The sequence below is a fragment of the Astatotilapia calliptera genome, chromosome 7, assembly GCF_900246225.1.
Source record: "Astatotilapia calliptera chromosome 7, fAstCal1.2, whole genome shotgun sequence".
Lineage (NCBI taxonomy): Eukaryota > Metazoa > Chordata > Actinopteri > Cichliformes > Cichlidae > Astatotilapia > Astatotilapia calliptera.
The window spans coordinates 67,400,443-67,471,369 of NC_039308.1; the positions used below are offsets into that span (position 1 = coordinate 67,400,443).

The following is a 70,927-nucleotide window of genomic DNA, read 5'->3' on the forward strand; positions in this document are numbered from 1 at the left end:
TTTTAGCCATCCTGAGATAAACTGAAGCCTGTTGGCTAAGAAGTAGTGCTGAAAGTTAGGCAGTTCTAGTCCTCCTTTATCCTTGGTCTTTTGTAGTGTTTTTAAGCTTATACGTGGGGGTTTATTTTTCCAAAGGAATTTGGACATACATGAATCTAGAGATCTGAACCAATCTTGTGGCGGTTTAGTTGGGATCATTGAGAATAAATAATTTATTTTTGGTAAGACCATCATTTTTATAGCGGCAACCCTTCCCATGAGTGATATGGGTAGACATTTCCATCTAGCCAGATCATCTTCTACCTTCTTTAAAAGTGGGATATGGTTTAATTTAGTTAGATCTGCAAGCTTGGGAGAAACATTAATACCTAAATATTTTATATTTCCCGATTGCAGTGGTGTAGAAGAGGAATTATGGAAGGAGCAATTAATCGGTAGGACTGTAGATTTTGACCAGTTAATTGAGTAATCTGATATTCTTGCAAAAGAGTTTATCAATTCAATCACCCCACAGATATTGGTTTGTGAATTTTGGAGAAAGAGTAACACATCATCCGCATAAAGGCTGATTTTATGTTCCACGTTCTTGCATTTTATGCCCTTAATTACTGAATTCTGTCTAATTGCTGCTGCTAGTGGTTCAATAAAAATTGCAAATAGTGAAGGGGAGAGTGGGCATCCCTGCCTGGTGCCCCTCAAGAGACAGAAGCTGGAGGATGTCTGGTCATTTGTTCTAACACAAGCTGTTGGGGAATTATATAATATTTTTAACCAGTTTATGAAAGAGGATCCAAAACCAAATTTGTGTAAAGTTGCAAATAGAAATTTCCAGTTAACTCTGTCAAATGCTTTTTCTGCGTCTAAAGAGAATATTGTAGTTTCTAGGTTTTTACTGTATGAGTAGTCTATCAAATTAAGTAATCTACGTGTATTTGTTGATGAGTGCCGACCTTTTATGAAACCAGTTTGGTCAGGATGAATTAAGAGGGGGGTTATTTTCTCCAGTCTCTTTGAGAGAGCTTTGCAGATTATTTTAAGGTCTACGTTTATAAGGGATATTGGACGATAGCTTGAGGGATATACAGGGTCTTTGCCTGGTTTTAGCAGGAGATTAATGTTTGCAGAATTCATATTTGATGGAAGTCTGCCCTTTTCTTTAATTTCCAACAATGTTCTGTAGAAAACTGGTGCTAGAATCGTCCAGAATTCTTTGTAGAATTCTACAGGAAAGCCGTCTGGACCTGGAGCCTTATTATTGGGCATACTTATCAGGGCTTCCTGGAGTTCACCTGGTGTCAGTGGTGAATCCAGTTCCATTGCTTGAGTGTCCAATAATTTTGGAAGAGTTATGTTGTCCAAAAACTGATCAATTTCTTTTTTAGATGGGTTTATTTGTGGTGAATACAACGTTTTATAGAAATCCCTGAAAATGTTGTTTATTTGTATCGGTTCATATATTGTGTTCCCAGATGAATCTTGAACAGCACATATAGTTGTTTTTTCTTTATTTATTTTTAGCTGGTTTGCTAGAAATTGACCGGATTTATTACCATGTTCATAATTTTGTAGGCGTAGTCTTTGTACTAAGAATTTTGTTTTTTTATCAATTATCTCATTTAATTCTAGTTTTGTTTTGCGTATTTTGTTCAGTGTTTCCTGATCTTGGTGGGACGCGTAGGCTTCTTCTAGTGATTTGATGTTTTTTTTCTAATTCCTGAATATTTTTGTTTTCTTTTTTCTTTTTATGTGATGAGAAAGAAATTATTTTACCTCTCATCACAGCTTTCCCTGCTTCACATAGAACAGAAGCTGATGTTTCGGGAGTGTCATTATAGTTCAGATATGAAGTCCACTCTTTTTTAAAGTATTTAATAAAGTCTTCATCTTTAAGTAGTGATATATTAAATCTCCAGTTTTTTCTTGGCGTAGTATTATTCTTGTGCATTAGTGTTAAAGATACAGGAGCATGATCGCTGACAGCTATAGGATGAATCTCAGTGTCTGAAATGTCGTTCAGCAGTGAGCTGCTGACCAAAAAATAATCCAGACGAGAGTAGGAGTGATGGACATGCGAGAAAAAAGTATATTCCTTACTGGTGGGGTGAAGGGAGCGCCATGCATCGCAAAGACCAAAGTCGCTCATATACTGTTTGATTATATTTGTGGACTGCCAATTACGCCGAGTTCCTGCTGTATTGAGCCTATCCATGTCTTCATTTAGTCCAAGGTTGAGGTCACCTCCAAGAACAAGTGTGCCATCTAAGTGTTCAGAGAGTGCACTGAAAAAACCGTGAAAGAATGAGGGATCATCAACATTTGGACCATATACACTTGCAATACATAGCTTTTTATCACGTATAGATAGTTTAATGATTAAGAATCTGCCCTTAATGATTAAGAATCTGCCCTTAATGATTAAGAATCTGCCCAGCTGAGCTTTAAATAAAGTACACTCAGCTTTTCCTTGGATTTTCAGAGTTGCTCAGTTCATACAGGAACTGCAGCAGTCGGGGTTAACGTGTCACTGTGTTGCTCCTCCATCTCAGTCATTGAGACTAGTCGCAATTTATTCTGAGGAAAAAAAGAGGAACAAAAAGATATTTTTAAAAAGTTTGTATATTTATTCTTTTTTTTTACCTTAAAATGTCTATCGTTTCATATTATACCCTATCGTTTGTTGCAAAATAAACTGTTTACAGCAATATTTTTTCATGGTTGTGATGGTCACTGTAGTGGCTATATTACTTTCTTAAAGTTCTCTCCTTCTCTTATACTTAAAATAACCAGACTATGGACGGACAAGCGACTGTTTCTATGCATACTATCGTTACCAACAATGACAGTAAAACCATCGTGTGGCTCCGCCGTCCGCTTGTTTATTTTCTACATAAACCTTTCACAATAAAGCTCAAGATCCTGTTGAGACTTTTCAAAATAAACTGACATGATATACATTATTCTCAAACATAAAATTTCAGAATATGCATCAAACAAATGACCTCAAATAAAAACATCAAGTAAATATAAATGGCGCTTACAGTCACCACGCGGATGCAGGCACAGAGAATACCAGCATGACCAGCGAGGATGAGGCAGAACCAGCTAGCTCCAAACTGAAGGACCAGTCAAAACAAATCGAGGGCCTTATTGCTAAACGAGGGGCTACCTCTGTAGCATGGACATGGTTTGGTTATGAAAAGTTTGACACGCCCCAGAAAACTGTACTATGCAAATTATGCCACAAACTGGTCCCCACCACCACTCAAACATGACAAACCTCTTTAACCACCTACACAAGAATCACATGAAAGAGTTTCAAGAGAGTTTACGAATGAAAAGCAAAAAAAGAGTCATCAGGTGCTCAAAATAAACCTTAGACTCAAACGTTAGAACAGGCTTTTCCTCGCAGCACGCCGTGTAATAAATACTCACAAAGAATGGCGGCCGTTTAAACTCATGTCTAAAAGTGTATAGTTTCATGCATCGGTCAAAACACTCGACTCCAGGTACACGACGCCCAGCTGGAAACACTTCACACAAGTTGAATTGCCCGAGATTCATAGAATTTACAGAAATGGCACTATTTTGTGATATATATCGTTATCAGGAGAGATATGTCTTATATTGGGATGACATATCACACAGCCCTACAAAGAATAATAATTCACGTGGAATTGCATACACATAGCAGCATTCTGTTGCAACATATGCAGTTTATAATCAAAGTGACATAAATACCTTGAAAAACTAATTCAACCACAACATTGAACTCACCTTGTTTCTGTAGAGAAGGTGATCAGGGTTTTTCTTCATTTCCTGAGACCAGCTGCTCTGGATCATCACCACCTTGTATCTTCATCTTTTTTTCACTGGGGGAAGTCTTTCCTTTTCATTGCTCTGCACTGGAAAACCAAAGTGTGTGATCACAGGTGAAATAAGTGATATTTTTACACTGCAGGATTTAGAGTGCTTCAAGTAGTGAAGCAAGTAGCTCTTGATCCATTTCTCAAAAAATCTCTAAGGATCTGAATTTTTAAGAAAGATACAAATATCTCTGCTTATATTTGGCTAAAAGCTTGATATAGACATAACAGTTTATAATATGTCAGCATCCCCCAAAAGACATAAAGCTCCTGCACACCAGCATTGCGCTTACAATATACTTCAGTCAAGATATAGTTATTATTGATTTATTATTGAATTTTTTTAGTAATAATTTTTAGTATTTAATCACATTAGCACAGTGGGGTGACAAAAATATTCCACATACTAGAAATGCTGCTCAGCATTTCATAAATTACATTTTCAACAAATGTTGGAGTAAAAACACAGTTACAGGGGAAATGTGTCTGTCTGCAAATATTAACTAAACATTTCTATGTGCTACAAAATAGACATAATGGTAAATGTGCTGAGGTGAAACTAAACTTTAAATAATATTACCACTACAGTCTGTTAACCACCAAATTAATCTATGCTGGTCAGCTAGCTAAAAGTCTTTACTTTAGCAGCCCAAATCAGAGGCTAACATTAGCATTTGTTAGCGTCAGCCAGGAAGGTCTGAGACAAACTAGGGTTAGTGTAACTTTGCCTGAAACCCTTTAAAGTGTACAGTAGAGCCAATTGTAAAACACAGGTGATATAGTACTTATTAGAATCCTAAAATAATTTCTTCCTCTCTGTACATTAGTAGAACCATGAAGTTCTCCCTTTTCTGTGTTTGACTTAAGAAAGCTTAAGTCATGTTAAACTTAAACAACGATTATTTTAAAAAATGAGTCAGCAAAATGTTCCTGACTTGTCTGGAGACAGCAGAAACCAGTTAACAAATAAATTAACAATTCTTTCTAAATAAAAACACGGAGTCTTTTGAAAAACATTATTTTAATAAAAGAAAATATGAGTTTAAATATTTACCACAGAAATTTGAAGGCAGTTTCTCCAACTCCAGAGTCCAAAATCCAGATGAAGTCTAAAAGAAGTGTAATGGCTGCTCTTACTCTGACTTTTCCCTCCTTTTGGGGTTCTTTTTCCCAAAATGCATTGCAGTAGTTGAGAAATTCAGAAAAATACCTGTAAATGACTAATACGGAAAATTCCTTTACATTTATACTGTAGATTGTACTGTACTTTTGAATTTTTTTTACAGTGCAAGTGATGCCACTAATTAGCCAATCAGTGGCATGTTGATATCACATTTTCAGTTCACTTGGAAAACCAGTCAAGTAGGTACTAAAGAAGTAACTGGTACCAGGTACTGTCACCTAATGGAAAATCCTAAAAACCATGTCGAGCCTATAAACTATAAACTACTCACCCTGTCTCTAAGGGAGAGATCAGCAACACTTCAAAAACAGCTAATTTTTCATTCTTTTAGTCACTACCCAAATTCTATAACCATAGATGAGACTAGAAACATGGATCAATTGGTAAATTGGCACCGCAGGGTCCCAATCCATCTGCCAATTTCCCGCTGCCCCTCACCTCATTTGTGAACGAGATCCCTCCACTTGGGGCATTCTGCCCTTTTCCAGCTGAGAACCATGGCCTCAGACTTAGGGGTGCTAATTCTCAGTCCTGATGCTTCACACTTGGCTGTGAATCCTCTGGTGTGAACTGGAGGCCTTCACATGACAAAGCCACATCATCCACAAAAAGCAGCGATTAGATTCTGAGACCACCACAATGGAAGCTTTTTGGACCACTCATCATCAGGCTGTGATCAGTTGAAAGTTTGGCTCCTCTCTTCAGTTTGACACCATTTCTCCCGTTCCCGTTTCCCCAGCTCTCTCTTGCTGCCCACATGACTGTTGAAGTGCCTCGCCCCATAGGGGTTTTTGAATCCCTCTTCATCTTGCCACTGAACCACAGCCTTGGGAAAGCCCATCTGTGGATTTTGCTCCTGGCAACATAGCCCCTAGGATCCTGGGACACACAAACTCCTCCATCACAATACGTTTGCAATCCACGGAGGGGAAGTATAAAATTATTTTAAAAATAAAGAGCTTTAACCTCCTAAGACCTGAACTCTTCCACAGCATGCATTTTTAATTTCTCTTTGATATTTGGGCAGATTGGGACCTGATGAATGTAAAAACAAAGAATTATCAGAATTTTCTTTTATTCATATGAGGATATTCGTTTAAAATTTCGATAGAACAGTAGCAGTATAATGTCTTCGTATGCGGATACCAGGCTCTTGTAGAGCAAAATTGAGTATTTTGGTCTAAACAACCCAAAATGTGATGTCCACATATGTGAACGCCAGGTCCTAGGTTAAGTCAAATCATGTTATTGTCTGTGAAGGTTCTCAGTCATCTTATTATCTTATTATTATAATATGATTAAATAAATGTAATTTATGATTAATAAAGTATGCTGATTCTGATTCTGAAAAATGACATGGCTACACTTTGCTGACCAGTTAAAGCATTTAGGAAAGTTTGAAGTTAGAGTTGGTCAGTTTCTTAAAAAAACTGTAATAATTTAGCACATGATTGTCTCATAAAGGCACAGTATGCATTCATTTTCAGGGTTTTACTCCTTGAAAATAAAGAAGAAGCTGGATGAAAACTTGCACCAACTTTATTTCCTCTTTGTTCTGAGTAGACCACTAGCTTTCAAATGTAGCATCTACGGGGAACATGAGCATCAGAAGAGTGTTAAATGTTGCTTAGTTTAGTTCTGGTATATTTTAAAAATGTGAAAATTGTTTAAATTCAAGTGGCTGATAGGATTAAAAAAACAAAACATTCACAGCTCTGGAGGGACAAACAAACGAATGTTTGTGCTTTTATCCACTTTTGATAGTGGTGCACGAATCATGAATACTCAATACTCAAGAATCACTTTACTGACTCTGAATCATGATTCACAAGCCCAACTGACTCACTGTAGAAAGCTCACATCAAGACAATAGCTCCTCAGTTCACACTAGCATCGCTCTGCTAACATGCTAACAGCACATCTGAGTTACTCCCCTCCCGTGCTGAATCGTAGCATGAACGAATCACTCCCTTCCTGTGCTGAATCGTAGCATGAACGAATCTCACCCCCTCCCTCCTGGCTCACAGCTTCTTCTTCTTCTTCTTGGTTGGCAACCAATGTCAAGGAGCATTACCGACCCGGGGCACACAGCTCAGCGGACATTTAGATGAGAAAATATATATTTGACACATTTGAGGAAAAAACTAATAAAATAACATAAAAATAAATAAAATAAATGTTCTCTTTAGAAAACTTTTTTTTGCTCTTTTTTGCTCTATAAAAATAGTTGTTTTTCTTTTTCAATCACTCATCTTAGCAGTAGGATTTACATGAAAAGAGAAACAAATTAAGTTTGAGTGAAAATGTACATTTTTTCCACTCTCTGGTCAACTGACTCAGTGACTCAAATGACTCAAGAAATCCGATTCACTTTGGTGAGTGACTCATTCAAACTCGATTCAGTAAAAAGAATCAAATTTACCATCACTAACTTTTGAAAAACTTGCAGGAGAGTTTTTTTTTAAACTTTATTTAACAAACAATGAGTATACAACATACGAACAGATGAAGTATACAAAACAACAGAACATGAACACACAAAGCCAAGGGTAAAAGAAAAAGGTAACAATTATAAGAATACACGCAAAAATTCACATACATACATTGTTTTGAGCCTTTTTGTTGGTGGAGTCTGATATTGATTGTATGTACATTTTCACATCCTTAAAATAATGACAGAAACATGGTGTTTTGTTAGTAAACTTACATTTATGGATAAAAAATTTAGCTAAAAGTATTAACAAATTTATCATAAAAAACATTTCTCATACTTCTTGGGAAACTTAAAGAAACAGAATAAAACATTTTCCCATCGTAAAGAAAACTCCCTTAAAATATGGACAATAACAAACCTGCTAAATTCCTTCCAGAATCTCTGTGTAAAAGAACAGTACCAAAAATGATGTGTCACAGTTTCTGGATGATCCCCACAGAAAGTACAATTAGTATTAATGTCCCTTTTAAATTTTACCATGAAGTGACTGGCTGGATAACATTTATGTAGAATTTTAAATGAGACTTCTTTCACCTTATTTACAATCAAGTATTTATGGGGGACCATCCAGACTGTCTTCCACTTGATATCTGGAACATATCGGTTTCAATAAGATATTATATATGGGAGAGAGACGATATCTTCTTGGAAGCAGGAGAGAACTTAAAACGTCTCTAGCTGTCACCTGACCATGACGTCATGACGTCGACCTCGAATGTGCGCCGAAGACAGGAAGTTGAATTATCAGCTGATCCTACTGGCTGTTGTTGATGCCTGAAGTTGCTGTTGTTTGGACGCCGTGTCGCTCTTATCAGGTCCTGACATTGAAGACACGTTAAAGCGCAGAAACGGACACGGTGGGCATTTACCGGCCGGCGAGCTTATGAGTGACACGGAAAGCGTTTCCGCGCGAGTACTTGGGAATTTGCGCACGAGCGACGAAGAGCTAGCGCTCGAGCTTAAAGCTTCGCTGAAACGAAAAAAGAAAAACAGCAGAGACAGCCGACGGCTCGGCGTGCTGTCTTTTGTTTATGTCGTGTCAGTTTGAACCGTGATATTCATCATTTCTGTCTTGACTTTGAGAGTCTTTTACGTTATTTATATTTATACTTGATTGAAAATAAGCCAACAGGGCAGCTAGCTCGTCCGCTAATGTTAGCTCGTAGCGCGAAGAAAAACAGTCTTGTTGACAAGATTTGATGCTTTCGTAACCGCCCAACTGTGACAGATGATAAACATAACGGGCGGAAACAGCTGAGTTTGAAAGCGCTATTTTCGTGCCTCCGTATTAGTTTGTTGTGTTTTAACCTGTCTGCCACTGGATCCGGTGCTCTGTTAGGAAACACGGCACCACAGAAGTTCATGTTTAGTTACTGAATCGAAGCCTGTTGGAGACATTTGTGGCTGTCGGACAAGTTTCTGATTAAACTCAGTGGATTAGTTTTTTAATCCTCATCGATTTATTTAAAAACACACAAACAAGCAGTCAGCTAGTTGACAGCTGGCCTTGTGCGTTTTAGGTTTGCTAAACGTTGCGTAATTTATGTTCAAGCTGGCAGCCAATGTTGGACAACTTGTTAAATTCCAAGTTAAAACTTGTGCGTTTTAGGAAAGTTTGTGTGCTTTGTATGTGATTTTAAGGCCCGTTTACTTTCTCTTCTTTGGTACCATTTTAATGTCAAGGACGTATGACATGAGATAAAAAAAAAGGACACGTTTACAGTAACGCGCAGACTGAGTGGCTGTTCTGATTCTCATGAATTTGATAGCTTTGGAAAAATAATAAGAGTTATGATTTAAAGTAGCCGTCGGAAATCCTGTGGGAAAGTACTGTGTTCAGCAGCGAGAGAGAGAGAGGGTCCCTCACAGGATCCCATCGTGTCTTGAGGTGAGGTGAGCTGCCCCCCACTACTTGCCAATGCTGGATCTGGAAGTGGTGCCTGAGAGATCACTAGGAAATGAGCAATGGGAATTCGCCTTAGGTGAGCATTAAACATCTTCGGTGAATTGAAAAGATACTTTTCAACTACCTTACATATGCACTTGTTTAGACTCAATAACAAATTGTGTGTCTTGCGTTCACTGTGTGGGTGTTCAGGGATGCCATTTTCCCAGGCCATCTCTATCCTTCAGAAACACTGCCGCATCATCAAAAATGTCCAGGTGCTATACAGTGAACAGGTAAGACGCACAAATATCTGTTGTTTAAAAATATAAACTTGTGCTTGCTCACAATCCACAAACAGTCATAATCAGGTTGCAGAAGAGTTCTAGGCAGCAATTCGAGTTGTTCAGGCGTTCCCGTGCAGTTGAAGTAAATCAAATTGGTTTCTAATTATTTTTCACTGAAATTACTGTAGACCACTGTAACACAGATAAAGCCATATTTATAAGTTTATCAGTTGATGATAAACAAATGCTTAACAATCTGTTTGTTGAATAAAATGTCGAAACTTTGTTGTCAGTAGGTCGTTTGTTCACCATAGTGCTGAAAAGTTCAAATTTCTATCTGCTATTGTCTTTGTCACGATAGTACGAGAAGCTTGTTTCTCCCATTTATTTAAAAAAAAAAAAAACACCCCCAAGCTCTTAATCACCACAAATTGTAATCTGTTGCAAAATGTAAATATATATATTCATTTTGCAACAGATTACAATTTGTGGTGACTAAGTAGTTGCTCAGAGCTTGGGGATGTTGCACTTTCGATTGCAAAGCACAGGTTGCCTGACGGGGGGCATCCTTTCTGCAAACATTTACAGTTGGACTGACTGCAGTCACTCTCAGAGACTGTTGGAACAGATAATTGCTGTCTAATTTATAAATGCAGACAGATTGCTCACGTTGCCATCAGTCTGAATCTTTGTCAGTGAGCACAAACTGACTTGACAGATTGACTCAACTGGCTGCCAGCTTGTTGTATTATGGTGATATTCCTGTAGAACGGGAAGGTTGCTGAGTGGAAGTGCAATAACGAATTAAAATTAAAAGAAAAATAACTGAGGTGAGATAAGTTTATTTTTACCTCTTAAACCTTGTCAATATCTGTTTTAACTCTGAGGACATGCTGTGCAGGTGAAAAAATGTGATAAACCACAATGACAATAATATTGTATCGTGGGATGTCTGATAATTCCCACCTCTGTTATCTTATATATTGTTAATGTTTTGTTTTCACTCATCTGCACAAATCTTCTAATAATCACCCAGTATTAACTTTTTAAAATCATGTCAAAAATAAATCGAGGTGGTTGTTTCTCAGGTTTCAATGAATTCAAGGTCCGTTTGCCTGTGCGTGACAGCATCTGCTCCTGCCTCTTAATGTTAATTTATCGGTTTTAACTCCCTGCCTCTGTAGACACCACTCAGCCATGACCTCATACTGAACTTGACTCAGGATGGGATTAAACTGCTGTTTGATGCCACAAATCAGAGACTCAAGGTAAGAATTTAAGATAATTAGCAGAGCTCCAACAGTCTCCTCCAAACACTCTTGGCATCCGTGCGCTGATGTTTCTGACTTTCTGCGTGATAGGTGATTGAAGTGTATGACCTGAGCAAAGTCAAGTTGAAATACTGGTAAGTAAAAACGTAAATCTATTAAATAGCAGCTGATGTAGCTGCTTTGAGAGTCATGTTAGCTTCTCAGCGACATTTAATGGCATAAATCCTGGATTGTTCTGCATACACGGCACGCCTGGTTCTCTTTATATTAACACGAACACCACTTTCAACTTTAAGTCACAGGTAGGCTTACAGCTTACTTGAGTCTGCCTGCATTAATGTGTTTCTTATTCAACGTTATCTGTTGACAAGCATAATCCATTTCCCATCTTTGCCATTAACTCTTGAAATAATGCAGCACAGGCGCTTTGTTAATGGGTTTAATACTGACACCGTGTATGTATGGATTGTGTTTCAGTGGAGTCCATTTCAACTCTCAGACCATTGCCCCCACGATAGAGCAAATAGACCAGTCATTTGGCGCTACACACCCTGGAGGTACTTTCTAAAGGACCAGCACACTTGGAATGTTTTCACTTACAACTAATTTGGGGTTTTGGTTGTTACCCTGTATAAAATGCTCTCCTCTTCACGTGTCTCTCCCTAGTTTACAATGCTGCAGAGCAGTTGTTCCATCTCAACTTCCGGGGACTGTCCTTCTCTTTTCAACTGGACTCATGGAATGAAGCTCCAAAATATGAGGTGAGAGCGTTTTAGTCCATTTGCCTGTGAGCCAATTAAAGAAGAGCTGAGTGCTCGCTATTTCCAGTCCCAGGACAGCCAGGCCAGCCTTGGGATTTGAGTGGTTTCCAGTCATGTAGACACTCAAAGGTCAAGCTGTATTTTTTGCCTTGTCACAGATTTACATGAAACCAAATCGGTGTGTGTCTTGGATTCTGACAGTGTTTTTGTCTTTCAGTGGATTTTGTCATGAAGTTTGAGGCACACAATGACAAAATTCATGTATTTTCTAAATTAACCCGTGGTAGTCTTAGTGTATAAGAAGACTTTATTCTTCTTACTGCAGATTAATGACTTTTTAAATGGGTAGTGGGTACGAGATGTGGCTGTTTTTAATTAAAATCAAATGTCATCCCACGGGAAGGACTCCTGCAGTGATAGCTGCATAAGAATAAGTCAGAAGTGCTGAGTCACAGTGAGTCTCGATTTGATGTTGGACCAGATTACGCCGAAGATCCAAGACGAATGAAAGTACAAAGAACAGTGTCATCAATCAGTGAAAACACTGGTGCTTTCTTTTTTTTGAAAGCAGTGTTTAGTCAGTGCTTCATGAGACATTTCACTCCCTTGATCACATGTTGTCACTCCTCTGTACTGTCACAGCTCTGTTTTTTAGTCTTCTGAATGTGTTTATTCATGTGGACGCAGAGACCTTTAGTATCTACCAGTCCTGTACTACTTCCAGCTGTTTTGCCTTGGCAGCCTAACTTTGCCATGGGTTTGGCCTCCCTGCAGATTCCACATGGGGCAATGGTCAAGAGGATGCACATCTACACTGGCAACAACCTGCAGGAAACAAGGTACGTAATAATGGCAATGCTGCCAGAGGAAACGGTTACTTTTAGTCCTTACTTCACATATTGATATGAGTTTGTTTCAACTGTTTTAAATGTTGGAAATCAATCACAGAGACGGCAAGAACAAAAAGTTACAGAAAAAATAGCTAAACTTATTTCACTGTTCTCAGAGCTCCTGCAATGCCGTTGGCTTGTTTCCTCGGTAATATTTATGCAGAGTGTGTGGATGTCCTGAGGGATCGGGCGGGCCCTCTGGGACTCAGGCTCCGCCTTCTCACTGCAGGTAACACACAGCTCAGTACCGTGTGTGTGTGTGTGTGTGTGTGTGTGTGTGTGTGTGTGTGTCTTGAAGGCTGCAAGTGATTATTTGTAAGTTTGACACCTTTGTTTTCCCCATAATGTTAACCCTTTCACGCATAGTGGTCACTACAGTGGACAGCTATTCAAAGGCTGTTTTCTTGTATTTGTATCAGTGTTGATGGTGTTGCACATAAACCATACCTGCCACCCACTGGTCGTTTAATGTTACTATAGATGGATGACTTGTTTCATGCATGAATTATCACAACCTCAATCTGGATTTTTTCTTATTCATCTTTTCTTGCATAAAAATGAATAAAAATACTTAAGAAAAAAATCCTGATTGAGGTTGTGATAATTCATGCATGACAGGGTTAATATGGGACTACATAAATGAGCACATATACACAGTAATACCAATTTTTACTGTTGTTATTAACAGTGGTGTGAACTTGAGCTTCTTTTCTTTTTAATGTCAAAAATCACTTTTAATGTCACATCACATGTGCAGGTACACTGGTACAGCACATCAGAATGAAATTCTTGTGTGCGAGCTTCACAAGCAACAGAGGTGTGCAAAATACAATAACATAAGAAGTAGGCAAAATATGAGAATGGAAATCTGTGAATTATAAGAAAAAATAAATGTACAAATAAAAAAATAAAAAATAAATATATATACACACACACACACACACACACACACACACACACACACACACACACACACACACACACACACATACATAGGTCAGCAGTGCAGTGACGTGGAGCTTTACTGACTTGTTGTCTAAACTGCAGGTTGTGGTCTCGGTGTGATGACTGATAGTAAAGTCAAGTCCCTAGAGAGGAGCATCTACTTTGGAGATTCCTGTCAGGATGTGCTCGGTGCTCTGGGCTCCCCACATAAAGTTTTCTACAAATCTGAGGACAAGGTAGCAATTCAGTTTAACTCCATCTTTGCTTCTTGTGTTATTGCTATTATGTTAAGTCTGTAAAGTGGTGTTTAACCTGTTGGATGTCATCCATTTATCAAACCTGCTCTCTTGTCATATTTTCACCATCTTAAGAAGTTGTATTAAATATTATTTGTATTAATTTAATTAAAGACAAAAAGTCAGAAGACTATTTTCCCAAATTCTTTTTGTGTTTCAGATGAAGATCCACTCTCCGTCACCACATAAGCAGGTCCCATCTAAATGTAACGACTACTTCTTCAACTATTTTACCCTGGGAGTGGTACGTAAGCGAAGCCGTGCTTGTGTGTGTAAATCTTGGTGTCAGTGTCTGTGCCGAGTTATTTTTAAGAGCTTTGTCTGCCTCTGAGCTGTGTTTGAGTTTTCGTTTCCTTTTAATGGGGACTCAATGTTGTCTGAAAGTACTGTATGCGTCATTCAGAACCATTGGACGTCATACTGGAGCGCCCATATCAGCAGCACCTCCCCCTCCTTTCATATTTATGTAAGTCAGAGCCACGCCAAAAAGAAAAGTCCAGCTGCAACCGTTGGTCAAATCTAGCAGTGTACAGTTATAATGGTCGTAGTGTATGTACCCCATCTCCTCCTCATTGGGTGGGCCAATCTTACTGAAACCTTGGATGAACATTGTCACACCTACAGTGATTATTAGTCTGTTTCTCAGAACGATTTGTAATGAATCCCATTTTTACCATCACCTGCAAATGTGATGTTACATTCACTCTTTACGCTTGTTTCACGTGTCACATTCGACACACATCATCATCGTGTAACTTAAAGGTCACCAAAATTTGTATCTGCGATGATTTTGTTGACTCACCACTAAATACGTAATGAAGAACCAGCAGGAGCCTGGCTAGTATATTCAGTGACCGTGGTATGCTAAAAGTCAACGCATCCCCCGTGACCCCCCGTTAGGATAAGTCCCTGCGGCCGGGCGGCGTGGACGCCCAGAACCTGCGAGCGAGGCAACGCCGATGAGTTTGAATATTGTTGACCTTGACCACTCCTACCTGCTCGCTGTGAATTAATGGGACATTTACCTGCACTGCAGCTTGTTTCTACAATGGATGAGATGCAGGCTAAAACCGTGATAGGCGCTCAGTCTAACACAGCTTTAACTCAGTCATGTCAAGATTCATGTCTTTGGACTGTGAGAAAACTCCTGGTCCAAAGACATGAAGGTTGAAGTTTGTGCAATAATAAAAAACAAAAACTGCAGTTTGCAACCTGCAACCATCTTGTGATGCAAACCACATGCACCTGCATAAATCACTGCATGCAGAGGTGTAGTTCTACTTTTCTTGATTTGCTCACATCTACTGTTTGCAGTAGATGGGTGTCTACTGCAAACACTAAAGTAACCTCAATGACTGTATTTTCGTATTTTTCAGGATATTCTGTTTGACTCGACAACTCACCTGGTTAAGAAGTTTGTTCTCCATACCAACTACCCTGGACATTACAACTTTAATATGTGATTATCCTTCTTATAATATAAACCAAATGTTTATTATATTTTTACACTTGTTTTTGTTGTTGCACTTATTGTAATCTCTCTGTCATCACAGATATCATCGATGTGACTTTAAGATTCCACTTGTCATCAAAAAAGGTAAAAGTTATTCAGTCGACAGCAATAACTCCATAATCATGCTTTAATGTCTAGTACTTGACTCTCCTCTGTTCTAATGTCTGTTCATTTATGTCGGCGCTTTAGAGGGAGCAGACTCTGAGGACTGCATCTTAACTACATACAGCAAGGTCAGTTCTGGAACTGTTCAATTTAGCCACAGGGTGGCGCTGTGGTAGGCAGTAGAAATCTAACAGGACTTGTAGTTTTCGGTTCGATGTTCTGACTCTGCACCTTTAGCGGATTACAAGGTTGTGACTTTGCATCACTGACATAGGCTTACAAATTTGGTGACTGATCATAAGATGCTTTCTGTTGCACCACAGATCCATTAACAAATCAACAGTCCTGTGATATGAAACATTCATAACTGAATATCTTAGTCCTTTCTGCCGCTGGAAATGGCGTTGAGTCAGGTGTGACATAAACAGCTGTCAGCAGTCGAGAAACAGACCGACTCCTGGAAATGTGTTTGTTATAATTGTCTGTTAACCTTTTGACTCTTCCTCAGTGGGATCAAATCCAAGAACTGCTCGGCCATCCAATGGAAAAACCTGTAGTGCTGCACAGGTAACATATAGTCTACATATATGCATTTAATATAGACAACACAGCTGTTTCAGACACCACCCACATATGTGACATCAAGTCTTGTGACCTTGTTTGCGTTTACAGGTCTTCATCGGCCAATAACACAAATCCTTTCGGCTCTACGTTCTGCTTCGGACTGCAGAGGATGATCTTTGAGGTCAGCACATTTTATGATTCAGCTGGGATTACAACATAAAACTATATGGCAGCATGCATTTTATCTGAACCACCTGGCTACATGGATTGTTCCATTTAGAGCACATGTGTTACGTAAAATGCTGCACAAGACTGACACGTTCAGCAGTGTTATTATAGCAAAGCTGCTGAACCCGTTTAAAGCTGACAGGAATGTGAATTATTCTCTCTGAAAGGACATTTGTAGAGATTTGCTCGCAAAAGTATTAGAAATGCAAAGGTGATCAAGAAACAGCTCAACCCCTAATCTTTGAAATATGTGTTGTAGTTTCGAGCCCGTGTGTTTCAGGAGTCCTCACTGTCTTGTGTTCCTCCTCCCCAGGTGATGCAGAATAACCACATAGCATCGGTAACCCTCTACGGTGCTCCACGCACGACCAGTCACGCCCGACCCGAGTCCAGCAGTAGTTCCCACTAAACAAGTAACCGCAACCACATCCCGTTTTGGCCTGTCGTGAATCCAGTACTTCTACTGACTGACTTTCTAATCCAGAGCCAGATTCTTAACCAAGCAGACCTAACCGAACAAAGTTACTCTTACCCAGCTCAGATGCTAACAGAGAAACAACTAAAATCAGACACGGCATTTACCAACTCTTCCTGTTGGATACTAAGACTCATTCTTCCAATCCGGCACACCCACCTAGCACAGCTAAACCAACTCTGTCTATCCCGGGACATCCGAGATCCAGTCACACAGTCTCTGTGCTGGAGCATGGAGCGTTTTATCTTGGTTAGTCCAACGGTCCCAGTGGTGCTGCGTTGTGGTAGAGCTCGACTGTTTCCTTTCCATCCTTAAATTGCTTTCACCCCGGACCACAGGGGGAAAAAGCTTGTGCAGACTCTAAGCTGGCGCCAGTTTATTTATCAGCAGCCTCCGTACCGCTGTGGTGGGACAGTTGGCGTTTGAATTCATCTGCTGCAAATCTCAAGTTGTTTAACATCAGTGTAATAATATCGCAGCTGGAAGCTGCTGTGGCCAGAGTCTGGAAACAAAGTGTATCACGTCAAACAACCAGCAAACCAGTACCGCCAGTCTTCCTGCCTCAGCTTCAGAACGGCATCCAAACTACAAAAAAACCAAACCAGTTCAGTCCAACCGAGAGCCATCAGGGCCAAAGTGCAGTGAAAGCTGCAGAGGACTTGAACCAAAAACACCAGAATCCCAATTTTGTCACACAAGAGAAGAAGCGCTCGCTCTCAGGGTTCGGACGGAGACGTCCTCCTGAACATAACCCGCTTGATGTCCCGCCCAGTTGAACCAGATGTGACCAGAAAGAAAATCCTCCCTGTTGTCTCCTTATTCTTCCTTCAACTTTGCTCCGCGGCGCCCGCCAACACACACAGACACACACACAGGCAAACAAAGCACACTCAACAGCACGGCTGCTGTTACGTCTCCCTGCACGGACACGGTGACAGAAATGAGCATCTGCATGTGGTGTGAGGCTAATTTTTAAAAATGACGTTTGAATTTATGTTATTTTAAGCTTGCACAAACACACACAGCATCCTTTCATTACTAAACTCATGTATTCCTGATACATGAAAGCTGGTTTTATCCGTTTTATCGTGAAGCAGACTGACATGCAGGAATGACACGTGAATCTTTGCATGGACTCTTGTGCAGCGAGAGGAGACTTACTACAAGCACAAACTGACAGCCCGTTTTCTCTGATTGGTTGCATCTTCTTGCATGTTGTGAGGGGTGTAGAGTCGCCACAGAGTTTCTTCATTTTACCGCGGCCGCCCTTTTCACTCGTTCGCCTCGAGACCATTTCCATCGTGTACTGTTTTAAATCCGTCCGTACATTTGCACTAATACTCACCTTTTTACTTGACTGTTTGATTGATCTTCAGATATGGATATTTTTTTTTCGTACATTGGATGAGAGTGTGTGTGTGTCCTGTATACATATGGAAAGAAAGAAGAGGCCCTTACGTGGTGCTCAGTGTTCGCAGTGCCGTCCTCTTTGTCGCTCCATCTTCTGCTCCTCCTTCACGTCACTGACACATGGCACAGTCTGCATTTGTTTCCTTGTTGAATTGCCAAACTGCGATAGCCAAAGAGGTTTCAGGATGTTGTTATTTGATGTGCTGACATTATCACTGTGTTACTGTCTGAACATTTCATACAGAGAGAGTCGGGCGTTGGCCGTCTCTGTTCTTTTGGATCTTTTTGTGTCTGACTTGCACATGTTCGTCGTTGCTGTAGTAAAACCTCAGCTCCTGGTTTCTCTGACGGCTGACGGTAATTATACGACACGAAGAGCTGACTCTGAAAGCGCTCAGTCCATCTGTCGTCTGGATTCGGTTCCACAGATTCACAGTAGTGTGTGTATGCTGAGAAGTGTCAGAGTGGTCACTGTTGTCACTGAGCTGTCATTCAAAGATCCGCCACCATTTCTCTGGGTTTAGTTCATTTGAACCTATTTTGGAAACGGGGAGAGAAAACCAGTCATTCCTCCATCGTGTGACGTGCAGCTTTGCATCAAACTCCCATTTTATAAATTTACATTATTTTTACTTCCAAGCAGATTAATAAACTGTGTATTAATTTTAATACACATTTTCTTGTCTTGTTCTTCAGTACAAACAATTCCTTTAATTTTCTCTCTGTTGCTGAATTTGTGATCAGTGACTCAATCGGTTAGCATCCCTGTCTGTTAGCCTGTGACCAGCATTAGCCAACAAGTACAAACCTGTGCTAACTCTACTTTAATAAGCAAAAAACAAACAAAAAGACCAATACTGCGATGTTTTCATTAGAAGGAAACTAATTAATTTTACCTGTCTATGTTCCTAATTCCTTATAATTCCTAAGCATTTGCTATTTTTATGTATTCAGGCCTTTATGCGTAATGTTGTTGTATGAATGCTGTATATAAATGCGTGCTCTTATTCTGGTGTCTTCTTATTTACAGTGTTAGTGGCTTGGCACCTCAACATTTCTGCATTGATTTTTATTAGAGTTAAGCTCAGGTGGAGTCACCTGCTCACAGCTCATTATTGTTTTTATTCTAGACCACTCAGTATTCATATTTTTGCATGTGCAATGCTAACACTGCAAGTATGCTGACATGTCAGCAGTTAGTAAAGCCCTGCTTAAACTGCTTGTTCACAGTTGGCCTGGAAGAGAGCTCTGTCTTTAATCCAGTGGACAAAAATGGATTTTTAGTCTGGCTTTGGTGTGCTGCGAGATTTAACATCTGCATCCTGAAAGTTGATGCTGTTCATCTGGACGTTTTCAGTGGGAGAAACGTTTCGTCATCATCAGGTGACCTCTTCAGTCTCAGCTGACTGCAGGTTTCCAACCTTATAAACATCTGCACAATGACAGAAACTAGCACCACCGAATGAACAATGGGCTGGGAGGCCAGTTTATGATCATTAATATGCAAACTGTTATGATCATTGATCAAAGCCCATGAGTCCCATTCACAGAGAGTTGAGGACTGGCTGCAATCACAGCATTGTGAGATGGTTACAGATGCATCTACATCTACTTGTTTACAAAGAAAAATATCAGTTTTCCAAGCTTTCCTGTAGCCAGATGAGCATGGCGTTCCATTACTCGTTTTCCAAAACTGGGACACCACAAGCTACAGTAATATTTTAAAATTTAAATCCAAAAAACACCTATTTTCTTATTGGACTCCCAGGGTCAGATATTTAAGAGCGACGGCTGTCCGCTTTGTCTCTGATGAAATTGGAAAGACTGTTCCCTACTCTCCTCCCGTTTGTCCACAGCTTCAGTCAAATAGGGGAAAGGTGTAACTCTAGTGAATGCTATATACCATTTGCTACCACTTGCTTTTGTGTAAGCAAATATAAATGTAAAAAAGAAGATACAACACTGTTGGATATCGTGCCTCATCTCCCACCGAGCCTGTCTTTGACTTCTTTCTCTATCGACCCTGTAAAAAGGAATCTCCTTGTATATAAAATCGAATGCATTTGAGCTGCAGCGTTGTACAGTATGTATGTGTGTCACTGAGCTCCAGCAACAAGGTAACATGGTATTATGGCTGACTCGTTTTACATTTACCTGCACAGTTTGGCAGGCTGGGTTTCCCCAAAATGAGGAATGTGCTAGTTAGTTATTTTTGTTTGAGTTTCTTGTACTGGCTTCCATTTCTGTTGGGGGTGTGGAGGGTGGGGTCTCATGTGTGTTCATAACCACCCGAAACACCCAGATCAGTGTTAACATGGTGTGGAATACATGAGTGTAGCAAATGCAGGTCCAGAAAATCAGGCCTTAGTTCTCCACGAGTGACAGAAACTGAAAAAACCTGTAGATTTCAGATACAAATCAACATCTGAAGCAAAACGTCTCCTCCCTCCAAGCTCTGCTGTAACTGTTTGTCTTTATCCTTTTTTTCTTGTTTTAAACACAGTAATGTGAGAATCTGAGACCCGCATTACATCAGTCAGCCACAGCACTGCCTAATTTTGTCTCGTTGAGCCGAATGTGACCCCTCACGGCATGAAGCACCTCTGAGGGTGTCCCGTTGTTCCTCCAGAGAAAGGGGAATTTGCCTGTGGCCCCAGTTTTGGTAAACCCAGCCCAGTTTCGTGCACGGTCATTGCTGTGATGAAGCATTGTCACTCAGAGATGGAGAGGGGAGCTGTAAGGTGCTGGGTAGGTGATCTCACCCTAACTCAGGTGGACATATCACATCCTGGTTTTTCCAAAGTTTTTAGGGAAGAAAAACAAGAGAAACTTTGATCTGTGTGGCTTTTAAGTTACACCTTTTTTTTTTTTTCTTGCTTTTTACAAATGTTTATTTTACTGAATGGGCAGATGTGTGATTATCAAACTGAGATTGTTGTAATTTATAATTGTCATCTTCAGTGTAATGATAATCTCATCTTAATGCTTTGTATCGTCTGTCCTTGGTATCATTTGTTCTGTTGCCCCCCCCCTCTTTACTCCCTGCTGTGTGTGTGTGTGTGTGTGTGTGTGTGTGTGTGTGTGGGTGGGTGGGTGGGTGGGTGGGTGGGTGGGTGTGTGGGTGGCCCATTTCTGGAAATGGAGCTGGTATACTTAATTAAACATGTAAAATTCATGGCAATGTGGCATTTTATATTTTGAATACTATAACTTTGTGTATGAAGAAACCGGTAGATTAACAAAGCATGTCCACAGGAAAAAAGGCAATAACGTAGCGAGTTACCGAGAAGGACTGCAAGCTTCGCTCTGGCACTTTGATGCTGTTTCGCGATGATGAGATGCGCCGTCTCCTAAGACTCCAACGCACCGTTTGGACTTGAATGAAAGTGAATGTTCACTGCTGACTGACATCAAAGTTCATTTTCTGTTTGTGCAACCAGGATATGAAAAAAAAAATAAAAAAAATATGGATGTGGAAAATAGCAAGAGGTTTTTTACTTTTTTTTTCTCCCCAAGTTTAAACTCAAAGATGGATTACGAATAAGAATTTTGTCCTCTTCATTGCACATGACACATCATTCAAAAGTTTGTGTGTCCCACAGAAAACCAGTTGGCCAGTGGAAGTCCTAATTTAAATTCCTGTCTTCTTTTATCCGTCTGTATAGATGGATAGAGATATTAGAAAATGCTAAATTCATCACTCATCCTCGGTATGCCATTTATAAATACAGATATATTTTTATAACTATGTTTGATTGTTACTAGTAGTGATGTGGTAGCAGTGATATCTGTACATGCTGTGACAGATGGATAAACATATCTGTGTTTATAAAAGACGTACTAGTCATGAGATGATGAATTAAACACTCACTAACACCATACTAATGCTTAATAATGTACCATTATGAAGTGCTGCTGATGACTGAAATAAAACCTTTGAAGAAGGTTGAAAATAATGAAAATAATTCTAGGAGTCTCGGCATTTCCAAGAGAGCGGGATTTATCGCTGTGATGGCCCGATGACTCGCACACCAGGTTTGGAACTTGAACTCAGCCTGTATTCATGCATTTTCACCCGTATTGGATCTCCCCTACAAACCCCTTTCAGGTGAGCTGTCTATCCTTTATCCATTTCTTTATTATCAGGTGTGTTTCCAGAACCACTAAAAACTGCTGTAATTAAACCTATACTGAAAAAGGACAATCTTGACAAGACACAAATGAACAACTACAGGCCGATCTCAAATCTCCCATTTTTAAGTAAGATCATTGAAAAAGCAGTTTCTCAACAGCTCAGTTACTTCTTAAAACAGAATAATTGCTACGATGCCTTCCAGTCAGGTTTTAGACAGAACCACAGCACTGAAACCGTTCTGACAAAAGTGTTTAATGACATATGTCTGAATACAGACAGTGGAAAAATGTCAGTCCTAGTTTTACTGGATCTCAGTGCAGCATTTGATACAGTTGACCACAACATATTACTCAAACGACTGGAGAACTGGGCAGGTCTTTCAGGAACTGTACTAAACTGGTTCAAAACATACTTAGAAAACAGGAAATACTTTGTATCAATAGGTAACTTCACATCTGAGCAGACAAGTATCACATGTGGAGTTCCCCAAGGTTCCATCTTGGGACCCCTTCTGTTTAACATCTACATGCTCCCACTGGCACAGATTATAAAGAACAACAAAATAAACTATCACAGCTATGCAGATGACACACAAATATATATCACAATGTCACCAGGAGACGGAGGCCCTGTACAGGCTCTTGGTAAATGCATTGAGGAAATCAATGACTGGTTGTGCCACAATTTTCTCCAGCTAAACAAAAACAAAACTGAGGTAATAGTCTTTGGCGCCAAAGAAAAACGATTACAGGTCACCAGAGAACTTCAATCTATACATCTAAAAACCACAAACCAGGCGAGAAATTTGGGTGTAGTGATGGATGCAGACCTAAACTTAGAAAAACACATTAAGACAATAACAAAGTCAGCTTACTATCACCTCAAGAATATTTCAAGGATCAAAGATCTGATGTCTCAACAGGACCTGGAAAAACTAGTCCATGCATTCATCTTTAGTAGGCTTGATTACTGTAACAGCATCTTTACAGGTCTACCTAAAAAATCAGTCAGACAACTACAGCTCATTCAGAACTCTGCTGCTCGAGTCCTCACTAAGACCAAAACAGTGGACCACATCAGTCCAGCTCTGAGGTCTTTACACTGGCTGCCTGTCCGTCAGAGGATAGACTTTAAAGTTCTGATGCTGGTCTATAAAGCTCTGAATGGTTTAGGACCAAAATACATCAATGACCTCCTGACCCAGTATGAACCTTCCAGATCCCTCAGGTCATCTGGATCCGGTCTTTTATCAGTTCCCAGAGTCAGAACCAGACACGGAGAAGCTGCATTCAGCTTTTATGCTCCTTATATCTGGAACAAACTCCCAGAAAGCCTCAGATCAGCTGAAACACTCAGTTTATTTAAATCCAGGTTGAAGACTCACCTATTCTCAGCTGCATTTGAATAAAGCACCAAATCCACACTTTTAAGCTTAAATTTCAAAACCTACATTTTAACTACTGATTTTATCGACTCGACCGGACTCGTTCCCGGTGGGTGATGGGCTCCGCCAGGGCTGCCCTTTGTCTCCGGTTCTGTTCATAATTTTTATGGACAGGATTTCTAGGCGCAGCCAAGTGGCGGAGGGCTTTCGCTTTGGTGGCCTCAGAATCTCATCTCTGATTTTTGCAGATGATGTGGTTCTGTTGGCTTCATCGGGTGAGGGCCTCCAGCTCGCACTGGAACAGTTCGCAGCCGAGTGTGAAGCAGCGGGAATGAGGATCAGCACCTCCAAATCTGAGGCCATGGTTCTCAGCCGGAAAAGGGTGGAGTGCCCACTCCGGGTCGGGGATGAGTTCCTGCCCCAAGTGGAGGAGTTCAAGTATCTCGGGGTCTTGTTCTCGAGTGATGGGAGAAGGGAGCCGGAGATCGACAGACGGATTGGGGCTGCAGCTGCAGTAATGTGGATGCTGCACCGGTCCGTCGTGGTGAAGAGGGAGCTGATTGTAAAAGCGAAGCTCTCAATTTACCGGTCGATCTACGTCCCTACCCTCACCTATGGCCACGAGCTGTGGGTAGTGACCGAAAGAACGAGATCGCGGATACAAGCGGCAGAAATGAGCTTCTTCCGAAGGGTGGCTGGCCTCTCCCTTAGAGATAGGGTGAGAAGTTCGGCCATCCGGGAGGGGCTCAGAGTAGAGCAGCTGCTGCTCCACATCGAAAGGAGCCAGCTGAGGTGGTTCGGGCATCTGACAAGGATGCCTCCTGGGCGCCTCCTGGGTGAGGTGTTCCAGGCATGTCCCACCGGGAGGAGGTCCCGGGGCAGACCCAGGACACGCTGGAGAGATTATATCTCTCGGCTGGCCTGGAAACGCCTTGGTGTTCCCCCCGATAAGCTGGAGGAGGTGGCTGGGGAGAGGGAGGTCTGGGCCTCTTTGCTTAGGCTGCTGCCCCCGCGACCCGGCCTCGGATAAAGCGGATGAAGAAGGATGGATTTTATCGACTGTTTTTTGCTTTGCTTTTTTTTTAATCAATTTTAAATCATGCTTTTTATTTGTTTTTGTTTTTTAATGTCTCTGTAAAGCACTTTGAATCACCTTGTTGTTGAATTGTGCTATAGAAATAAACCTGCCTTGCCTATCCATGCATTCAGGTTGACCTATCAGAGAGAGGGACAGATCAGCCGATGTTATATTTACATATTGTTCTGTAATTATCTGTGTTGTGTGTTTATCAATCGCTGTAAGTATCTGATGAAGCTGGTTGAACATTTGGTTTTGTTTGTCTTATCTCGACCCATTGAAATGTCAAACAAGTAATGACAGGGTTACAATATGCCTCCAAAACAAAACCCACTTTGCTGAAGTCTGCCACACTAAATACTGAACCTCAGTGCTGTCCCGTCCATGTTTGCTTTGTCTGTCTTTATGAGGACCATATCAGCCATAATATTCTAGACTAATCTTACACAACATGGCAAAAACAGGCAAATTCTACTAAAGTCCAGAGAACACGAGATTGTTTATTTTGTTTTAACGGACATAAATGTGATCTGTATACATGTGTGAACTTTGGCAGATTACTCTGAGATTCAGGAAACTGGATACGTCCAAACTGCGGCAGAGGTTTAGTTAGTGTGCATGTTTCAGTGAGCCTTGGTGCCATTTGGTTTGCATCATGCAGGTGGTTTCTATTTAGACTTGATTTGCTGCTCCTCCGGGGAACAGATAATGCGACCTTCCATTGGCGCCTCTGGGCAGCGTTACAAAGAAGAGAGGGGCATCTCTAAAAATCCCTGCTCCCTTCCCACTACACAAAGTCATTTCCAGTCTTGTCCACAGTCTGAATGTTAACAACGTGACAGCTTCGAGCAAATGGGGTTAAACCAGCTAACCGCACTTTCTTTGGTTGTTCTCGTGGAACTGTATGGACGTAAACAATGTAAATACATTAAGGTTTAAAAGTCCCAACTGTTCACAGCCACAGTGTGAAAAGACAAATGGGGCTCTGATGTCAAACTAAAATCCCCTCGGGGCTTTCTTCTCAATAATCTGGAACACATTTGGCCTTCGTCAGTTCATTTCCCCCACGACTGCCAGCCAGCTTGTATAAAGTCTCATATGACTCAGCTGCGCTTTTGAACGCCTCACGAGCCTTTCCAGTCTCGTGCTATGACCATTTTGTAGGGTCACTAATGTGAGACGAACACCCGTTTCTCATCGTAGTCCGTCTCCTCCCCCACCATCGAGCCCAGCCCCCCCCCTCCATTTAAAAGGCCGGGGCGTCCGGCTGGTCCTGTTGTGGCAGCTCAGTTTGGGGTCGTGCAGGAGGTTCCACATGAGCCAGATTTGGGGGACGCTGAGGCTGTGAACAACCATGAGTTCTCTGTAAAAACAAGGGTCGAACGTCTGAAGGTGAGGAGCTGCTGACGGTCGGGGAATTCCAAAGGTCCGAAAGCCCTGATGTCGCGATGGTTTGATGCCGATCAGCTGGAGGCACATTCCCAGAAAGACATCGTCGATGGGGAACAATTCCACCTGGAAAAAAAAGTCATTCGAAATCATAGCATTTTTGATAGATGTGTGAAAATGCTCACTTTCTAATTTGAAGTACCTGTCGACAGGCGGAGCTCAGTCTCTGAGCTGTGTGTCCCGACATAACGAACCCTCCTCCGCCAGCATAATCGGGGTACAGACCCCCTCCGTACAAAAACTCTGGCACATAGTATTTGGAAGTGCGCCGGCGAATGGGTTTAGCACGGATAATAATATCACCGATAAACAGATCCTCGTTTGGCTGTTGGCCTCGTAGCATTTCCAGTATGTTTTCCACATTAACATACACATCAGCATCACCTTTGAAGATGAACCTGGATAAGACGAGATAAACGTAAGCTGAGCACCGGAAAACAAACTTAAGTCGGCTCGATTAATCGACACTGACTTGACACGAGGACAGCTGCTGTTGATCCAGTTCAGAAAGTGTGTTTCTTTTAGCGTCAGGTTGAAAAAGGTGTCTTCGAAATCCCACAGCAGGACGTCCTTATAGGTTTGACTCTCGTAGGACAGGAGCTGATCCCACAGAGGCAGAGCGGTTCGATTCTTGGGAACACCCAAGAGGAAAACTGTGCGGATGGACACGTCATTTTCAAAATGTCCCTCCTTACCCCACGTCCGGCGTACTACCTAAGAAAAAATGAAGCACAAAGGTTGTTTAACTCGACTAAGAGAGTAAAGGTTTTCCTAACACGCTGCCCAGACACTTTATAGACTAGGAGCGGTAATACTCTTCATTAGGAATCATGTTTATGTCGATAAATTGAGTTGCGTCCCACATTCAGTCACTTTCTTTGCTCAGTTTTGTTCCTTAATCCACTCCTGCCTTAAAGATGCGCTTGATCCGTATCGACCGGTGCTGGAAAACCAGATTACGTAAGCAGTGATGCCGTGGCATGGAAAAGGAACTAAATTGGTTATTAGAGCCTCAAGTTTAGTAAGACGCAGAAAATACTGAGAAATACACTCAACAAAAATATAAACGCAACACCTTTGTTACTGCTCCCATTCCCCATGGGATGGACGTAGAGACCTAAAATTCATTCCAGATACACAATATAACCATCCCTCCCAAACAGTGGTCACAAATCAGTCCAAATGTGTGGTAGTGGGCACATCTGCTATATTGAGATAATCCATCCCACCTCACAGGTGTGCCACATCAGGATGCTGATCTGACATCATGAGTAGTGCACAGGTGTACCTCAGACTGCCCACAACAAAAGGCCACCCTGGAATGTGCAGTTTTTTGCGCTATTGGGGGTCTGGGGACCCAGAACCGGTCAGTATCTGGTGTGACCACCATTTGCCTCATGCAGTGCAACACATCGTCGCATGGAGTCTATCAGATTGTCAATTGTGGCCTGTGGAATGTTGGTCCACTCCACTTCAATGGCTGTGCGAGGTTGTTGGATATTCGTGGGAACTGGTACACGCTGTCGTATACGCCGGTCAAGCACATCCCGAACCTGCTCAATGGGTGACATGTCCGGTGAGTATCCTGGCCATGCAAGAACTGGGACATTCTCAGCTGCCATCTGCCCTGAACAATGTGAACCATGATTCATCCGTGAAGCGCACACCTCTCCAACGTGCCAGACGCCATCGAATGTGAGCATTTGCCCACACAAGTCTGTTACGGTAACGAGCTGGAGTCAGGTCAAGACCCCGATGAGGACGACGGGCATGCAGTTGAGCGTCCCTGAGACGGTTTCTGACAGTTTGTGCAGAAATTGTTTGGTTGTGCAAACCAATTGTTCCAGCAGCTGTCTGGGTGGCTGGTCTCAGACGATCTTGGAGGTGAACCTGCTGGATGTGGAGGTCCTGGGCTGGTGTGGTTACACGAGGTCTGCGGTTGTGAGGCCGGTTGGATGTGTTGCCATATTCTCTGAAACGCCTGTGGAGACGGCTTATGGTTGAGAAATGAACATTCAATGCACGGGCGACAGATCTGGTTGACATTCCTGCTGTCAGCATGCCAATTGCACGCGTCCTCATTGCTTGTGGCATCTGTGGCATTTTGCTGTGAGACAAAACTGCACATTCCAGGGTGGCCTTTTGTTGTGGGCAGTCTGAGGTACACCTGTGCACTACTCATGATGTCAGATCAGCATCCTGATGTGGCACACCTGTGAGGTGGGATGGATTATCTCAATATAGCAGATGTGCCCACTACCACACATTTGGACTGATTTGTGACCACTGTTTGGGAGGGATGGTTATATTGTGTATCTGGAATGAATTTTAGGTCTCTACGTCCATCCCATGGGGAATGGGAGCAGTAACAAAGGTGTTGCGTTTATATTTTTGTTGAGTGTATGTCCTTGCAGAATATTTTACCTGACGTTTATCAAAATCTGCTGCTATGGATTTCACTGCAATGAGCATATAAGGGGCATTGTTAGACCCTCCTCCTTGTTCCTCTGCTCCTCTGATATGACATTTTTCTGGCTGGTCTATGAGCAGCTTGAAGTTTCTGTTGTCCTTTTCTCTCAGATAAGCCTCAAAGTCAAACTGTGGCATCGTGGGTAGGGGATTGGCCGCAGTCTTGGTCGGCACAGCGTTCTTCCTTCGTGGCTTGGATTTGCCCTTAGACTTGGATTTGTGTTGGGGAGGTTTCGACCTGGACTGGGATTTACATGGAGGTGGCTGGACCCCTGAAGCCCTGGACGGGAACGCCTATTAGGGGAAAATGTGTAAAGAAGACAATATCATTCATTAGCGGCACGTAATCTTAACAGCCATATAATACTCACACAGTGTCCTGCATAATGTTTGTTTGTGACTCTGTATTTCATACTAATGTTGTAAATAAGGACTGAGCTAAGAAATGAATATCATGGTGCAACAACTTCATGACTTTGTGTCACAATCTGATCCACTCCTCCACTTTTATTTAAATCTCAGTTTCTATTGAATATCTCAAAAAACAGATTTTTTGTATATATCGCTGGCAATATAGACCCTTAAACAATATCTGTTTTAATAAAGCCATTAGGCTCGCTGCTATAATACCAACACCTTCATATCAGCAAGTGTAACCTATATCGGGTCATACCCCTTGAAAGTCCTGGCCCACTTTAGCTCCAGTGGCTCCCAGCAGGGTCCGACTGGGGCTGGTGGAGCCGTGGATGTGCAGCTTCCACACAGGTCTATCCCATCCAGTGGAGAGCACAACCTGGAAACACAAGTGTTGTTTGAAAACTGAGTTGGATTTTTCTTTTAATCCAAAAAGCAACAGTGAAACAACGTGAACAGCAAAAAGAGCAACTTCCATCCTTACGTGTCGGGCATACAGCAGGAAACAGAACAGCACCAGCAGCAGAACTGTGCACATCACGTCTCCCTTCACATGGAGGAGCCTCCTCGTCACCAACATCCTTCTCAGCATCGTTTGAAGACGCTGACTGTAGTGAAGTATCAAGCAGGGATGCATTGGTCAGTCCTGCAGCAGCCTGGCAGACTGACTGGTACTTGGAGCTGGAAGACTCGATTTGGTTTTGCTGACTAGTCTGTTAAACTTGTGACGTGAGAACATCCTGGAGCAAAAGCAACAGACAGCATCAAAGAAAAAACAAAGAATCATTTAACGACCGCCCCGTTATTCTTCCCTTTGGGTTAAACTGTCCCAGATATTTATTTCAGCTCTGACCCGCGGTCATCTGATGCAATCGCTTCTTCCACTGTGGAAGGAATCAGTTCAGCAGATTTCCCGGGGCAAACAAATAAGCTGCAGTCTAGATGCCACGGCCAATCCTCTGTTTCACCCACTTTTTACTGTATCACCGATAAACATCCACGCAACAATATCACTCGTGCTTTTTATGAGCTGATGCGACTGTTTTTCCCTCTCACACCAAATTCTTCACTGGGTTCAGGAGTGGGAGTGTCTGGGTCTTGTGTAAGGGAACACGAAGGTACCGAGAACTATTTTCTAAGAACGCTGTGTCCCTGAAGCAGACATAACGGCATAAATTAGAACAAGAACACAGAAGATTATCAGCTATATTACAAATATAGAAACACGCATCTGCTTATTTCTTTCATATTTAAATATATCGAGTGTTTTCTTGTTAAAGCAATTCATTCAGACTTACCCGCGGAGGCAGACAGAGGGTCAAACTAAAAACATCTGGGCTCCAGCGTGGGCTCCTTCTGTTCTAACAAAGTAAACCGACTTCCAGAGTTCGTAGAAAACCGCGAGGGGAAGTAAAATAGCGCACTTCTGTCCGTGTGCTGTTTTCATGAGTACGAAAGATGCTCAAAGACGAGATGAAAACCCTGAAGGTGTTTCTCTGACCTGGCGCAGGACGGCTCTCCTCATGCTGCGTTAAGGTGCTGTAGGAAATAACACGTGTTCACTGTGTACCGTGGCAAACGCTAGCCTGTCTTACTTTTGGAGCGCTAATGGTTAAAGTGTGAGTTACTGACTCGATGTGGGCGTGGCTGAACGAGCTCAAAAGTAGAGTATCGCTCTACGGATACTTTTCAAACGCAGTTAAAGTAGACGATCAACGCGAACAGCCTTTGGGAGGAGATGTATAGAAATATGTCAATAAACCGGGCAAAAGCAAAGGGCATATGCAAAGACATCAGGCTAGTGATGCAAGTTTTTTGGGGGGTTTTGCCTAAAAAACTCTGTAAAAATGTCGCTATAATACAGGACAGCGTGGGCAGTGGCTCTGGTCGGCAGTAGGGAGGAGTTAACCACTGATTCAAACCAGGGACTGCATAAAACATTTAAAAATGCAGTAAAACTTGGAGTGTTGTTCATGGTTTTGGTCTTGTTTGTTTCTACCAGGGATTTTAGAGATGAGCTCCAACTACAGAGCAGACTCAAGGAGACGTTCAGTGGCATCAAGTTTGATGGTGTCCAGCTTTTGATGCAGGTTTGCCACCACACCGTGAAGCAGAGGAAATACAAGAGAAGGTGATGATATAAAACGGTATAGAAGGAAATGTAAAAGTCATCCTGCAGTGCGTGTACAGCATTCAGACTCCCAACTGCATTTAAAGCTACGTGACCCACTGTTGGCAGAACCGTGATGATGTTTTCTGTACACAGTCCGTGGCTTTGTTGGCCCAGGATGGGAGTGGGGTAACTACGGCTGTATCCCAATTCAGGGTCTGCAGCCTCAACGATCCTCAAGCGCCGCGTACTCAAAGACCGCTAAGGCCGGAAGTGAGAGGCTTGTGAAATGGGCGGTCTAGCCTCCGTCGCGCTGCCCAGGTTGCCTAGCAACCATGATACTAACAGCTGGAAACGTGTCATACAGCTTTGTTTGACAGAAATGAAGGAGAAAATCTTTTGTTCATGCGTTTGTTTGTTTCTACATGAGCTTTGATCATTCTCTGTGAGATTAAGCTCAGCTATTGGACGGCGTATATTTTAAAGTAAAGGCTTTAAAACCAAGTAGAGCTGGGCGATAGAACGATAACGATATGTATCGCGATATAACTTTTACTCGATAGAGAAATTAAGCTATCGCAATAAACTTCGCCGCGCTTGTCCTCTTAAAATAAATTTTTTTTTTTAAAAAAGGTCAGCCAATCCAAATTAAGTAGCGCAGAGCCGAACCAATCACAGCCGCAGCGTCACGTCGCGTGACTTGTAACTTACAGCACAAGTGCCAAGCCGCAAGTGTGTTTGTTTGGGAAGCAGCCAGCGGGTAATGGAGCCAGCGCGTAATGGAGGAAATGAGTGTGCCGACTAGAAAAATCAACCGAGCGTGACCGAAGAGAAAACAGATGATGGTTCCAACGCCGGAGAGATTGTCGAACGGAAGAGCCAAAGAAGTTCCGTAGTGTGAAGGTATTTCGGCTATTTCAAGTCTGACAAAAAACAGAGCAGCGTGCACTGTAAATTGTGCCGAAAGCAAGTCTGGAAATACAATAAACTGGTGCATGCGTCACACTGTGCGCCACGTTATTGTTTCGGTGAAATGAATTTCTACAATACTGTTACTGTTAATTCTACTCTCTGCAGTGTTTAAATGCTTACATATACACAGTTACTGTCCGTCCACACGTACGACTCGGTTCTGCTTCTATGCCCCAGCTTTGTTTACTTTTTCCCACCGAGGCTTCTAGACTTCTGATTGGCCAACATTTCTGCACGGTTAGGAATCTAGCGCCACCTGCTGCTTTGGCATGTTCATAGCAGCGTTTTCCTTCATTTCTGCCTTTATGTGTGGACGGGATTATTTTTTAAAACGAAAACGGAAAATCTCCGTTTTCAAAAATACCCGTGTACGTGTGGACGTAGCCTCAGTCTCTGACTGGAAGCGCTAATTCGTCATTCGGCTTTTGTCAGACTAAAGTAACTGTTAAAACTGTTTGAAAAGCTCAGCTATACAACAAGGAGAGATTGAGAATTTCCTTTTAGTTCTCAGTTTATTTGATACTGACAAAAGTTAGTCAGTTTTGTCTGTTCTTCTGTAAAACAAACTAAGATTTATTTTTAGAATTAATATTTTGTTTCTAAGTGGAATTGACAGTTTAGTCTGTTTCGTTTGTTCTATTTTGAAACTTAAACGCTTTAGCGGCTGCCTTTTGTGTAGTTTGCAATATTTGCCTTTATTTATCTGAAAAAGTCTCATGTTCCTTAAGTACATCTACCCTGTTGAACTTATTATGGGAAATAAATATTTAAATAAAAACAAGCTGCTGATTATTTCACATTTTACTTGTGAGCAACGGCACATTTAAATCTTACAAATATAGTTATTTGGCTGATATCGTGATAGATATCGTTATCGCCTGAAATGAAAAAAACATATCGTGATATGAAAAAATCTCATATCGCCCAGCTCTAAAACCAAGTTAGTACAAACGTCACTAATGTCACATAACTTTGCCGACATGTGGCCAACAGGAATGTTTAATGTTCTTTGTTATTAAACATTCGCACATAAATAAGTGACATAATATTCAGTATGTCTGTGAAGGTTCTCAGTCATCCAGGTCATCGTAGTCAAAGGAGCTTGCAAAGAAAAGCGTCTGGACTTCTTTAAGTTGCTTGAAGACGTTTCACCTCTCATCCGAGAAGCTTCTTCAGTTCTAAGGTCAAATGGTGGAGAGTCCCAGATATAAACCTAGTGGGAGTAACCCCCACAGAGGGACAAAGGACCCCCTGATGATCCTCTAATCGCCTGAGCCAAGGTGTGAAACTGGGTGTGGGTCCCAATCAGCCAGGGTTTCGGGTGTGTTCATTGTGAAACCTGGTCCCACCTTATCATGCGAATTCCTGAGGTCAGATGGCCCAGGATGTGAGTGGGACACATCCAGGCTGTGTCCCCTGAATTGGGACACAGCCAGGGTCTGCACGCTTGAAGTACGCGCACTACGCGTACTACGTACGGTGCGTACGAGAAGTGCAGAAGTGAGAGGCTTGTGAAATGGGACGGTATACGCTTCGTCGTGCTGTTCAGGTTGCCTAGCAACCATGATACTAACCGCGAGACACGTTACATACGCTTTGTGTGACAGAAATGAAGGAGAAAAAAAATGTTTTGTTGGTCATTCATTTCTGTCATGACATCACTTTGATTAGTTGAATATCAGAGGCTGAGACCACGGGACTGTAAAACATGATTGTTGGGCTTCATTTCTGTGCTGAACAGTCATTTAAGATTAGCTAGTAAATAACAATTAGCTAATGTTGTTCATGAGACTAAAGTCATCTCACTGTGGTAATGTAAATATAATATGGCCAATATATATATATATATATATATATATATATATATATATATATATATATATATGTAAAAAAAAAAAAACACCCAGCACGCCCCTGCGGGCGGTTTATCCTTCAAGCTCGGGTCCTCTACCAGAGGCCTGGGAGCTTGAGGGTCCTGCGCAGTATCTTAGCTGTTCCCAGGACTGCGCTCTTCTGGACAGAGATCTCCGATGTTGTTCCTGGGATCTGCTGGAGCCACTCGCCTAGCTTGGGAGTCACCGCACCTAGTGCTCCGATTACCACGGGGACCACCGTTACCTTCACCCTCCACATCCTCTCGAGCTCTTCTCTGAGCCCTTGGTATTTCTCCAGCTTCTCGTGTTCCTTCTTCCTGATATTGCTGTCATTCGGAACCGCTACATCGATCACTACGGCCATCTTCTTCTGTTTGTCTACCACCACTATGTCCGGTTGGTTAGCCATCACCATTTTGTCCGTCTGTATCTGGAAGTCCCACAGGATCTTAGCTCGGTCATTCTCCACCACCCTTGGGGGCATCTCCCATTTTGACCTCGGGACTTCCAGGTTATACTCGGCACAGATGTTCCTGTACACTATGCCGGCCACTTGGTTATGGCGTTCCATGTATGCCTTGCCTGCTAGCATCTTGCACCCTGCTGTTATGTGCTGGATTGTCTCTGGGGCATCTTTACACAGCCTGCACCTGGGGTCTTGCCTGGTGTGATAGACCCCAGCCTCTATGGATCTTGTGCTCAGAGCTTGTTCTTGTGCTGCCATGATTAGTGCCTCTGTGCTGTCTTTCAGTCCAGCTTTGTCCAGCCACTGGTAGGATTTCTGGATATCAGCCACCTCCTCTATCTGCCGGTGGTACATACCGTGCAGGGGCCTGTCCTTCCATGATGGTTCCTCGTCTCCCTCCTCTTTCTTGGGTTTCTGCTGCCTGAGGTATTCACTGAGCACTCGGTCAGTTGGGGCCATCTTCCTAATGTATTCTTGGATGTTCGTTGTCTCATCCTGGACTGTGGTGCTGACACTCACCAGTCCCCGGCCCCCTTCCTTCCGCTTAGCGTACAGCCTCAGGGTGCTGGATTTGGGGTGAAACCCTCCATGCATGGTAAGGAGCTTTCTTGTCTTTATGTCAGTGGCTTCTATCTCCTCCTTTGGCCAGCCTATTACCCCAGCAGGGTACCTGATCACGGGCAGGGCGTACGTGTTGATGGCCCGGATCTTGTTCTTACCATTCAGCTGAGTCCTCAGGACTTGCCTGACCCTCTGCAGGTACTTGGTGGTTGCAGCTTTTCTAGCGGCCTCTTCATGGTTCCCATTCGCCTGTGGGATCCCCAAGTACTTGTAACTGTCCTCTATGTCTGCAATGTTGCCTTCTGGTAGTTCAATCCCCTCAGTTCTGACTACCTTCCCTCTCTTTGTTACCATCCGACTACACTTCTCCAGTCCGAACGACATTCCAATGTCATTGCTGTATAGCCTGGTAGTGTGGATCAGTGAATCGATGTCTCGTTCACTCTTGGCATACAGCTTGATGTCATCCATGTACAGGAGGTGGCTGACAACTGCTCCGTTCTGTAGTCGGTATCCGTAGCCAGTCTTGTTAATGATCTCACTGAGGGGGTTCAGGCCTATGCAGAACAGCAGTGGGGACAGAGCATCTCCTTGGTAGATCCCGCACTTGATGGTGACTTGTGCTATGGGCTTGGAGTTGGCCTCTAGTGTTGTACGCCACATCCCCATTGAGTTCCTGATGAAGGCTCTTAGGGTCCCATTGATCTTGTACAATTCTAGGCATTCCAGTATCCAGCTGTGGGGCATTGAGTCATAGGCCTTCTTGTAATCAATCCAGGCAGTGCACAGGTTGGTCAGTCTGGTCTTGCAGTCTCGGCTGATTGTTCTGTCTACCAGTAGCTGGTGTTTTGCGCCTCTGGTATTCTTGCCAATTCCTTTCTGTGTCCCGCTCATGTATTGACCCATGTGCCTGTTCATCTTAGCCGATATGATGCCTGACAGGAGCTTCCATGTAGTACTGAGGCAGGTTATTGGTCGGTAGTTGGAGGGGACCGGTCCCTTCTTGGGGTCCTTGGGGATCAGGACCGTCCGGCCTTCAGTTAGCCATTCCGGGTGTCTCTCGTTAACTAGCAGCTGGTTCATTTGTGCTGCCAGACGCTCGTGGAGTGCAGTCAGCTTCTTCAGCCAGTAGGCGTGAACCATGTCGGGCCCTGGTGCTGTCCAACTCTTCATACTGGAGACCCTTTCTTGGATATCTGCCACTGTGATGGTTACTGGACCCTGTTCAGGGAGGTCGCTGTGGTCAGCCCTCAGATCCTCTAGCCACTGAGCATTGCCGTTATGGGTTGCATCCTTCTCCCATATGCTCTTCCAGTATTGCTCCGTCTCCAGCCTTGGTGGTGCTGTTCTCTTATTGTTCCCTTGCCACTGAGAGTACACCTTTGCTGGTTCTGTGGAGAACAGCTGGTTTATTCTCCTGCCTTCTATCTCTCTGGTGTACCTCCTCAAGCGGCTGGCCAAGGCTGTGAGTCTTTGCTTGGCAGTTTCCAAGGCCTCAGGTATGGACAGCTTGCTGTATTTCTTAGGCACCTTATTTGTCGCACCTTTCTGCAACTCCGTTAGTTGGCTAACCTCCCTCCGTGCTACTTTGATCTTGCCCTCTAGCCTCCTTCTCCATGGAGGGTACTGCCCCTTGTCGCTGTTCAACTTGTAGCCAAGCATCTCACTGATCACTGTTGCTGTATTGTAGATCAGCTTGTTAGTGTCGGTAATCGTGGTTGTAGGTATTGCCCGTAGTGCTGCATTAACATCATCTAGCAGACCTTCTGAGGGAACTTCACGTAATCTTGGTAACCGGCTACGCGGGATCCAGGTTTCAAGCTTGGCCATGATCCTATTTTTCAGGTCAGTTCCTCTCGCACTCAACGATCCTTCTCCTATCGCACTTGGGGCTATGTACCCAATCTCGGGTGGGGGTGATGATATCGCCCCCCTGACCTGGCGTCCTGACTCCTCCTTGCCGTAGCATTTGTGTTGTACCTCGTCAATCTCTAGCTGTGAGAGCAGTCCCTTCTTTCGAATGTTGGAACACTGAGCTACTAGTTGTTTCGCCGTCATTGTGGATGTTGGGTATCGAAGAATCCATAGGTCCCTCATCCTATTCATGTAGCCACTGACTTTCAGCTTGTTGTGTTTGTGGATATATGACTGACTTTAATTATTAAACATTCGCACATAAATAAGTGACGTCATATTCAGTACTTTTGACAGTTCACTCTTCGGCCGCTCCATCTTATTAGGGAAATTCTACAAACATAAATGTAAATTTCAAAACTCAACCCCATCATTTAATGTGTTTTTGATTGAAATTGAATATTACTTAAACTCTCTTAAATTAACTTCCAATAAAAAAGGTTTATCATTGATTGAAATTCATTCAGAAATGTTTAACGAATGAGCTGTCACAACTTTCAAGTACAAAGTTGTTGTGAAGTCTGTCACATTCCCCCCCCCCCCCTTTTTTTTTCTTTTTTCTTTTCTATCCTTTATTTATTTCTCCTTCTTATTTCATTGTACTGTATATTGTTACTCTTATTTGCCTTGTATGTCTACTGTACAAACTGAACTGGAATGACTGACTGTTCGCTTTGTAATTTCAATAAAGTTTTGAATAATAAAAAAAATAAAAAAACTCTTCGGCCGCTCCCTTCTGTCGTATTTTGCGGCAAAATTATCCACACCCACCGCCGCGCTATGAATTGTGGGATATATGGGACCACGAAGCATGCACCGGACCACGCTTGATATTTGGGGAAATCGACGGCGCATTTGGAGTACACTTCAAATTGGGACACATTTCTGGATATGATCACTATGTTATACACTGATATTAATAGTTGTGTTTCTCTTTCAGAAGGCACAAGTCCCAGGTTCAGGGTGGAGAGAGGTATCAGGCAGGGCTGCAGCATCTCACCTCTTTTATTCATTGTAGCCACTGAATTACTTGCTATTACTGTCATAAACTCAAACATAAAAGGATTAGACATAAATAATCACAAATTAATAATAAGTCAGCTTGCCGATGATACAACAGTCTTTCTAAAAAATAAAGAACAAATTCCATTGGCCTTAGATACAATAAAGATCTTTTCTGATGCTTCTGGACTACGGCTGAACCTGGACAAATGTGAACTCATGAGTATCCACAATTGTTCTCACTCTTCTTTGTATGATATACCTGTCAAAAATGAAATCAAATATCTTGGAATCTGGATAACTAAATGCATGGCTGATAGTGAAGAAAAGAATATTCAGAATACAACTGACAAATGCAAAAAAACTCTGAACCATTGGCTACAGAGAGATTTAACGTTGTTCGGCAGGATAATGTTGACCAAGGTTGAATCTTTGTCCAGATTAATCTATCCAGCTTATTCCCTAGCCATCCCACCAAGAATTATAAAAGACATCAATAAGGTGAATTTTAATTTCATATGGAAAAATAAACATCATTATATCAGTAACAGGGACGTGATAAAAGATTATGAAGAGGGGGGTTTAAAAGCAATCGATTTTGAAATAATGAATGGCATTTTAAAGATTAATTGGCTACGATCTTTCTTGAAAAATGATAATGAGATCTGGTTCTTGATACCATCTCTTATTTTCAACAAAGTTGGGGGGATCCAATTCCTTTTAGTATGTGATTTTGAAATTTCTAAACTACCCATAAAACTTTCCAAATTTCATCAACAAGTTTTGTTAAATTGGAAATTAATGTTTAAACATAACTTTAGTCCCCACAATGTTCCATTGTGGAATAATAGGGTGATATTGAATCGGGGGAAATCTATATTTGTGGAAGAATGGATGACAAAACAAATTTGGTCTGTGACACATATAATGGATGAAAATGGAGATATACTTGAATTAAACAGGCTTAATGAGAAATATGACATGAGTTGCTCGTCCGAGCTCTATAAAAAGGTCTCACAGAATATCCCAACAGTCCTTGTAAATACGATAAAGAACAATTTTTCAAATATACAGACTCCAAATTTGCATAAAGTTAAACTAGATGGTCTTGAATTGGTTAATGGAAAATGCAATAATCAGTTTTTGAGGAGGTATTTGGTTAACACCTTATATCCAGGTAGGACAAAACATTCACCCGTCTTTAAAGATTATAACAAATCTGAGATCTCGTTGATCAGAACCAAATATTTAAAATTTCCAATTCCCCCCAAATTTAAAGAAGTCCATTTTAGAACTACAAAAAATATTTACCCCTCCAATGAATTTATGAGAGAAAGATTTAAATTTGTGTTAGACAACTGTTATATTTGTAAAACAACTTCGGAAACAACAGAGCACATGTTCTATGGATGTGTGACAATCCAGAATTTATGGAAATCTCTCCATGTCCTAATATTGTCCCAGTATGGAAATATTGATTTTTGGTCTTTTCAAAATATTCAAATTGGAGTAATCCTTAAGGACAAAAATAGTGAGTTTTTAATTAACAATCTCATTATTATAACAAAGTATTACATAGATAAATGCCGATATGCTAAATCCCCCCCTTCATGGCCTGCTCCTAAAAACGACCTCTCCCTGTTCCGTAAATCTCTTAAGTTAATAAATAAGCCCCAAGCAATCAAATTGCATAGATTTTTAGAAGAGTTTGATTTTTCTTAGCCCCTTATTTAAGTTATGAGTCTTGTTTATGGAACCTCACTTTTAGAGATTTTATGATCCCCCTTGTCTTCTTTATTTCTGTTCCTTGTTTTTCTTTTTTTTTAATTCTTATTTATGTTTGTATTGGTTATTCATCTTTTTATATTATTATTATGTAGATGTGTGAATATGGATGTGTATGTATGCATATGTATATGCATATATATGTGTGTGTATGTATGTATGTTTACTCTCAGTTACTGTCGATTTCATTGTGGTGTATAGGAGATGTGATTCTGTTCTGATTGATTTAATATGTCGCTTGTCTCTTTGAGATTGTCATTGTTATTGCTCTAAATAAAGTTCATATAAAAAAAAAAAAAAAAATTGGGACAGCCGTCGTCGCGTGGCGGTGACGTAACCGCACTTAAAATGCGTACTTCAAGCGTGCGGACTCTTAATTGGGACACAGCCCCTGAGTTGGGATACAGCCTACGTCCACTGTGAGCGACCATCTTTGAACAGAGGGCGGGGCTTACCACACCATGTTTATTTATTCATGTTTTTGGAAACTTGCCTGTAAAGCAGACTAAATAATGTTGGAGCATTTGTCTAAACACATCAGTATTTAAAATGTTTACCTGCTCTCTTTTGATTTGATATAAACGTCTCAAATCCATCTAGAAATAAACCCTCCCTTTATAGGTACTGTAAAAAAAATCAGCCAAAAGTTATAAATGTTTAAAATGTAATTTAATAACAATTTTTCCACAAACACAAAGTTACATGTGCACTTTCTGAATACAGTCTACAAAAAGTAAACAAGTTAGACAGTTTTCTTTGGCTACAAATGCCACACGAACACGCAGCAGCTGAGAGCCGAGGCCGAGCGTGAAGGTCCATGCCACCGGTGACTTTACGGTCAGCTGAATGAAACCGGCACACTCGTTTTCTCAGACTGTCTGGGACAGGTCACCACAAATGCATGAAATTGGCGTCATACTCGAATCCTTCTGTTTGTCTTAACTTCTGACTAAAGTGAGTAAATGGCTGCTCACGCAGGTTAGTGATTTAGGTAAACTCCAGCGCACTAGCTGAAGCCCTTCCAATCAGCCCGACAATTTTGCACAAAGTCTGAGGTCACCATTATATTTGTGTTGGCTGAATTCCAATTTCAAGAAGCTGGTGCCAAATGTTGCTTAAAACTGAGTCGTGGATTAAGGCCGCTTCAGTGTCTCTGCCTATCTCCTGCTGTTCTTGCTCCAAACGTACTCGCTGGCCTCATTACAGTTATTACACGTGCTGACTGTAAACTTCTCTAGTCCGCTCCCGCATCCCTCATCCTTCCACTCTCAGGAGGATGCGGTGCCAGCCCTCATGATCCTGAAAAGCGCGTTGACGTTATTGCTTTTGATGGCGTCTCGACAGGCAGAGATCACTTGGTTCTTGGGCTTACCCACTGCAGAGAAGCATACACAGAGGCAGATACGCTTAATATATCATCTTCTCCCCTGGTTCAATTGGAGGTAGTTAACAAACAGTGCTGCTATGTTAAGAAGTAGTGCTTGTCAGACTTACCTCGAAGCCTGCCGGCTCGCTGTATGGCTTGGTTGACAGACTTGAGACAAGCCAGAAGAGCATTGTGGTTGTTTGAGCGGATCTTGTACTCATTGATTAGATCCCGGTTTAGATCATACAGCTCTCTGTAGCGCTTCTTCATAGTTGTCCTACGGTGGAAACGAACAAAGATGTGAGGAAAAGAAGGAAGTTTTTGCAGTTTCATGATAGAAGAACTGACATGAATGAAATGATACTGTAACAGGTTTTATTCTTCTGCGTTAAATCTATGCTGTAGGTATGTCAAGACTGCAAACCCCTGTGCAACCCTACGCCATAACCTATGCCGTTATCTGACGTGCACGTCCCTGGAAATGTAACGCTGCCTCGGTGCAGCGCTTGACTACCGCCATCGTCTCGGTCAGTGCCGTCAGTCCTCTGATCCATTTATGGATTTCTGTTTGCCGCGCTTTTTGAACGCATCAGTGAGAGAATAACAACTATCACCTTAATAAAGGACTCGTATCATTAGTAAATTCCTGAAGCTAGATCACCAAAACTATTAGATATGTTTACCTGTAGGGGAATAAAAACACGAATAAATAAATTAAACTGCTCACAACAAAGAGAGAGAACCCAGGATTTTATTTCTACCATGGCTGCAGTGAATGAAACACACGCCTTTCAGGGCACATACATCCATTCGCTTCCGCTTATCCTTTTAAGGGTTGCTGGAGCCTATCCCAGCTGTCATCAGGCTAACATACAGAGACAGACAACAATTCACACTCACATTCAATTAAGTAAGCCGGAGTACCCGGAGAGAACCCACGCAAACACGAGGAGAACATGCGAACTCTACACAGGTGGTGGAGACGGTGGAATTGAACTCAGGACCTTCTTGCTGTGCAGCAACAGTGCTAACCACCGCGCCACTGTGCTGCACATACAAGTCCAGATAATTCAACAATAATGTAGCAATATGGCTGCAAGTATTACGAAGTAAAATACTGAGATAACTCACATGTCACCCATTAGGCGCGCGTCCTCTGCTTGCACCAGCATGTTTCTAATGTAGTTGGAGTGGTCAGCCATAGCTGCAGTTAGTTTCTGGTGGACAGAATGGAACTCGTCCACCTAGGAAACACATTTAAACGTACAGGTCACCTTAAATTCAGCTGACCTATTTTTGGCCTGTAGTTTAGGAGATAGACTACAGGGACTAAAGTTTTGGTCCACACCTTCTAATCTCAAGAATTTGGACTTTTATTGCTACTGACCCAGGCTGTCCTGAACGTTTGACAGAGAGCAGATGAAACCTGAGCCAAACCTCAGTGAGCGTAGTGTGTAGCTCCTCAAAATATGTGGGGAAGTCTGCTTCTGCTGACAGGTCCTCAATTGCCAGGAAGGAGGCTAATGATTGGATCAGATCTCCTGCTAGGTCAATATCATCAGTTCTTATGGTGATCTGATTGGACACATTACAAATTATTATTGTTCTTAAAATACATATAAACTAATGACAGAGCAAGTCTCTAAGTTCATATAAGAAACAAATGAGTGCTGTGGATATTTTATTGTATTGTATATTTTTCACACAGCAGTGTTGATGTGTACCTGTCCACTGCTGGCCATGCTGAAGGACAACAGCCCCCCACCTCTTAGTGAACTGAAGGTAACATCGGGACTCTCCTCTCCCTCTGGAAGCAGGAAATTCTGATTCAGCCACATCACCACCTACACAAGAACACAATGACACAGAGCCGAGGATTAAACAGGAGACACATTTATAATCATTCAATATACAGCAAGTGTACAAGGAAGGACATTTCACTGCAGCTGGCTCAAAACAGGATAAAAAAAGTGCAACATTAAACATGTATTAACATACGGAGCAGAATTAGATTTTATAAATGCAGATGATCGTGCGACAGCCTACCCTCTGCTGTCGATCGTTGATGCTGAAGGCGACCCTCCCTGTGGGCTGTGCAGCCGACGAGTCGACAGCGAGGTCGTACATGGAGAAACGAGGCAGCTGACGAGTGATTTCAAACACGTGGAACTGAGTGCTAACGAGGACGAAAAGAACAGGATGACGTGAGAATGAGAGCGGCGTTGTTAACTGCATTAGAAAAAGACTCATTACTCGCAGAGCTTACCTAGTTCTCCCTCCAACAAAGGCTTTGATGTGCAGATCCACTGGTATATCCTTTGGGGGCACAATGGGGACTCTGACACAACCAGACAGGCTTTGAGCACTGGGGTGGACAACGTGACTCTCACCCTCAAATATGCCTTCTGCAAAGATGAGCACTGCACGGATAACAGTCTCTGTAAAAGATCAAGGAGAGACTCAGCAACTTATACGCAAACACTCAATAAACGGTGAGACGCGCTAACCAACTCTACCATTTGGTGTTGAAATGCTGAGCTCCACATGAGCCTTCTGGGTCTCTGTAGCAGCTTTCACTGACAGTGCTGTCTGGAGCTGAGTGTTGGCTGGTATGACTCCCATCCCACTGTGTGTCTCTGACACACCCTGAAATAAGAGCAGAGTTTATGACTCCTCACACAGGCTGAGCCCAGAAATTCTTTCAGAACACACAGTTGTGACTACATTCGATCAGAAACGTTGCTTCCACAGATCAGACTTTTTATTAACATGGATAAATCAATAACAAAAACTCTTTAACACAATTACAAACAGCTGCCTCAAAGGTGCATGTTAAACTGTAGTGGCGCCTGTCTGCAAAGCAGTGTGCTCCAGTTCTAGGGTTTTTATAAAGATCTTTCGTTAACGTTTAAGAAGAGCTTTTTAAATTATTGGTACCATAAATGTAAAGCCACTGTGTGCCTGCTGAAATGTAGAACCCACAAACATCACCAGATGCGTGCCTCTTAAATCCCCGTCAGTTTATTGTGACTGAATAAATCACCTTGGCATTCTCCTCGTAGTTGCGAAGCTCCAGCAGCAGATTCTGTCTGCGCTGGCTGAGCTCTCGAACAAGGTCCTGCTCGGCACTCGTATCCATGAGATTCCCTTTTAGGTCTTTACTGGCTGGCAGATAACCACGAACTACAAACACATTGACAAGTATAGCAACATCCTCTTATGAGCTCACAGTGTCAGTCTTTGAAATTATACCTGGCTTGTCCGTGTTCACAGAAAACACACAAGGAAATGTACAAATGTCCATTTTCAACCAGTTCTCACACACAGACTTACCTTCTCCTTCTGTAGAGGTGCAGATGAGTTGTTTCTGTCCATCCAGCCTGTAGTCTCCCTCCACTACTCCAGCCACAGAAGAAGAGAAGTTGTCTTTGAAAATGACCTCACCAGTGCGGTCGCTGCGAGCATCAATCTGACATAAAAAGCACACCGAATCCTTGCCAGTTGTCCCACAAAATCATTTTGAAAAAATCCCATGTTAAAACAGTAAGAAGTAGTTTGTGGATAACAGTTGTGTACTCACCTTTCCATTGGACCAACCAGTGATGAGCTCCACAACCCCATCGGCATTCAAGTCAAATGCAAAGATGCTCATTGCATGATTCTTGGACTAAGTGAGGAGAAAAGAGCACATTACACAGTAGAGAACTGAATTATTTACATTTAATCCCAGCCAAAACTGTCTTTACTCATCAGGTTCAAACTGCAGGTGAGCAATGCACTACTGTCCCTAAATCTTCATGCTGTGAAAGGTAACACTGAGAGGGTTCCATCGTTCATGGACGTCCTACAAATGACTATTAGTCATGTTACAAGTAGTATTTGTTACTACTACACTAATCCCCGTCAGAGACATTTATACTGGCAGACTTGAGCGGAGAGTCAGTATCATCATGGCACTCTGGACCCCCCAGTAAAGGCTACAGGTCGATCAGGTCAAAGACAAACAGACTCAATAAAGGGTTTTACCCGCACGCTGTCAAACATGCCCCACCTCCACCCTGACTCAAGGTCAACTGTGCTGCTAACATTTATTTACATTTTCACTGTAGTTATAAATAACATTCCTACCTGTATTTATAAAGCAGACTTATTATAGTATAATGCAACCGACATTCCTACCTCTTACTCAATGTGCACCACCAACTGTATATATCTGTGCATCTTTTATTCTGAAGTAACTTTAATGTAACAAATCTACATATTGCTAATGGAGAGATGCCAAACTGCCGTCCATTGTTCTTGTAACAGTGACAATAAAGATCTATCTCATCTAAACCACATTCACAGAACAGATACAGTTTGACATTATCTGGTTATAAATGAATTGAAAAAAACAAGAACATTTGGATTAATTAAATGTTTATTGCAGAATAATCTCAAAGTTTTGAACTTTTAGGAAACATAAAAAGTACAAAAACAAAATGAAAAGAAGGAGAGACGCCAAAGAAATGAAGAACGTATGAAGATGATTACGGTACCTTGATTCTCCAGTAGCGGGCAGCGCGGTCATACACACCGACAGTGCCATTAGCCAGAGCATAACCAAACCTGCTGCCGTGCATATGGCACAAAGATGTTACTGTCTGTTGGAGCAAGACACACAGATAAGAAATTGTACAACACATTAGTGCTACAAGTGCAAAGTGTTTTATTATTGCTTCTTGTGCACAAAGCACATTAAAAACATGTAACACAACATGATCAAGCTAGCAGTTACCAAGCTACGCATTGCACCCTCATTTTACCTCATTCTCAGTCATCTCTGACACAAGTTCATCCTCTTTGAACACTCTGATGTCAAAATCCTCAGACCCCACCAGGAGCTGTGAGTACAACAGCAACAACAGCCAGCTTTATTTATATGGCACCAAATGACAACAACAGTCACCTCAGGGCAGTTTGTATTGTAAGTTAAAGACCCTCCAGTCATATTTGTATGAATTAATTTCATACCTATATTTATAACAGAACTGTAAGATGCTCTGTTACTGAAATTGTAGTGTGTTAAGTGGAAAGCTCCCCGACTACTGGGCAGTCAAGACTTACCTCGTTTTTTCCATCTCCAGTGAAGTCACAGAGCACCAGAGACCTGACATTATCTCCAGTGACCTAAGAAGATGTAGTTTAAGATCAAGTGGAGCACAATTCTTTTATAAATATGTGAAAAATATGTAAACATTCATGATTTTAGACCAAGAAAACCAGATTTTCTTACCGTCCAAAAGTGGTCATTGCCCTGATAGTCAAAGCCTTGCAAGGCACAGTTCCCTCCAATGATAGCAAGAGGAGAGGGGATGTCCCCAAGTTTCCCCAACGCGATGGCATTAGCTCCATCTGTCACCTGCACACAGAGAAGAAGCACGTTTAAATACAAGCCAGCTTCACATCGTTTTGGGCAAAGCATTTATAATCGAGCCACTTTTCATTTTGTGACTGTTACTATGAAGTAGCGGTGGGGGAAAAAATCGATACTGGGTAGTATCGTGATATTTTGTTTGCTAATAATGTATCGATACAGGGACAGCAGAAATCGATATTTTGTTACAAAAAGGTTTTTGTGCTCTGACTTCAGAGCATGTTGACCTTTTTCTGAGCAAGAATCCTGACATTCCTTCACTGTCCAAATGTGTTTAACTTGTTTTTTTTGCAGCAATAAACATGACCGTTTACTTATTTTAATTTAAGACATGTTTTATTTTAATTAAGTGTAAAACTTTTTTATTTAATGCAAAATTATATTTTGTTTTAATTTACTTTCAAATTCTTCAGTTGCTGAAGGGGCTGCATAGTTTTCATATTGCATAGTGCAGAATAGCTGTAATTGTACCAGATGGTTGCATTCAGTTAAGTTGGACTAGACTGTAATACAAACCGTTTAAGTTTGTCAACAATAAAACTGAAACGAGAGAAAGACTGAGTGCGAGACTTTGATATTAGATAAAATTAATATTGATGAAGTTTACCTTCATGTACAGAATCTGAATATCACAAATTTTTTTAAAAAATTGCAATAATATCGTATCGTGCGTTAAGTATTGTGATAATATCGTATCGTGGCATGTTTGGTGATTCCCACCTCTACTATGAAGCAGAGATTTTTACTTGTCACAACTGTATAATTAGCTGAGTCAGTCAGGTTGTGGCGTCAGCTGGATTAATCAGTAATTCTGTCACTTTTTAAACCAAATTACATATAAAAAAGCTGAAATCAACAGAACTAATTAAGAATTGTTTGAATCCTGATTTAAATATAGAATAACACAAGTCACAACACCCAGTTCCAATGTCTTGATGCATCTCAATCATCCAGGAAAGTAAATCTCCAAAAGTTGATTCTGTTCATCTGGACGCAGCGTTTTGTGGGAGAAACGTTTCGTCATCATCAGGTGACGTCTTCAGTCTCAGCTGACTGCAGGTCTCCCCAATCTTATAAACAGGACATTTGCATAATGACTGAAACCTCCTGATTCGAGGAGGGGGCCTAAGGGTACATCTGTCACCATCTTACAATGCTGTGATTGCAGCCATTCCCCAACTCTCTGTGAATGGGACTCATGGCCATTGATCAGTGGTTATTGATCAGTGGTTGTTGATCAATGGTCATGAGAATTTGCATAATTAAGATTAAGGAACTGACCTCCCAGCCCATTGTTCCTTCAGTGGGCTGGTTTCAGTCATTATGCAAATGTCCTGTTTATGAGATTGACACCTGCAGTCAGCTGAGACTGAAGAAGTCGCCTGGATGAGTGACGAAACGTTTCTCCCACAAAACGCTGCGTCCAGATGAACAGAATCAACTTTTGGAGACCCAGTTCCAATATTTTTCCTGACTTTACTCACCTCTCTGTAAAATATGTCAGCATTGTCATGGACATCATAAGCCAACAGGTTTGTCTGGGATCCCACCAACAGTGTGTCCCCAGTAGTATTTGGTCCCAGTCTTCCTGCAGCCAAACAGGTGACTGCCTGATTGATGTTGAGCAGAGAAATGTCAGAGTCTTGGGCACTCTGGCTCAGTCGGTGAGCCACAGGTCTCTGGCCACGGGTGTGGGGGTTGTGAATGAAAACCTTTTAATGAGAAAGACAACAAGAGAGTAGGGAACTGCCAAATGCTCCAGAGAGTCAGCAGTTCTTTTCCACACAGAGCCAGATAAGTTTGGGTAAATGAAATCATCATTTGAAAAATGCATTTTGTATTTACTGAGGTTCTAATTGTCTAACATTAAAATTAGCTATTAGCGTGAACCAGGTAACTGTGACAAGTACGATCAAAAAAGAAATCATGAAGAGGGCAAATACTTGGCTGTTTTCACTCTCATCGGGTCACAAAAACATGATAGTAATTTTCCTACAGCATGGATGATATTTATCACATAACTGTGAGGATTTTGCAAACATTTATTTCCCTCACCTTTCCAGCCTGCGTGGCGGCAGTAAGGCATGGATGAACCCCATCAAACTGCCCAATAGTCACCATGCGAGGGTTAATCTTGTGGTTCAGCTTCAGAGTGAATATGGGGACCAGCATGATGCTTACTCTGGTCTTAATATAGAGATGAGAACTTACTGAGAATCAAATATCTCACACACAAGACGAGAAGGTTGCCTAAAAATAAGCAAAAGGTGATGAGTAACTTTGCCACACTAATGTAATTACAGGCTTTAGCTCAGCCAGCCACAGGCGACTTCCGTTGCCTAGCAACAAGGAGTCGCAAGCTAAAGCTTTTCATCTGGCTAATCTCCCCGTCGTTTGCTCCAGAAGAATGGCATTTAACCAACCATAAGACACCACACCCGACACCTTCACACGTCGTAAGCCCTGCATAAACACCAAGTACGGCATGGTGCTTTCTGCTGAAAGAAATATTGGACTTAAACGCATGGAAAGCTAGCACAACTAGCTGACATTAACGTCGATGTCTTGGAACTCGCAGGAAACAAGTCCAAACTACTGACGGCCCAACAACAAAAGACATCACTAATTTGTGACAAACGTACCAGGCCCACGCGTTAGCAGCAAAACTTCGATTTTTGTTCCAAAGAATCCAGTCGCAAATGAGCTACCTGGATAAAATGATAACACGGCCACAGGAAGTCGACTAGCTGCCAACATCCGGTCTGCTGTTTTCAAAATAAATTACACAACTCAGAGTTGCAGTGGGCTAATGTTGCTATACATGGAAGAAAAATGCATTTCTTCTTCTTCTTTCAACAGATCACCTTCCTTCATCTTAACCTCTTCCTAATATTGTGTCACCTCAACCCACTTCATGTCCTTCTTCAATATATCCACGAACCTGCTTTGCTATCTTCCTCTATTCCTTCAGTTTGGGAGCTCCATCTTCAAGATCCTTGTGCAGAGGCGGGACTGTGGATGTATTGGACCTCTAATATACTCATTTTTAATCTTGTCTTGTCACTCCCACTCATAATCTTACTATCTCAATTCTGCCACCTCCAACTCATCCGCCTGTCTTTTTTCATATTTCTACTGCCACATATCACAACAAGTCTCACTACCATCTTGCAAACGGTCTATTTCACTACTGTTACCAATCACCCCTGACGCTCATCTTAACACACTCTACCTGCCTCACACACGTGTGTGTTCTGTTTCGTTTCTACTGACTTTGATTCCACGGCACACCTCTACCCCTCCAGACTATCACTACAGATAACAATGTTGTCTGTGAACATCATGGTCCACAGAGACTTCTGCCTAACCTCTTCTACCAGCCTGTCAGTCAAAACTATCTCATCACCTGTCCAAATGGGGATCAGATCAGAATTCTGTGCTCCTAAGGACTACCACATGATCGGCCCACGGTGTCTCTACGTTTATTTTATTAGTAGTTTAAAAAATAAAATAAAATCCCACCACCAACAACAACAACAACAACAACAGGCGTTTTAGTAAATAAATAAATACATTCTGACAACTAAGGATTCAATTCAGTGGGACAATCTCAGATTTTTCATTGAAAAGGTGTAGGCGGAAACTTAAGCTTGTTACATCTGCACTTTTTACATACATAATATCATAAATGAATTACACTAACACACGTAAAACAAAACACAACCATGAAAAAACATCTATAATAACTTTGCCACTTGGTTTTTGAACTTTAAAAATTGAAGAAAAACTTAATAACTTAACTCCTCATCAAATTTTCCACTCAAAATTTGTAAGCAATATACATATTTTTTAACCACTTACTTCTAAATTTCTATTTTCTAAATTTCTAATTTAGAAGTACTGATAAGTTCTGTGTGGTTAGAGAATAATTAAATATGTTAAATAACTCTCTTCACAGTCACAAAAGTCAAGTCCAACTGCATGAGAAAAGTAATGATTTCTGTTATTGTGTGTTTTCATAAAGTGATTATCAACAGTCTGTCTTTGTAAAAAAGAAAAAGAAAGAAGAAAAAGTAAGGGCTCGTCCGGGATTTGAACCCGGGACCTCTCGCACCCAAAGCGAGAATCATACCCCTAGACCAACGAGCCAGTTGAGAACCACACCTGCACCTGGAATTTTTAACTATAAAGACGTGCTGTTGAATTCTTCAAAACTTGTGATGTGGCACTTTGGCCTCGTCATTTTAATCCGGTCAAACATTACCCTCTGGTGGTGGACAACAGTATAGCTTCAACTTGTTCCAATCCCGTCCAACCATCCAGTTCGGGGGGGTGGGCACGTGAAACAGAGTCAGAGTCATCCGGTCGTTAAGTCTGACGTCACTAGCCGTGTCTGGGCCTAAACTCTGCTGCAGGTCCATATATCAAACGATCACTGTGGCATTACTGAGAGTTGAAAAACTGTCTAAAGTCTTTCATCTTTAATAAAATGATCAGCGTTCTGCTCTACCAGGTATAACAATTGAGTTTAACATCCAGGCATCCATGAAAACGGAATTTATGACATTTAACGGAGTTAGAAGTTAGCAGGGAGTTAGCTTGCTAGCTTCTATCTAAATACAATATAGCATGTCCTGACTGCGGGGTTTTGGAAACAAATTAAAACGTATAGCTCTAATTAGACTAATTAGTTTTGATAAAATGAAAGATAAATATTCATTAGAAACACAGGATTTTTATAGATATCTACAGATGAGGCATTTTGTCAATAAAAAGCTAAAAGCTAAGGCTGGATTAAGTAAACAGCTGCTAGACGTATTTAAAAGGGCAGTTCAAATAAAAATAGAGGTATTATAGGTGACCTCTATAAAGGATTAACAAATATGAAATTACACTCAACCTTATATAGCAAAGCAAATTGGGAAATGGAGGGAGGACTAAAGGAGGAAGAATGGACAACAATATGGGCATATCAATGGAAATGTAGCAGCTCACAGAGCTGGAGGGAATTTGGGTGGAAAAGCCTGATAAGATATTTTATTACACCTCACCAAAAATCTCACTATGAAGGTAAGCCTCCCACTTGCTGGAGAAATTGTGGAAATACAAATGCAAATCACTATCATATTTTCTGGGACTGTCATGTTATTAAAACTTGTTGGAAGGGAATACATGCAGCAATACAAGAGACATTTGGAAGATATTTACCTTTGGAAAGTAAAACTATGTTTTTGGACTTATGCCAGAAGGATGGACAAAGAACAATAAATACTTGTTTAATATTTTACTGGCAGCAGGCAAAAAAGCCATCACAAAAAAATGGCTTTCTTCAGAGAGCCCAACTATGAACATGTGGATGAACATCACAATGGGCATTTACAGAATGGAGAAAATGACAGCAGATGTGAACTACAAGAGGGACCTGTTTGTATCACGATGGAAGAAATGGATGGACTACATTAAAAAACGCAGGCCAGTTTTTGCTTTTGCTTTAGATTTTGACTTTGTTAACTACTAGAAGACTAGACGAAATATTAGTTACATTAATGGAAACAAAAACACACTCCCTACATTTATTTATTTATTTTTCTTTCCTTTTTCCTTATGTATTTTTTATTTATTTATTGTTTCCTGTTTTGCTTCTTTTTCTTTTCTTTTCTTTCTCTTCTTCTTCTTTCATTCTTATTTTAGTTGTTTAAATATAGGGAAAAAAATATATATATGTACTGAAAAATTGCTGAAGTTGATGGTATTGTATAGTGATTCCAAAATGTCAATTAAATAAAAATTAAAAAAACCATACAGCTCTGCTATCACTTCCAACATAAATGAAGACAGAAAACTAAACAGCAGTGACGTTTGTAGGGTTACTGAAGTTGGGCTAGCTGGTATATAATGATGTGCTACGTGATCGCTAGCGACACAGCTATGTTAGCATAATATAAACAAGCTAACTTTTTTCCACTCGATAAAAGTTAACGTGAGTGTTCTCGGTGGTCAGGAACAAATGTAATCGCATGGCAGGATGCTGTAAAAGGACCAAACTTCAGCCAGGAGAACATCCCCCCCCCCCGTCCCCTTCTGGCTGCCTCTGCCTCAATTTTATCCCACAACTTAGACATTCACATTACTCACACTCTCATTACACATACATATAGGATCTTGGGGGTGGGCACGATACACGGAATCCAAAGTACCATCAGGGTGTACACCCCACCCCTGGCATCGTTGCCCACCTCTCAAGGTTAAATACACGTAGACATTGAGGGCTAGCAGGAGGGACCATGCGCTTACCTGCTGCTCTCTGGCAGGTAGCTCCATGCCCTCCTGGGTTTTAAATTCACCTTAGAACACACATGCATCAACACTACAATGAGCGGGTGGAGGGAGGTTTGGAGTCTTCTCCCACCCGCATTCTCTGCGACCTGCTGGAGCGGGGGGGCTAGGAGGAGGAGTTGGCCGTCCGACTGCGGTCTGGAGTGTGGGGCCTCCCTGCTGCTGCGGAGTCGGGGCGGTCTGCCTCCCCCCACCGCAGGGAAAAGGGTAACACCACCTGGGTCTGGGTGCAGTTCCCCCTCCAGGGGCAAGGGTACCTAGACCCGGTTTGTAGAGTACGCTTGGGGAGTGTGATCGTGTGTACAGCGTCTCTTTACGTCTGTCTCCACGTTGGTTGAGTGTGGAGTAAGTGCATATGAGAGCATGAGGGTGGGAATGGATGTTTGTGTCTGTGTGTGCCTGTATGTCTGTGTCTATATGTCAGGTTGGGTGTCAGGCGCCACCTCTCTGGGGACATCTTAGGCCCTCCAAGGTTTGGAGGCCTATCTCCCCCTACCACCACTTCCCCTGCCAGTGGCGGACCCCCTCAGACATCGGTGCGTTGGTGGTTCTTTGTGTCCGGGGATGGGCGTCCGGGTACACACCGGCTCACTCCTTGGCGGCCGCTTATCGGGGCCTGGAGCCTGGGGCTCGCTCGAGCCACTTCGGAGGTGGGGTGCCCCCGGCCTCTCGGCCTGGGGCTCGGTCACTCAGGCACGGCTGGCTGCCGGCGGAGCTCACGGGCGCGTCACTGCAACCCCCCCTGGCTTCTGCTCCGCGGCTGCTGAGTGAGCCCTCATCTGGGACTCTCCTCAGCTCTTTCTGGGACAGTGGCGCAGCTGCCCCTCTGTTGGTCTTCCTTGGTCTCTTGTGTTCTGGGGGCCTCTGGATGTCTGGAGTTTTGATCTCCTCCATACCTGCTTCATGCCCTGGAGGACGGGGCTGTGGCCCCCCCACACCCTCTAGCAGATTATTACATGAAGGAACCTTTTAAAAACAAGCGCGTCCATGCTCACAGGTGTACACACGGGTGATCACACCCACAAACTACACCCATATTCCCATATATCATTGTGATGTTGTTTATTCTATTACTCTTGTTCTCTTCTGCTTGTTTTCTTTTTTCTTTCTCAGCAGGTGATCCAGGTGATTGATATATGCATTTTTTTTCTTTTTTTTTTTTCTGCTCATTCTGTTGGTTTTTGTCTTTTGCCCTTCTCCCCCGTCCCTCTTCTCAGCTGTTTCTCTTTCCCTCTTTCTTTCTCCCCTTCTTTCCCCCAGTCAAGTCTGTCCCGTATTCATTAAGTGAAAATAAAATAAACAATAAAAGGTGAATCAAATGGACCATTACGGCAAGGCTGGGATGGTCAATTTGGTAAAGTAAATCCGTTGGGCATCTTTCTTTGCCTTTAGACAATAATTCTGATGCAAAAGAGCCAAACGGGACAGGCCAAAAAAAAAAAAAGAAAAAGGAGAACAACTGAGATAATCCATCCACAATACAAGGTTAGTCATTCATATACTGCTGCATGGGCTGGGCTGTAGTTACATCCTAAGGTTTTAAAAACTGAGCTTAAATAAATGATTAGCGGTAATAAAAGCCGAGGGAGGTCAACAGTGATCACTGACTGTTTTAGGAGCTTTTTGAGATCAAATAGAAGAAAATACATAACATTAAACATGTTAACAACACAAAAGCCATATTAAACGCAGCTACTTTAGGCCCGGAAGTAGGATTCATCACTTAACGACCGGATAGCTGGACTGGCCATAGGCGCTAGTGATGAGATTTCCGGCTCTTTTTAGAGAACCGGCTCTTTCTGAATGAGTTGAAGTTATGAACTGTTTCTGAGAGACAAATAACACCAGGATCCTTTTCTATGTAGCTGACAGCTGGTAACTGTGCAGGGGCGGATCTAGCAAAGTTTTTGCCAGGGGGGCAGGTAGGGCATTAACAGGAAAAGGGGGCACAAAGACATACTTTTCTTTCTTATTCTCATTTAAAACGTTTCACTTTTATTAAATAATCATCTGAATCTTGCAACCAAAGTTTTTATCTGACATACAATGTATATAAATCATACATATACCAACAAGACAGTGTACATCACTGTCACAACAGCGTTTGTTTTCATTCAAAGGCTTTATGGCTTTTCCTATAATACCTGGTGGGCCGGTCTCTAGTCAAAATGCCCGGGCCCATTTTTTGTCCCAGTCCAGCCCTGGTCAAAGTAACAGGTAACAATTTAGAAACACCAGCTGACCTAACACCACAAATTTAAACTTAATAGCATTTTAATATATTTGCAAAAGATGCTCACTGCAAATGTATTCTAGTTAAACTGTTGCACCGACACAAATGGTCTACTATATCAGCAATCATATCAATAGTCCAATGAATCACAACAGAAAAGTTTTGACCTCTGAACTTTGGCTTCATAGAGACCCACTGTTGGGCTTCTAAATTTGTGATATATGATACTCTGGCCTCAGCACTTCATCCAGTCCCCTACCACCCCCTGTTGGTGGACAACATTATAGCTTCAACTTCTCCAATGTTTCTATACCACAGAATTATAAACATTCTTAATAAATCAATCAATAAATAAATGGAAACAAAACTTAGGTTTTGGTAGATTTGTCACACTTAAATGTCAATAAAATTCTAATAATAGCCAAAGAAAACCGAATGAACTACAAAATGCTTTTAAAAAAATATGATTTGAGTGAAACAGCAAAGAAACAAGGTCAGTGACGTCTGTCAGTCTCCAAAGAGCTAACGGTGCGTTCACACCGAACGCGATAGACGCGACCAGAGTGTCAGGTTTACATGTAAAGTCAATGGAGAAGCGTAATGAAGCGCGACTGGGGTTCCCACGAAAACGTGGTGGTCGCGTGTCCTAGTAGCGCAACTGACGCGTTTAACGCGCGAATAAAAATACACACGTCAGTTTGTGTGGTGCATTTTGTGCATTCGCGCATATCGTGTCAACCGCTCGAGTTGGAAAAATCTGAACTCCAGCGTGAAGTCGCGCCGCGACAACCAATCAGGAGCCTGGTGATGTGGCTCTGACCTAGGTCAAAGGGGCAGGTCCAGCCAAAGCCCTTCATTCTTCATTCAATATGTGCCGCACCCACAGCTATGTAATTGTAGCATCAGATGTACCGCAGCACTGATAACTTTTTACTCGCCCCTTGTGATCACCTGGCCATCCTGGTGTCCCTGAAGAGGCCACACCAGTCTCCAACGGAGCATTTCCTCCTCAGCCTTGTTCCTGCTCTGGAGAGCATGCCGCCTCAGATACGAGTATTAGTGAAATTTCAAATTTAGAAATTAGTTTTTGAAAACAGCTAAGCTGTGTTAAATTTGGAAACATTGGACCCGAGCGATCAGTAGTTTTCTGATGAGGCAGCAGCTCTGCAGGGCAGAAACAATGTTCGTAGTTTTCTCCTCCTTCTCCCTGAAGCTCTAACACTTTAAGCTGGGTCCTTTTTATTCCTGTCTCTCTGTAAATACTTATATTTGATATATTTATGTTTAATGTGTTTCTGTTTGAGAATTTTAATATTATTTCAAATAAAAAATTTTAATGACTAATGTCTCAGTTCAACTACACAGCAAATATTGGCACACAGCTTGAAACATGTAGAATTTATCTCATGTTATACTAATGAAAAAATATACTGCTATATAGGAACATAGTGAAGACCAATTATTTAAAAGAATAAAGAGAGGTTAGTTTATTTTGGAGTCAACCTCCATTTATTAAGAATATTTAAAAACAGGCAGGAACGCTCTTCAGAGGTTTGTGGGTGGCTCAGAGCCGTTGTGGGGAAGTTGCTGGGACTTCAAACGGGCTTCTTTTGGCTGCCAAGACGCTGCCCCCTCCACCGAGAAGTGGGCCCTGAACCTCTCCCTCACCAGGACGGCCTCTCTGGAGGAGTTGTTGGCTGCTACACGACCCAGGCCTGTTTTGAAAAATTAACCTGTGATAAGACAGCATATCAAGATATATTATAATATAACTAAAGATTAACTGTGCACAATTTTATCTAGCTCTCAGTTTTAAAAAAGGCTGGTGACCCCTGCTATAGAGTCTGACAGCTGCAGGGATTATATACAAATATTCAACTGAATCTATACCAGAATTAAACCAGGTCTAAATTAAAAAAAGGACTTTATAAGATAGACCTGAGTATCACTAGCAATCAGAGGTGGAAAGAGTACTCACTCAAGTACAAGTACTGTTACACTGGTTAAGTTGTACTCAATTACAAGTAAAAGTACTGGTGTTAAAAAAATACTTGAGTAAAAGTACAAAGTACTCTTCTCAAAAACTACTGTAAGTATTAATAACTTTTTAACAGACTGATGTTTTATTCTGTCGTCAATAGCAGGCATTCGACTCGATTCACCAGTATAAATATTTATGTTCAAAGCACATTTCTCAGATGAACAAGGTATAGAAAGGTAACTTGTTTTGTAAATAAATGTAGATATAAAAGGAGGAATTTTGTTTGTTAAAACAATGACAAAAATGTTTCTGAACATGCGTAGAACCATTTAAACTTTTCCCCATACACTGAACAACAGGCAGGAGTGTCTTAAAGTCTTAGCGTTTCTGTCACACTTTACTTTCTGAACCTTTTGTTCAGTTTCAGCAAGAGCTGGTTTTCTAAATTAACAGAGGCAATCCGACTTCGTTTGGCAGTGAAGAGTAGACCAGCATAGCTAAAAAGTCGTTCACACGCAGCAGAAGCAGGCAGAGCTGTGTTCAGTTTAAGAGAGAGGCTTTTGATGGCTGAGGAGTGCAGCAGCTCCATGGTGTCTGTGGCACAAGCAAGATAACCATCAAGCTCAACTGCACTTTGCAGCCTTCTGGAGATTGGTCTGGAGAAGAATTCATCTTCATCAGATGACTCTCTTTGCTGATCCTCACTCTCATGCTCTGTCGTTTCAAGATGTTGTTTGATGCATGTCAAGGCTGTAATTGCAAGTAGATAACACAATTTTGTTATTTAAATTTCAGTGATTATTCCTGAACACAAATTTAAAATCGGCAAATTCTCAAAAAGGATTGTTTAGTATTCAGGACAGACCATCAATAACTTACAACGTATTAGGTGAAATACTCACTTAAGCATGTGTTCAAATGTAAGATTACACAAAAGTGGGATCACATGAATCCTTACCAGCCTCTGTTACATCTGCTCTGTCAGTCCAGGAAGTCTTGAACTTGGGTAAGAGGACTGCAGCTGCAGCCAACTCTGGATCCTCCATCATCGTCCAAAACGCTTTTGAAGGCCATTTTGCAGGGCTCTGATGAGTGGCACGCATGTCGTGCTTGATGTCTCCAGCCTGCTAAGTTTGGACAGTAGTTGTTGGATTACTGGCAGGAGCCATCCCATAAAGGAAGTGGACTCAGACTGAAGGATGTTTGCAGCTTTCACCAGTGGCTTCATGGTGGTACAGTACTCCCTTAGGAATGCAACTTCTGCAGGACTCAACCTGTAAGACACAACAACAAAACCCATCATGACTATAATAGGGATCTTCTGATTTAATATTAAGAGTCTGCTCACGTTTTTAACCATCCATTAAGGAAAATTCACAAAATTTGCAACCATATTGGTAGGTGTCCAATTTTACTCACATTTTCACCTTGAACTCACAAATGCTCCTGATGGCATCTTCCCCCTTCTCATCAATGATGCGTATTATCCTGTCAATGGCAAGGTAGGTTGAATTCCACCGTGTTGCATTGGGACGAATGATCTGTAGCTCACACTTGTCCTCTACCACTTCATTAGCCAAATGAGACCGGCCAGTTTTGTTCCAAATGGCCTGGCATTTTGCAAAGCTTGCACGGGAGAGCCTCTTGTAGGTGTCATTCATGCTCTCTGCTAGGGCAGCGTCAGATGTTGCCACAAGGTTTAGCAGGTGACATGCACATCGCTGATGAGGCGGGAGTTGATACTCCAAACCAGAGTCTTCATCAAGAATTGCACTTGCCTCATGGTAGTCAATATGGTCAGTCAGGTCAAGAGTTTCTGGGTCTGCTTCATCTTCAGCTTCATCTGCATCATTTTGTGCCCCAAACATGTGGAAGGCCTTGACAGAGTTGGATCCATTATCAGTTGTGGTTCTTACAACTTTGCCTCTAATCTTGTATTGACAATGGATATCATCAAGCGCACCAGCAAGCAAGTCAAATGTGTGAGACCCTCTCAATCTTTTGCATGCTGATGCTGCAGACTCTTCCTCTATCCAATGGCATGTGACTCCAAGGTAACTTTTCTGATGAGCTGACCAACAATCAGTAGTGGTAGCAACAAATTTGACTTTATCGAATGCTGCAACCAAAGTCATCTTCATGTGATCAGCAGCTTCACAGATTCTGGCACGGACAGCGGGTCTGGAGATGACTTGAGGTTGTAATGTGGTTGAAAGATGGCTGTTCTACCACTGCAAATGGCTGTAGACCCTCACATATGAAATTGATGACAAGCTGTCAACAGTTACTTGTGGAACATGTTTGTTTGCAGCTCTCAACATCAGGTCTGGTAACTTGGCTTGTGTATTTGCTGAGAGCTTGTTTGGTGTGGCTGTGGTCTTTCGCTGATGAGATGTTGATGCCACAGTGATATTGTACTGCTCAATCTTCGATGGATGTTTCCTCTGTAGAGATAAATATTATCATACGTCAGGTTCATACATTACTTCATAACCTCACTGTGATTAAAAATAAAGGAAAACACATTTTTAAAACATCATTCAACTAGAGTCGGGGTGGGCAACTCCAGGCCTCAAGGGCCGGTGTCCCTGCAGGTTTTAGATGTGTCCGTGATCCAACACAGCTGATTCAAATGGCTAAATCACCTCCTCAACATGTCTTGTAGTCTTCAGAGGCCTGGTAATGAACTAATCATTTGATTCAGGTGTGTTGAGCCAGGGTGAGATCTAAAACCTGCAGGACACTGGCCCTGTGGATTCTTTCTTTATAACTTCAGGTCATTCAGGTAAACTAGTTATGTTATGTGCAACGCTGTCATGTGCCACTCTGGTTTTATGTTTCAAATTCATGTAAGACATCCAGAGTACTCTGATGACATTGACAAGGACATCTCCAGTTTACATGGGAAACTATTATTTCGTGTTCTTGAGATTACTTATTTACATCACTTTTCACAAAACGTACATACAGGTCTGATTCAAAACTGCATTTCTATTTTTTTAATGCATGTTGAAAGGGCAAAAATATTCCTGAAATACTGTTAACATTATTAAATTTGAAGGTTATTATACAGTGGTATTACTTTAAACTGAGTAAGACGGTATTTTGATAAAAGTTAAGGTCTCCGTTTGTTTCAGAAAAAGCATACTGTCATTTATTTGCTTTTATTATTTATTTATATGCCCTCCGCGGACCATCTCTGCACTGCGATGGTGATTAGTGGCTCCCTGCACACTAAGGGCTGCACACAGGGACAAGACGCACTCGGTTACGATCGGATCTTCCCTGGGCAGGGGGAGGTGATGAACTGTATGCCACTTTGTCATTGGCATACATTAAGTACAATGTTTTATTGCCTACGGTGGGGCAGGTCACATACTGGGTGAAGGTGGGCAGTGTGGAGTCCAGCGAGACATGATTAAAGTCCCCTGATATTAGAAGAAGAGCTCTCGGAGATTGCGTTTGCAGTCTGCGGACCACAGAGAGTCACAGGCTGCCTCCACGGATGCTAACGGCTAATAGCTCAATGTCTCTGCTGCAGAGTTGTTCTTTTCACAGCGATGTGCCCAGGGATACCACAACAAACACTGCCAGTCCCCCTCCTTTCCTCTCACCGCTGTCTCTCGTCTTGTCTGCCCGCAGCTGGAAGCCGGGCAGCCTACTCACAGAGGGAGTACCGGGCAGTGCCGGGATACTGCCACTGTGACCGGGTTAGCGTCATTAGCTCCTCAATCATATCAGGGAGCGATCTCACATTTACAGTGATTACAGGAAGGAGAGATGGTGTGTAAGGTGTCCTTCTCGGGAGACATCACCCCCGTCTCTTCCCTCACCGGGGTTGTCGGGTCTGTCTGCCGGTAGCGCAGCTGCAGGGCGCAGCACTAACAGCTGATCCCTAACGTAAACAAAGGAGCCATGCGCTGAGTGTCCAAATACGGGTGAAAAAAGAGGAGACAAAAGAAGAGAAGAGTCAACATAACTAGCACAAAGCGGTAATGCATGATGGCAGAATCTGATTGCTAAGACATAAGTTAAAGGTTAAGAGAAGTAAAGAGGAAAATAAGAAAGAAGCTCAGAAATGAGCAGAGCTGCCATAACAGGTAACACAGTTAAGGTTTCAGAAAAAGCATTCTGTCGTTTGTTTGCTCGATCATGCTTTAAACACATCAAAATGCATAGTGGGATTATAATACAAGTGAATACTGTGACAAGCACTGGTATTGAATAGGCAATCACTTAGCAGCAAGGTGAATCGGTGATGCATTAGTGTGGTCTGCACTTCCTCTTCTTTGATTGGGTGAAATGAGTTGAAAGTAATTGGATGAGGCAACCATGGGGAGTGCTCTGCATAATTTCAATAAAACGCCGTTTTTATGCATCTTTGAACGGTGTTTTCTGCCGAGTGACGTAAAAAGCGGCGTTCAAAGATAGACGAAAACACAGTTTTTTCCGCCACTTGGATGGTGCATTCGCTGGGTTTTTTGCGTTTTAAATAATTAAACTGCGTTTTTTACGCCATTTCTTAACCAAACGGGTTAGAAAAGGGGCGATATTTGGCACTAATGGCTTGCCATACCTGATGGACCCAGGTACGGCGAGGACGTCCTTTACGCCGCTGATCTGCTCTCCACAGTAAACAGAGAAGGGAGACTCTCTCTTCAAACGCTAGATTGACAGCTGCCATCTTGCAAACATACCGTCTGGCACTACTTCCTCCCACATTTCTGCTTCACGCGTGATCAATTCGCGTTGGATGTGCGTCAAGGTGCGAATGTGCACACGACCAGCTAGGGGCGTCTGGCGCGTTTTGGTTGTGTCTATCGTGTTCGGTGTGAATGCACCGTAAGAAACAATTTCAAAGGCTTTGGGACTCCACTGGTACCAAATGCACAAACCTTTGAACAGTTTGAACAGTTGCTATTTGAAACAGCCCGTTCTCCCCCTGTACTGTGCACAATACTATACAGGGCCCCAAAATACAGTACGGACTTTATAAAGGAATTTCTGACTGAAGTCACGATAAAATGTGACTCCTTTCTTATTGTCACGGATTTTAATATTCATGTGAGCTGTCCAGAAAAGCCCATGGTTAAAGACTTTTTCAATCTTACTGATTCTTTTAATTTAGTTTGATGTGTGTCTGCACCCACACAAAGGTGTGGCCACACTCTCGATCTGGTTTTAGCGCACACATTGCCTGTTTTTAATCTGAAAGTCTCTGACCCTGTTTTCTGTCCCTGTTGTTAAATTCTTTCACAGCACCACGGTTCTCCACCTACTATAATCAATTCTCCTGAGACACTCAAACGTAGAGGAACTCAGTTCTAGGTTTCATACCACTTGTCAGACTGCCTTGGATATTGTTGCCCTTCTAAAAATCAGGCATGTTAAGACAAAGCTTGAACCCCGGTTGAACGATGAAGCCCGCGCTGCGAGGCGTGAATGTCGTAGGGCTGAGCGGAGATGGAAAAAAGATAACTTACAGGTCTCTTTGCAAAATGAGAGCGCTGGGCCTTATATAAGTTCACAGTAAAAGAAGCAAAGCGGAAATACTTCGCTAACATTATTTTGATAAATTATCGGAAACCACATATATTGTTTAAGTCAATTGAGACCATTTTAATCACTTTTCAGTTTTGAGCCTTCACATGAAATGTGTGAAAAGTTTCTGCACTTCTTTATAAACAAGGTAGCCTCGGCTAGGGCGCAGATTATTTTGCCCACATCTGACGCCTCTGATCCTCCAATTTGCTCGGCTGTCTTTCAACAGTTTGAGTCGGTTACTCTTGCTCAGCTACAGGAGGTGGTGGATCATCTAAAGCCTGTAGGCTCGCCCTACGATGCCACCCCTCCCCGTTTTCTGAAAGAAGTAGTTTTCTACCACAGGTTCAACTGTTTTAACCATTTTAAATAGCAGCCTTACCTCAGGTGTGGTTCCAAAGAATTTCAAAGATACAATTGTGCAACCACTTCTTAAGAAACCTGGGCTAGATACAAATCCGGTTTTGAAAACTTTAGACCAATATCTAAGCTGCCCTTTTTATCTAAAGTCTTGGAAAAAGTAGCATATAACCAATTGATCCTGTACTTGAATGCACAAAATGTTCAGGAGATTTTCCAGTCCGGTTTTAAAGCAATGCATAGCACTGAATCATCACTCTTAAGAACTTTTAATGATATATTTTTATCATGTGATTCTGGTGAAAGTGTCATTCGTATTTTACACGATTTAACTGCTGCATTTGACACTGTAGACCATGAAATTTTAATCTCGTGTTTGGAGCAGTGTCGGTATAACAGGTGTGGCTCTGAAATGGTTCAGGTCTTACTTAACAGATCGATCCTTGTCAGTTCGCCTAGGAAAGTGCTCCGCTGTCTCATGGAGTACCACAGGGTTCCATTCTGGGCCCTATCCTGCTTTCGCTTTATTTACTTCCCTTGGGCTCAGTTTTTAGGAGACACAGAATATATTTTCACTGGTATGCAGATGACTGCCAGATTTATGTTCCAGAAAAGCCAGATCGGGTCGGTTGTAACCAATGTTCCCTCTAATGTTTCACGTGTCTGAGTGAACACACAAACTCTCTGAGCGTCCCTTGGACCACTGTGAGCGACAGCAGACGTGTGCACTGTGGTCACGCCAGCATCCAATCCATCCAAGTTACATGTTTATTAAAATAATCAAATTACAGCATTTATGTTAGACTACTTTTAATTAACTGCTTCAGCCCACTTACAATGAAAATTAAAAATAAAATCTTGTTCATGACCTGTAGTATGTTAACACTATTGGAAGTAAAAATAACTTGAACTCCAATTGTTGCAACTTTCATACATAAATAAATTTGATCGCCTCTGTCAGTGCGCCCCAGGGTGGCTGTGGCTACAATGTAGCTTGCCATCACCAGTGTGTGAATGTGTGTGTGAATGGGTGGATGACTGGATATGTAAAGTGCTTTGGGGTCCTTAGGGACTAGTAAAGCGCTATATAAATACAGGCCATTTACCATTTAAAGCCGCGGCCGGCTGAGTTGGTTGTGTCCCTGTGACGCGCCTCCAATAATCCATAATGAGTCGTACTTGTACTTTGCACATTTATTTTAGGAACAAAACAAAAACAAGCGTTTGCGCTTTCAATCAATTTACAAATAGCGCATGGATTACAAGGTGTGCCAAAAAATGACGGTCAACAGAAAAGTTTGCCCACAAACCACTCACCCAACACACCTGCCGCGAACACCGAGATTAGGTACAGTAAATAGACTGTGACCACACCCACATGCTATCTCCTGAGATGCAGGTAAAGCTATACACCTGTGCCACCATAACAAATAAACAAAACATAAACATTGACTTTGGCTCTTACACCAATTTTGAAAACAAAACTTTCTTTTTTTATTTGTTATACAGGGAGTGCAGAATTATTAGGCAAATGAGTATTTTGTCCACATCATCCTCTTCATGCATGTTGTCTTACTCCAAGCTGTATAGGCTCGAAAGCCTACTACCAATTAAGCATATTAGGTGATGTGCATCTCTGTAATGAGAAGGGGTGTGGTCTAATGACATCAACACCCTATATCAGGTGTGCATAATTATTAGGCAACGTCCTTTCCTTTGGCAAAATGGGTCAAAAGAAGGACTTGACAGGCTCAGAAAAGTCAAAAACAGTGAGATATCTTGCAGAGGGATGCAGCAGTCTCAAAATTGCAAAGCTTCTGAAGCGTGATCATCGAACAATCAAGCGTTTCATTCAAAATAGTCAACAGGGTCGCAAGAAGCGTGTGGAAAAACCAAGGCGCAAAATAACTGCCCATGAACTGAGAAAAGTCAAGCGTGCAGCTGCCAAGATGCCACTTGCCACCAGTTTGGCCATATTTCAGAGCTGCAACATCACTGGAGTGCCCAAAAGCACAAGGTGTGCAATACTCAGAGACATGGCCAAGGTAAGAAAGGCTGAAAGACGACCACCACTGAACAAGACACACAAGCTGAAACGTCAAGACTGGGCCAAGAAATATCTCAAGACTGGTTTTTCTAAGGTTTTATGGACTGATGAAATGAGAGTGAGTCTTGATGGGCCAGATGGATGGGCCCGTGGCTGGATTGGTAAAGGGCAGAGAGCTCCAGTCCCACTCAGACGCCAGCAAGGTGGAGGTGGAGTACTGGTTTGGGCTGGTATCATCAAAGATGAGCTTGTGGGGCCTTTTCGGGTCGAGGATGGAGTCAAGCTCAACTCCCAGTCCTACTGCCAGTTTCTGGAAGACACCTTCTTCAAGCAGTGGTACAGGAAGAAGTCTGCATCCTTCAAGAAAAACATGATTTTCATGCAGGACAATGCTCCATCACACGCGTCTAAGTACTCCACAGCGTGGCTGCAAGAAAGGGTATAAAAGAAGAAAAACTAATGACATGGCCTCCTTGTTCACCTGATCTGAACCCCATTGAGAACCTGTGGTCCATCATCAAATGTGAGATTTACAAGGAGGGAAAACAGTACACCTCTCTGAACAGTGTCTGGGAGGCTGTGGTTGCTGCTGCACGCAATGTTGATGGTGAACAGATCAAAACACTGACAGAATCCATGGATGGCAGGCTTTTGAGTGTCCTTGCAAAGAAAGGTGGCTATATTGGTCGCTGATTTGTTTTTGTTTTGTTTTTGAATGTCAGAAATGTATATTTGTGAATGTGGAGATGTTATATTGGTGTCACTGGTAAAAATAAATAATTGAAATGGGTATATATTTGTTTTTTGTTAAGTTGCCTAATAATGATGCACAGTAATAGTCACCTGCACACACAGATATCCCCCTAAAATAGCTAAAACTAAAAACAAACTAAAAACTACTTCCAAAAACATTCAGCTTTGATATTAATGAGTTTTTTGGGTTCATTGAGAACATGGTTGTTGTTCAATAATAACATTATTCCTCAAAAATATAACTTGCCTAATAATTCTGCACTCCCTATAAAGCTCTGACTTGTATTATGAGTCTGAGTCTGTGGTCTGGGAGAGAGTCTGTAACTCGGTCTGCAGAATACAGTAAATAATGACCAATGTTGGGCAATTAATTATATAGTTACTTCTTCAAAAAAGTAACGTTGTTGTTTGTTATACAAACAACAAAGTTTTTTGCAGCTGTTTACCTAAAAATGCAGCCAAGGCGTTTTTTAAACAAACATTTCAAACTATTTACAGAACAATCAGCTGTTCTGCATCAAATCTGATGCCACACAAATTATTTGTGCCACTCCAAAAATAATTTGTGTCCACTATGAGATGAAGAAGAACAACAGCCTGATACCTGCAGGCCTGACAACAGGAGATGTATCACTGCTGTAACACCTGTAACACTCAGCAGTCGCCTCATTGTTCTGACACACAAGCAAGGGCTCGTCCTTGACAGTTGACAGATGACTTGACAGTTCATGTGCAGTCACTTACTATACTTGCTTTGATAGCGTTTGTCTTCAAACATCTCATTTTGAGTACAGCTTTTTACAGGAGTTCAGTTCACAGGCAGCAGACTCTTTTGTGTCTTTGTCCATTTGAAAAGTTGCAAGAAAGTCATGTTTCTATTCTCAAATAATCCATTTTAACTGAATTGATTAAAACTTAGGGCTCGTCCGGGATTTGAACCCGGGACCTCTCGCACCCTAAGCGAGAATCATACCCCTAGACCAACGAGCCACAGGACACAATAGCTCACATCTGGACTTCTGACATATACTTGTGTGTGAATCCTGCAAAGTTGTGATGTGGCATTTGGTCCTCACTGCTTCATCCAGTACAACACCACCCTCTGCTGGTGGAAAACGTTATAAGTCTTCATCTCGTTAACAGACGCCCCCACTATATGCTGTAGCATTTTTATGGTATCTATGTACCTTTTTCACTAGAGATGTGTAAAAACAGCATTTATTTCTTCAGTTGCACAAACGTAATTATACAAAAAACATTAAAAAGTTTTTAAGGGACAGGAATACACCCCTGTGGATGTGTCGGACTCCCTGTAAATGACTTTTCAGAATTTCTAGCTGGGATTATACCCAACTACGATCATGTTCTTATTGTGGGAGATTTTAATATCCAATTCTCATGTTTGTTTTTAAATGTTTAAACGGTCTTGCCCCAATTTACCTCTCTGAGCTTCTTCATCCTTACTCACCCCCAGGTCTCTCAAGTCAGCTGACAAGCTGCTCCTGGAGGTACCCAGGTCCAAGAGGAAGCTCGGAGGGGGCGGGGCCTTCTCTGCCCCAGCACATTAGAGAGGCCCCCTCACTGTCCACTTTTAAAACACGTCTTAAAACCCATTTTTACTCCTTGGCTTATGACACAGTCTGACCCTGATTTTATTGTTTTAATCTAATGCCATGATTTTTATTGTTTTAAATGCAATTCTAATTATCATTTTATTCAATTTTATTATTGTTTTTGCTATTTGTGCCAATTTTATTACTTTAAATGTTATTTTAATTGTCATCTTATTTTTTAAAAATATTTCTCTATTTTATTTTTTTTTTTTTTTAACTTGTTTAATGTATCATGTTTGGCATGTCAAGTGTACAGCACTTTGTGTTCAGCTTGGGGCTGATCTGAAAGTGCTATATAAATAAATTGCTTGCTTGCTATTTAAACAAAACACTTATTTACCGAGTAAAGAGAAATTTCTTGATGCATTCTGATTAACGCACTGTCACAAGACAAGCTGTCAGTTTGATAGTACGGTAATTCTTGACTTGACAGTTCATGTGCAGTCACTTACTATACTTGCTTTGATAGCGTTTGTCTTCAAACATCTCATTTTGAGTACAGCTTTTTACAGGAGTTCAGTTCACAGGCAGCAGACTCTTTTGTGTCTTTGTCCATTTGAAAAGTTGCAAGAAAGTCATGTTTCTATTCTCAAATAATCCACTTTAACTGAATTGATTAAAACTTAGGGCTCGTCCGGGATTTGAACCCGGGACCTCTCGCACCCTAAGCGAGAATCATACCCCTAGACCAACGAGCCACAGAAAGCAGCGGCTCACATCTGGACTTCTGACATATACTTGTGTGCAAAGTTGTGGCATTTTGTCCTCACTGCTTCATCCAGTGCAGCACCGCCCTCTGGTGGTGAAAAATGTGATATCTTCAACTTGAACTTTTAAACGTTCTTTTTTTTTTTTTTTTTTTTCTTTCTTTTGTGTGTCCCGTTTGGATCTTTAGCATCAGAATTGTTGTCTTAAGGCCAAGAAAGATGCCAAGCGGATTTATTTTACCAAGTGGATCATCATGGCCTTGCCATATTGGCCCATTGGATTGACCTTTATTATAATTATGAATTTATTTTATTTTCAGTTGCTACAAACGGGACAGACATGACTGGGGGATAGGACAGGGAGAAAGAATGAAAGAAAGAGAGGGAGAGAAAGAAAACCAAAGGGGAGAAGAGACGGCGAGAAGGGGGGAAGAAAGAAAGAAAAAAACAAACAAAAAAAACAAAACACCTGGGTCACCTGTATGGAGAAAAAAAACAGAAGAGAAAGCAAACAACAAAGAGCAACATAATAAAAAAAACAGCACCATCACAATAAACTAGCTAGCAGTAGATATCAGTAGATACTAAATAATAAACGATATTGTGCAGCACGCAAGATAGACAGCGTACAATGTGCTTTGAGGCAGCAGCCAAGAAAGCTGTAGTCCGCGTCTGTGAATACCCGTGTGTACACCTGTGTGCATACCTGTGTGGATCAGCATGCTTGCATTCCAAAGGTTTCCCCATGTAACGATCTGCTAGAGGGTGTGGGGGGGCCACAGCCCCGTCCTCCAGGGCATGAAGCAGGTATGGAGGAGATCAAAACTCCAGACATCCAGAGGCCCCCAGAACACAAGAGACCAAGGAAGACCAACAGAGGGGCAGCTGCGCCACTGTCCCAGAAAGAGCTGAGGAGAGTCCCAGATGAGGGGTCACTCAGCAGCCGCGGAGCAGAAGCCAGGGGGGGTTGCAGTGACGCGCCCGTGAGCTCCGCCGGCAGCCAGCCGTGCCTGAGTGACCGAGCCCCAGGCCGAGAGGCCGAGGGCACCCCACCTCCGAAGTGGCCCGAGCGAGCCCCAGGCTCCAGGCCCCGATAAGCGGCCGCCAAGGAGTGAGCCGGTGTGTACCCGGACGCCCATCCCCGGACACAAAGAACCACCAACGCACCGACACCTGAGGGAGTCCGCCACTGGCAGGGGAAGTGGTGGTGGGTGGAGATAGGCCTCCAAACCTTGGAGGGCCTGAGATGTCCCCAGAGAGGTGGCGTCTGATACCCAACCTGACATATAGACACAGACATACAGGCACACACAGATACAAACATCCATTCCCACCCTCATGCTCTCATATGCACTTACTCCACACTCAACCAACGTGGAGACAGACATAAAGAGACGCTGTACACACGATCACACTCCCCAAGCATACTCTACAAACCGGGTCTAGGTGCCCCCGCCCCTGGAGGGGGGAACTGCACCCAGACCCAGGTGGTGTTACCCTTTTCCCTGCAGTGGGGGGAGGCAGACCGCCCCGACTCCGCAGCAGCAGGGAGGCCCCACACTCCAGACCACAGCTGGACGGCCAACTCCTCCTCCTAGCCCCCCCGCTCCAGCAGATCGCAGAAAATGGGGGTGAGAGAAGACTCCAAACTTTTAAACGTTCTTAACAAAAGAAGTCAAAGACTTTATCTTTGATGTGCATGGTATCCATTATTGCAGATCATATATTATATATCCTGTAGTGTTTGTTTTTCACAATAGTACATGTGGAAGTATTAGTAAAACTGACTATGATGTTAACAAAAGGTAGAAAGAATAAACAGGAAGTGGTCAACGTTCCTGCAAGACCATGGTGCTACATATTACATATAGCAGACAATCAAAACAGGACCACATGTGCAATGTGCAAAAAATGCAAAAAATGCATAAACAAAAATGGTGCAGCACCGGACAGAACAGAACGAGACAGACACAAGACAGTGCAGGAACAAGAGTACAATAGAAATTTGCAAAAGACTTTGTATTGTGCAAAAAGTCACATGTTGTATGAAGGTTTGTGTGTGAGAGAGAAAGAAGAGTGAAGAGGTGATGTCATGTTCTCAGCTTTTTAGGAAACAAACATTTGTTCCACATGACTTTTCCGGTAATTTGTGCCCCACCAGTGAGGCATGCCACACACTTTGAGAATTGCTGCCCTATAGCCCAACAAGCAAAATGAAACCTTTATGGTGCTGTGACATGAGAATCTATTCCAACATAATCTTCTGCTGGTAAAGTTTTTCTTTATTGTTTTTTAATTTCTTAAGACATTGGAGACCTACATAAAGAATGATTCAATAAGTCGCTGAGTGGATTTCCCACTGTATAGACTATGTGCACCTTAGCATATGCTACTTCCGGTGAGGAAACTCCTGTAGGGCACTTCGTTTCCGGTGTGATATTCGCATCTTGTTTATGGTCGGGTTTTCCAAAAAAAGGTCAACCAAATGGACGAATCAAGCGGCGATTTACATTTCTCAAGGTGTCTTGGGCATTTACCGAATATGTCTGTAGATGATGTTCATCAACTTATCGATATTTTTCCCTCGCACCTCAGAGCAAAAGAGAGAAAGGGTTGAAATTTCTCAGTATTTGTATATAGAGTTCCCTTGTCTTGATGCATGCTCAGTCATCCAGGTAAGTAAATCTCCAAAGGTTGATTCTGTTCATCTGGACGTAGCGTTTTGTGGGAGAAACGTTTCATCCCTCATCCAAGTGACGTCTTCAGTCTCAGCTGACTGCTGGTTTCAATC

General features: G+C 42.1%; 3 protein-coding genes and 3 non-coding genes across 12 annotated transcripts; 1 reads left to right on the plus strand and 5 right to left on the minus strand.

Annotated features, from left to right (window-relative positions):
- The first annotated feature begins 8,248 nt into the window (after positions 1–8,248).
- Positions 8,249–19,177, plus strand: phaf1 (phagosome assembly factor 1). 2 transcript variants are annotated; one of them, XM_026176794.1, is made up of 16 exons: positions 8,249–9,522; positions 9,639–9,721; positions 10,897–10,980; positions 11,074–11,117; positions 11,461–11,540; positions 11,650–11,744; positions 12,486–12,583; positions 12,751–12,863; positions 13,682–13,815; positions 14,036–14,119; positions 15,252–15,334; positions 15,429–15,472; positions 15,578–15,621; positions 16,002–16,060; positions 16,166–16,238; positions 16,599–19,177. In XM_026176794.1, exons 1-16 carry the CDS (start codon positions 9,459–9,461, stop codon positions 16,692–16,694), a joined length of 1,278 nt encoding a protein of 425 aa, XP_026032579.1. In that variant the 5' UTR covers positions 8,249–9,458; the 3' UTR covers positions 16,695–19,177. The 2 variants fall into 2 exon arrangements, with proteins under 2 accessions (XP_026032579.1, XP_026032580.1); XM_026176795.1 differs by having other exon boundaries at positions 8,250–9,522; positions 12,519–12,583.
- A 5,650-nt stretch (positions 19,178–24,827) lies between these two features.
- Positions 24,828–32,328, minus strand: b3gnt9 (UDP-GlcNAc:betaGal beta-1,3-N-acetylglucosaminyltransferase 9). Of its 4 annotated transcripts, none has more exons than XM_026176797.1 (7): positions 32,302–32,328; positions 29,584–29,839; positions 29,359–29,478; positions 28,641–28,979; positions 26,689–26,930; positions 26,359–26,614; positions 24,828–26,282 (listed from the first exon to the last, which is right to left on the minus strand). In XM_026176797.1, exons 2-7 carry the CDS (start codon positions 29,734–29,736, stop codon positions 25,962–25,964), a joined length of 1,431 nt encoding a protein of 476 aa, XP_026032582.1. In that variant the 5' UTR covers positions 29,737–29,839; positions 32,302–32,328; the 3' UTR covers positions 24,828–25,961. The 4 variants fall into 4 exon arrangements, with proteins under 4 accessions (XP_026032582.1, XP_026032584.1, XP_026032583.1 ...); XM_026176799.1 differs by having other exon boundaries at positions 29,584–29,707; positions 32,302–32,314; XM_026176798.1 differs by lacking the exon at positions 32,302–32,328 and adding an exon at positions 30,398–31,451 and having other exon boundaries at positions 29,584–29,707.
- Positions 32,329–40,472: 8,144 nt separating this feature from the next.
- On the minus strand, positions 40,473–49,820 carry bbs2 (Bardet-Biedl syndrome 2). 3 transcript variants are annotated; one of them, XM_026176802.1, is made up of 18 exons: positions 49,507–49,820; positions 48,621–48,752; positions 48,050–48,277; positions 46,425–46,550; positions 46,256–46,318; positions 45,955–46,032; positions 45,688–45,792; positions 44,730–44,816; positions 44,483–44,618; positions 44,193–44,332; positions 43,666–43,795; positions 43,416–43,587; positions 43,196–43,325; positions 42,874–42,993; positions 42,587–42,724; positions 42,281–42,393; positions 41,278–41,426; positions 40,473–41,158 (listed from the first exon to the last, which is right to left on the minus strand). In XM_026176802.1, the coding sequence occupies exons 2-18, from the start codon at positions 48,735–48,737 to the stop codon at positions 41,052–41,054; spliced, it is 2,139 nt and encodes a 712-aa protein (XP_026032587.1). In that variant the 5' UTR covers positions 48,738–48,752; positions 49,507–49,820; the 3' UTR covers positions 40,473–41,051. The 3 variants fall into 3 exon arrangements, with proteins under 3 accessions (XP_026032587.1, XP_026032585.1, XP_026032586.1); XM_026176800.1 differs by lacking the exon at positions 49,507–49,820 and adding an exon at positions 49,208–49,346; XM_026176801.1 differs by lacking the exon at positions 49,507–49,820 and adding an exon at positions 49,208–49,346 and having other exon boundaries at positions 48,621–48,815.
- An 822-nt stretch (positions 49,821–50,642) lies between these two features.
- On the minus strand, positions 50,643–50,714 carry trnap-ugg (transfer RNA proline (anticodon UGG)). The gene has a single exon. It is a non-coding gene; the product is annotated as a tRNA-Pro (tRNA).
- Positions 50,715–66,734: 16,020 nt separating this feature from the next.
- trnap-agg (transfer RNA proline (anticodon AGG)) lies at positions 66,735–66,806 on the minus strand. The gene has a single exon. It is a non-coding gene; the product is annotated as a tRNA-Pro (tRNA).
- Positions 66,807–68,055: 1,249 nt separating this feature from the next.
- trnap-agg (transfer RNA proline (anticodon AGG)) lies at positions 68,056–68,127 on the minus strand. The gene has a single exon. It is a non-coding gene; the product is annotated as a tRNA-Pro (tRNA).
- Between the last annotated feature and the right edge of the window lie 2,800 nt (positions 68,128–70,927).

Coding starts and splice junctions, on each gene's coding strand:
- phaf1 (XM_026176794.1), top strand. CDS start 9,459: ATGCTGGATCTGGAAGTGGTGCCTGAGAGATCACTAGGAAATGAGCAA. Junction 10,981..11,073: donor CCACAAATCAGAGACTCAAG/GTAAGAATTTAA, acceptor TCTGCGTGATAG/GTGATTGAAGTGTATGACCT. Junction 11,118..11,460: donor AAAGTCAAGTTGAAATACTG/GTAAGTAAAAAC, acceptor ATTGTGTTTCAG/TGGAGTCCATTTCAACTCTC.
- b3gnt9 (XM_026176797.1), bottom strand. CDS start 29,736: ATGCATCCCTGCTTGATACTTCACTACAGTCAGCGTCTTCAAACGATG. Junction 29,479..29,583: donor TCCTGCTGTATGCCCGACAC/GTAAGGATGGAA, acceptor TTGTGTTTCCAG/GTTGTGCTCTCCACTGGATG. Junction 26,615..26,688: donor AGCAGCTGTCCTCGTGTCAA/GTCAGTGTCGAT, acceptor CGTCTTATCCAG/GTTCATCTTCAAAGGTGATG.
- bbs2 (XM_026176802.1), bottom strand. CDS start 48,737: ATGCTGGTCCCCATATTCACTCTGAAGCTGAACCACAAGATTAACCCT. Junction 44,619..44,729: donor CTGGTTGGTCCAATGGAAAG/GTGAGTACACAA, acceptor TTTTTATGTCAG/ATTGATGCTCGCAGCGACCG. Junction 42,994..43,195: donor TCAACGATCGACAGCAGAGG/GTAGGCTGTCGC, acceptor GTTCTTGTGTAG/GTGGTGATGTGGCTGAATCA.